Source organism: Molothrus ater, chromosome 4 (genome assembly GCF_012460135.2).
Source record: "Molothrus ater isolate BHLD 08-10-18 breed brown headed cowbird chromosome 4, BPBGC_Mater_1.1, whole genome shotgun sequence".
In the NCBI taxonomy this organism is placed as follows: Eukaryota; Metazoa; Chordata; class Aves; order Passeriformes; family Icteridae; genus Molothrus; species Molothrus ater.
Window position 1 is genome coordinate 27,013,328 of NC_050481.2, and position 71,250 is coordinate 27,084,577.

A 71,250-nucleotide genomic window follows, 5' to 3' on the forward strand; every position below is an offset into this window, starting at 1 on the left:
CGGCAGGGCTTGGATTGTCCTTGCAGCGCTGTGGATCTCTCACTATCCAGCCAGGGCTTTGTGTAGGTCCGATAGGATTGGAGCTGGGCCAGCTCCCAGAGGGGGACATCTAAGGGCAGTGCTGCTTTGAAAGGGCTGGGAGGTGAGAAGGAGAGAGAACTTGCCAGGAAACCGAGCAGCCCTTTGAATTCTTCAGTGTTAGAGCCGTGTAATTTTCTAAGGAAAATAACCTGACTCTGTTGATCAAGTAGATGGCACTGTGATATCAAAGCTAATGAGGAAAGACAAGCAAGAGAGCAAGGCATAGGTAAAAGAACAGGAAGATGATTCTTCATTACTGGTGTGTTTCAATGTAAAATAAGAGGGCATAGAAATTACCAAGATGAAATATTTTCTGTGGAATTCTTTGAGAACCTTAAGTCTGGCAATTCGCAAATCAAGAGAGGAATGGAACCTAAAAATGGACCATCATGAGCAAATGGAAAGATTTTCCTTCTAGATCTCTATTTTGAATCATTATAGATTTATAGCTTCACACTAAAATTTTATATTTCCAGACAGTATTGTTATAGCTGAACTGGAGCCCTTTTTTTCTTTTTCTCTATGTTCCTGTTTGTGCTCATTTGTGAAAGAATGAATGAAAGAATGATCCAGAGAGAATACTATTTGGTGATTTTTGTTTTGTGATGGAGGAGTTGCCTTGGAGTAACAAAGATAAGAGTCTTAAAAAAATTAAGCTTCAGTTCATATTCACAAACAAGTTTAATGTGAGATAGTGTAGGCTGAAAATCCTTGGTTCACAGAGCTTAAAATTAACTCAGTACAGATGTCTAGGAGGGAAGAAATGGAAATATCTGACAAAACTAGAGTCAGTCATTGTGTCCTGGCCTCTTGATAGGCAAATCACTTTCTAGGCAGAGGTCCAGAGAAGTAAAGTGTGGCAAGCAAACCTAACACACTTCACAGCCTAAAAAAAAAGCATGGTTTAAAAAGAAACAGCTTAGACAAAACAGCTCAGACAAACAATTTATTCGTGGAAAAACAGGGTGTAAACTTAAAATCTTCCTAACAGTAATAAGTATTATGACTAAATCAAAATTTTGCATAAATACAGAAGATCAGTCTCTTTAAAGCAATTGGGTTACAGAAGTGAGTTCACTGCTGCAAAACAAGGGTTCACAGCGTGACCCAAGGTACTTAGTGTCTTTGGGATAGGAGCCTCAATATTCACATTGAGATGGAAAGTAGTGTAACTTGATAAACCTAGTTCTAGTTACTGAAATACACAATGATTCATTTCAGTTAGATGACGCAGTCCTTCATTGCCATCAGGCATCCATCAGTGAGCAATATACAAATCCATCTGTGACTTGGCTGCCTGTAGACATCCTCTCTAGACATCCTCTGCCAAATCCAGCTGCGCCAATGAAAGAGGTCACCCACTCCAATGATTTGTCATCCTTCTTCTGCAAGGACTCAGTGCAAAGATCTGCAGGAGTTGTTCATGGCCCTTAACTTGCTTTGGCTGAAAAGCAGCCTGAATAACTTAGCCCAAAGTCCCTAAACTGCCTCAGCTAGCCTTGCCTGGCTTGATCTGCCCGGGGGAGCACTGGTTCCAGCTGATCCACTGGCAGGAGGGGGAGATGGTGCTGGCTGAATGAGAGAGCACTGGCCAGCAGGCCCAGGAAGTGACCTGTTCCACTGAGGTGGCTGGGCAGGCAGGGAGGAATCCTGGCGGTAACTTCTGCACACAGGTAGCAGCAAAACAGAAGGCTGGCAGGAATTGTTTCCTTCAGATTAATGGTCTTATAAGCCATGGAGATAGAACTTCTATTACAGCAAAATTTAATGATAATGATGTGATCACCAGCCAAGAGCAAATGCACTGAAATAGCACATAGTCGTACTAATGAAATTCTTCAAAGCTTTATTAGGTGAAAAGATGAAAATTATTTTCCTTCAGGAGGATGGGTTTCCTTAAATTAAAATATAGATAATATTTTCTGCATTTAATTTGCACAGCACTTTAATGGACAAAACATTAATTTTAAAATATTTATGTGTGTATATACAAATTTATCTCAAATCCATGTAAATGTACGCTGCAGAGCACAAACTTTTAAAATAAGGACGTCCTTCAGGCTTAGATGGTTATATTGCTGCTGAGTTTTTGCTATACTCCAGTGGCATTTTGCTGGAATGAGATTCACCCCTGTGCAGAGGGCAAGCATAAAACCTAAGCACCATGTAAGTTCTACTTAAGTCTTAAGGACCTGGCTCTAATTCCATTGAAATAAATAGCAATATTTTCATTGTTTTTCAGCAGGAGCTGTTACAAGGTCAATGAACGGGATCAGTCCTATAAATGCTTTTTGCTGGCCCAATTGGAATGATATGCAAGGAGCTAGATGTAAAACACTTGGGAATGAATGTGAAAAAATCCCTTGGCAGTAAAAGACTTGGTAATTCTGGAGAATTTGCTCAAGGTAAATACTGGAACCAAAACATTTATTTGAAGGATGGTAGGTAAACTTATTCTAACCAGGGAGCTGATCTTACCCAAACATGACTTGAGGAGTATTGGTGTATTTCAGCTGTATTATATGTGAAATATAATGCACAATACTGAAAAATACAATCAAACTTATTTAAAGGATTAATATTTCTGCAGTACTAGGATAATTTTCGACATCTTAGAGTACTAAAGCATCACTCTGCTCTGGTAGCACTAGCAGGGTGTCAGTGTGGTTTTCTGCTGTATCATCTGCCCTTGCTAGGTAACATGATGGCATTTATTTATGCATCTAAACAGCGCCGGCATAGAAACTCGTTTATATTTAATAAATTCTAAATGCTTCACAGCTGATTTCCCATTACAGATGAGAGAGTTTTAGGCAAGACCATGTTCACAACACAAGGCAAAGGAGAACTCTGTGCTCAGACTTTGTGCATCTTACCAGGACTCCTGGACACTGCAGTGTGTTTCACTTTTCAGTTTGTAGAGGAAAATAAATAGGAATTGGACTCCTACTAGAATAACCTTACACCCATCTGTCAGCCTTACAAGTGTAAAAAAATCCTGTGTGTATTCTCAGTAAGTGATTTTCAAAGGCTCTGGCTTTATATAAATGAAGTTCAGATTCCTCAGAACTACGCAGAGGCAGAATTCTAGGCCTATGGCACGTGTTTCCTTTTAACCATGCCCATTTCAGCAGCAGGACAACTCAAAGAAAGCACATAATGGATTTTATTATAATAGAAAAAAAACGTTATATAGGTTTTTCCTTTTTTTAATTACTCCACATGAAAAACAGATTGTTTGCCCTCTGGACAAACTTAAAAGACTTAGAACTACAGAGAGCTGCTGGTATCTGAGGAGAGCCTAAAAGAAAGACGGAGAGGGACTTCTTACAGGAGTATGATGGGACAAGGGGAATGGCTTCCGACTGAAAGAGAGTATGTCTAGGATTAGATATAATAAATTCTTTACTGTGAGGAAGACTCTGGAACAGGTTTCCCAGAGAGGTTGTGGATGCACCATCCCTGGAAATGTTCATTGCCAGGTTGGATGGAGCTCTGAGCAACCTGGTCTGGTAAAAGGTCTCCCTGTCCATGGCAGGGAGGAACTACATGATCTTTAAGGACCCTTCCCCCCAGATCTATGATTCTATGAAGAATTTAACCCCTACATGTTCAATTCAGGGGATTACCCCTGAAAACTTTGCATTTGGTGAACTCAGATGCCAACTCCTCTGATGAAATATGTAGCACTATTTTGTAGCTTCTGCAGAAGTGGGCAATGGCCCTGCAAATTTCCTCTCTGCTCTCCTGGAGATGCCTATTGTCACAAATGCAGCAAGCAGTAGCACAAATCAGAGGAGACTATAGCTTTTTTCCCCCCCCAGAGCCTTCTTGTAATGGGAAATCTACACACTAGAATACAGCTCCATCAAAGACCCAGCACCGACACATTTCAGAGGTGTACATGGGGAAACAGTAGTGAGGCCATCATGAAAATCTGCTCTAGCGTAAGTTCAGTGGGACTTCCTGTGTGTCAGTTTCTGCTCACTCCCTCGCGTCCTAGTGCTTGGCATCACCGAGAAGAGCCTGGCTCCATGCTCTCGGCATCCCCCTTTGCGGCAGTGCTGGCGGCCTGCGAGCACCCAGCCTGGGAACACCCGGGCTACCATCTGCGCCAGCCTGCCTGCCTCCCGCTGCGGTCACCTACCGCCTCAAGGAGGGGCTGCCTTTCCTTACTATTAATTTCAAGCCGGTGGGGCCCTCCCTGAGGCTGTGCGGCCCCAGCCTCTCCCCGCAGCGCTGCCCTGGGCCCGGCCGGGGCCGCAGCAGGCGGGGCAGGGCCGGCGCGGCGGCGGCCGCAGGAAGGGGAGGGAAGGCGGCGCGCGGCCGCCGCCATCATGCGAGCGCCGCCGGGGCTGTCGCGGCTGCTGCTGGCGGCGCGGGGGTGGGGGCGCCTGGGCGCCATGTCCCGCTACAGCACGGAACAGCGGGGCCGGCCCAACTCGCTCGACTACCGCCTCTACTTTAGTAAGTAGCAGTCCGCGGACTCCATAAACCTTTTCCTTCCCCGGCCCGCGGGGCGCACGGAGGTGGCGGCGGCGGCGGCTCCCCGCTCCCGCGGCGGCTCCTCGGGCCGGCTGAGGTATCGCACCCGAGCCTTCCCGCCGCTGCAGGGCGGGAGCAGTGTTTTTGTAGAGAGTGAGGGCAGATCCTCACTGCGACTAGACATCCCGGCTTTTGGAGGGGATGCTGGGCTTTTGGAGGCCTGGCCGTGCCTTTGCCGAGCCCCGGAGGATGCCGGGGGTGAAGCGGTGCCGTGATGCCGGGTAGCGGCAGCCTGGCCGCGGGGCCTGTGGCACCCCAGGGACAGCCGTGAGAGGCTCTGGGGTGTGACAGCCCAGCCTGTCCCTTGTGAGCAGGGCCGCCCTCCCACCCACCAGACACGTCACCGAGGCGGGAGGCTGGCATCCAAATCGTGGGGCTCCAGCTCCGAGCGGGGCCGGCGAGCGGCAGTGCGAGGGCACGGGCAGGGCTCCAGGAGGCGTCTCAAGACCCAGCGAGAGCTGAGGGTGTCCCGTGCTCAGTATTACGCATTTTCGGAACAGTGTTGTCTTGTTCGTGTGCCAGTCCTATCGCAGTGGGTTTGTACGTTTCTGGTCCATTGACCTACAGTCAACTCTGACGTCTGCTGGTGTGGGAGAAGCGGAGGCGGCGTGTGCGCCCTTGGCAGCGCTGCCAGAGCTCCCTTGTGCTCATTCACGGAGCTGCCAGTGCAGGAGATCGTCTAGAGAAAGTCACTTTATTTGGTGGGAATAAACAGCTTACCACTAAATTCTGTTTTATAAACAAAATGTAATAAACAGCTTACCACTAAATTTTGTTTTTGGGAGGAACATCTGGGAGGTTTCCAGGAATCGCACATCAGCTCCATTTACTTTTCTTTACTGAAGTGGTCAAAAGTCCAGAGCCGAGTGAAGTGCCTTGTCTGCTTTTTCCTTTACTATGAATAGGGGTGCTAGCAGAGGAGAAATTTCTTGGGATTTGAATTAGTGTTTGCACTCTCTTGATGTGATATACACTCCAGTGAAATTAGTTTCTTTCTAGAGTGGGGGCAAGGCTGAGGTGCAGATTGGGTCCCCACTAAGTTAAGATCAATTTCTGGTGGTTTCAAGGTGTGGTGCTTCATATCGAGGGCTTTAGAGCACTTATCCCATCCCTCACTTTTGATCAGAATTTGGCCTATTATGTTGGGGGATTTGTGGTCATGAAACTCTGTTTATTAGAAATACAGTGCAATCACAGGGGCAACACTGCTAGAAACCCAGATGAATTCACTTACCACTGATGGAAATGAGGTTCCTTTGGGTTTGTTTTTTTTTTTTTTTAATTTGTTAATGGTTGTGTATGGCCAGGGAGTAGAAAAGAATGAAAGAATCTTCTCATCCTTGTATATCTTGTATTGCCAGGTAGAAGAGAAGCATAGTGTTGAATTCTAAAGTAATAACTTTGATTCTAATAATTCCTTGTCAAAACACTCAAATTCCTTGTCCTCCATGTTGGCACATGCTTGAAATTGAACTTCAGAAAAAGTTTAACTGATGCACAGTCATAGCATATATACATTTCTGTATTGTGTGATGTTTAGCAACACAAACATCTTATGCCATATCTTTAGGTTTACAATGTTACTTTGTTTTGTCTTTCAGAGAATGCAGATGGTAAATATATTTCCCCGTTCCATGACATTCCCTTGTTTGCTGGATCTAAAGCGGTATGTTTTTATGCCTTGAAACATCATTAATTTCAAAATACTAATAGTTTTGTTGTTGTTCTTTAGATAAAAGTGCTGGTTTTAAAAGCTTTTTTTTTGGTAATCAACAGAAAAATGTATAGTGCCAGAAAGGGCCACTCTAACCCAGACTGATGCCCTTATGTAATGCAGGCACAATGACTTCACCAAATTTTCTCTGCTAAGTTTAGTAACTTGCAGTGAAACATACGGATTGCTGTTTATACAAGCCTAGGTGTCTCTTTAAGTCTCTTAAGTGATTGAGGGCAGGAGAACCCTTACTGTATCTTGTGATAATTCTCTGTGTTTAGGTTTGTGCTTGAATTAATTTTCTGCTGTTACGCTTTTTGAATTAGCAGTTTTCTACACCTGCCATTAGAAGTGTACATTTCTTTGTCGTGGATGTACAGCACATGCTTGCATAACTTATGGTGTATGTCTTTAATTCCCAAAAGGAGCATTAGAATTGGAAGGCAGCAGCAATGCCCAGGGGAGAAGTGGTAATCACACCTTTGGAGATTCGCAGTGCGCGAGGTGCAGCTGAGCACTGTCACGTCTTGTTAGCCGCCCTCCCTGGGGTTTCATTACAGCAATAATGAAACGGCTGTTTAGTCTGTCACTGATGGGAGAACTGCCAGTCTTTGGTTTAGGCTGAGCTTTGCTTATCACAGGGTGCTTGTGACACAAACAGGCTGGGGGAGTTTTAGTCGTTTTCTTGTTTTGTTGCTGAGTCTCTATGGGTGATATGAGTGGTGCAAAAGGTCAGTAGTTTGAACATGTTCAGATGGAGACTCCTGAACTGATGAACCAATCTCTTAAATTATTAAATCTGAGAGATTGGAAATCTGAATGAAACCTTTTTGATCAGCAGACCCCAGTGCTTGTCAGTGGGAGAGGCAGGCCATTCAGAGTTATCATTATTAAGATGCCATGTTCAGTCCGTGCTCTTGCTAGAAAAGCAATGGGCATTTTCATCACATGTTTCCAGAGGCCTTGCTGTCCCTGCACCTAGAGTTAAAAGTTTGTGGGAGTAGCTTATAGCCTGTGATTTTACCAATAGGTTAAATTAGAGTACAGCAGTGTCTGATCAGTGTGGAGAGACATTCATTTTGGTGTGTCAGTGGGGAAATAGCATTCTACCCAATATAGGGTCTGAAGGGTGAGCAAGAAGGGAAGTCATGGTTAAGGTCTCTGTTAATTTTGCCTTGTTTGCAGGAGGATGACTTAAGGATGTATGCTAGAGTCTTTCCATCCCCTTGCCTAAGATTTATGGACTTTATGATGGATAAATCCAGCCTTTTTTTTTGGACTGGTTTTGTTTATTTTGGATTGGTTTTTGTCTTCTTCAGCTGTACAGAAGGATGACTGTTTTTAATCAGTTGAGTACAGGCCTAAATTGCTGCTTAAATTTCGTGGTAGCTGGGAGAAAGTACATGTGTCCTTGTACATTTTTTATCTTCCTTTGTTAATGTCTCAAAGGTTAGAATTTCACAATGAAACAGAACTGAGTACTTACTTTTAAAAGTTATAATTTAGGCCTTTGTGCTCACAAAGGGTTGTTTCAATTGCATTGCAAAGTACTGTTGCCTGTATTTATGTGAATACGCTGTTGCTTTCTAGTATTCTTTATATACTTCTTTGCTTCACTCTTTCCCTATAGGATAAAGAAATTCCTGCAAAGAGGGCAAAGACTACTGGATCTGAGGTACTGCTAAGTTTTTTTTCTTGTTTTTTTTCAACTATTTCCTCTATTTCCTTTCCAACATCACTTTTCTGCAAAGTGAACTTGCTGTCACTGAATATAGTTGACGTATCTTCAAATGCAAGTCTTTTAGGAGAAGACTTAAAGAGATTTAATATTCTCCTCTTTGAATGGGCCAGAAATGTCAGAATTCCTTTATTGATCAAGATGTTCTCAAAGGCAAACACTTATGCCAGTCTTTCAAAGGTTTGTTATGACTTTTGCAGTGTGTAGATGTGTTATCTTTTTTGCTATTATGTTCAGAAATATTTGCAGTAAAACCTCCCTTAATGAAATATTCATTATTCTCTGACTGTGGATAATCTTTGGTTTATATACAGAACTTCAAAAATCCTAAGTATGTTAGGGCAGAAATTATACTGAGGATCTGCTTTTTAGAACTGGGGTTATGTTGTTTTCTCTACTCAGCTGGGAGGCCCAAAGGGAGAAAAACCACATCTGCTAATGGTTCAGCATTATCCAGCATTGAAGTTAAGGCTGATAGAAGCCTAGGAAACATGGAAGATGTGCTCAGGCTTTTATTTTGAAACACTATTTGTTTATTCAAGTGTCTTTTCCAAAATATAACAATTTTTGCTGTGCTTTGCCTGGCATAGGCCCATCTAAAACTTAGTAAAAGAATGTGATAGAAGAAAAATGAGCCAAACTATGTTTTAATGCCATTATATGTGGGTGGGCGGGTGTGTGTTCCAATCCTTATCTTCTCCTATCTGTTTGGCCAGTCATATTGCAAAACTGTAGCTACCCATCTGATGTGAAAGAACAGCCCTAGTTGTCTGGGTTCTCATAGTTTTGCAGCCAGTGTGTGGTGCACTGGTTCTTGTGCTGCACAGCAGTCCCCACACAGTCCTGCACTATTTGCTTCCTCTCCCTTTGCTCTGTGATTCATTCAAGCTACAATGCCTAAGTAAGGCTTTTTAGATTTCCTGTAGCTTGATGCCCATTTAGGTACTGTTTAGTAGATGTAGAATCATGCCTCAAAGAGGAACTATTCAGGAGAAAGAGTATGTGCCAGTAGACTTTTATCAAAAATCATTGTCTTGCAACATCAATTCTTGTTTACAGCTCCTGCTGGCAACTCAAGTATTCTGTGTCTCAGCTGCTTATAAATACTGACTGGTGCAAAGACATTTCATGCAGAATCTGAAATTGTTCAAAACTGCATTTGTCTGTGCTATGAGGAGCATGGTAGCTTGTTGAAAACCATGTTTCTAGTAGCCTGTGGAAAGAGGGGTAGAATGCCAGTGAGGCTGAGCAGCTCGTTTCCTTGCCCAGTGTAGCCTCCAGAGCTGCTTCACATAATTCCTGCTGTGAGACAGCTCTGGACTGTGGTTTAATAGAACTACAGAAAATGAGCTAAGGCAAATGTACATTTCAATCCTAGCAGGCTTTTGATACAATTAGGCAAACAGATGTGTGGGCTGTAAGCTTCCCAAACATATTTAAATGGTGAAATATGAGAGCACCTTTTTCATCGTGATCTTAGGGATTTGGGAAGGAGAGGGAAAACAGGAGGATCTTTGTGTTCTGGAAAGCAGTTTCTTCTTACACTGGGCTCTTCAGCAGCTCTCCTCACCTTGCCTGATGAGAGATGCATCCTTGTGTGCTTGTATGCAGGGATAGCATAGCTTAGCCAGGGTATAAATGGAAAATGAGGAATTTAATGTAATGTACTGATTTCATTTGAAGACCTTTGAAGCCCTGGACTCCTTGTTCTTGTCTAGGAATGCAAAGGCTGCTGCTGATACCTCTTACTCAATTGATCCATCACTGAATTTGACCAGAATTCAAAAGTGATAGTTCTTGTCCTGGAAATGCATCTTTGAAGCTTATGCTTTTAGGGTGGCAGTTATTTGTTACTCCAGACAAAAGCAAGCCCTCTTAAAGAGTTAAATTAAATAAAGTTTGTTAAATCATGCTGAACTGGTGTTTATCAGACGGCAGTCTAGCTATGGAAAACGAAGATAATTTTGGAAGAGTCACTTTAGTCAGTCTAATCTACTTTTAATTGTCCTTGGTGTTCCTGATGTCAGAAAAGGTCTCAAAGTTAGAGGAGTTTCAGCTTTCAATGTTTGTAGGATAGAGAGCACACATCCTGCAAGTCTGTGTCAGCTGTTTTGCAGCTTCAGTTTGTAGTTTCTAAGGGAAACACTTTCGAGTTTCTGTATTAACTGTTTTCACTAGTTCAACCACTTCTTGTAACATTTTAGACCTTCCCAAATCTCAGTTAAATTTAGCTTTGCAGATGCTGCTGACAACTGACCTTTTTGCTTTTGCAGGTGGTTTTTGGCTGTTTGATGACAAGAAAGAAGTTGTTTTGAGGTAGAAACTATGCTGAAAGAAGTAACATTCAGGTCCAGTCTTAAAATTACTAGCAGTTTGCTATTAATTTCAGGGCTCTGAACCCCTGCATTGCCTTAAGCGCTTGGAATCCACTCCTGCCCAAGTAAATCTCTGTGACAGGTTTCAAAAGTTTCACATTTCTGTCTGGAAAAGTGGATGTTTCCACTAGGTTTACAGTCAAAACTGTCAGAGCCTGACTGTTGAATATGGCCTTTTTCATTGAAAATGCCTTGTCTGGCAGGAGGAAGGCTTGAAGAGGTCATCATTTTCTTTTCAAGGCCAACATGACATGTTGTTCCCTGCTGTAGTTGAAAGAGTTTCTAATCTACTTGTCATTGTATATCTTTGGAGAAGTATTCACATGTGGTGTCTTTCAGAGGACCCAGGTGTTCTTGAAATACAATGTTTCATATGCTGGCTCTGGTGAGGAGTTGTCCAAACATGTAGAGATTATAGTCCTCTAACTTGGAGACATTCACAAGAGCATTTGAAAAAAAAAATAGAAAGGAAACCAAGACAGCTTTTGTTTTGTTGTATCCTGTGGCTTACACATTGCTGGGATGCCCATGTGGACTTGAGCTGGGATGCTTCTGTGAGCCAAAAATTTCTGATAAATTAGCTAGTCGGGTGAGATTTAAGGGCTCATCAGGGTGGTATGCAGTCTGCATAGGTGATCTGACCTTGTGCTTCCAGCAGTGTTCAAAACTGGTGTCAGAGATGTCATTTGGTAAAGTTGGTATGCTTCATAGGAAAGGAGAAGCTGTCGTCATTTTCTGTGCAGAACAGGTGCACACTTTGTGCTGACTTTGCATTCTGCCTTAACTACAGTCTCTGTAACTGTCCTTGGTGTTGTTAGACAGTTTTTCAGTATATTGTGACCAGGGCTACAGTGTGTCCATTATGTGGTCAGGGATTTGTGTTCCAAATTTTAGGTTATCAGTGAATCTTTCACCCCGGTGCTTGAACTTGCACAGACTTTTGCTATGGATGTGTCCATTAGATGCAGCCTTGCTTTGTGTTCCTACAGATGAACAAATGCTGAGAGTGGAAGTAATCTTCACTCATCAGTCCAGTTGAAATCCACCCAGAGTATTGTTGATTTACTGAGAAAGTTACATCAATTATTTGATCCAACTTAGCTTCAAATGAATGATTCCCTAAACTAGAGAAAGCCTGTGGTTCATATTTATCCATGTCAGGGTTGTACATGGCATAGTTTTGCAGGTGAACGTGTCCCATAACTGGTTTATCAGAGAATGTGCCTGACACCAGTGAGATTCCTGTGTGTAAAACCTACTGTACCTCCATGGTGTTTGTGATTCCCTTTCCAGTATAACAGGAGGGAAGTACACTGTCAAGAGACTGCAGGCACTCTGTGTTTATGCTGGACATTGCATTCCTCTTTTGCTATGTGGCATGTTAATTTATACTGGAGAAGTTCCACTTTCTCTTTGGTGTCCAGATGCTGCTGGCATCTGGTTTGTTGTTTTAATTGGCAAATATCTTATAGCAAGTGTTGCATTGGGAATGCTTATAACATGGCTATTTATTTGATAAGGAATTCCCACTCCAGTTATTTCTGGATATATTTAATGACAGTCCATATTTAGCTTCTCCTTTTTTTCCTCTTTTTTTCTTTTATTTGCTTTCTTCCTTTTAAACATCACCCTTTGTTCACACTACTGCCAGACTGCAGTTTATGATTTTCATTCTTGTTTAGTCCTCAGGTACATGCTGCCATGTTCAGTTGATGATTGATGAGAATCCCTGCCAGATTATAAATCAGCAGACAGAAAAAAAAGGAAATGATAGCTGCTTTTTCTTCTCTCTTGCTTCTGGACTCAGAACTTCTCTATGACAAAGAGTCAACAGCCCTCAAATGCTATCTCTACTGCTTTTAGATTTTTTAAACCATTCTACTACAAAAAACTAGCAAAGTAACTGTAAGCTTTAGCATATCTCTTGTCATGCATGATGATGGCAAATTGCAGTCTGTAGAGGTTACTGCACTTCTGCCTCAAATTATCTGAACCTTCCAAGCAGAGCATTAAGGGTTGCAACCCTTGAGCAAAATCATACCTATTCAAAACCCTTCCCTCAAGTGTATGAAGTAAGGAACTTTGGAATGACTGGGAAATGTGACTGTGGTCACAAGGGTTTTCAGGATGAAGAAGAGACGAGAATGTTGACTCCATGATCAGAAGGCTTGATTTATTGTTTTATGATATAGGTTACATTAAGACTATATTAAAAAGCAATAGAAAGGAAAAGTTTCTTCAGATGCTAGCTAAGCTAAGAATAGAAAAGAATGAATAACAAAGATCTGTGTCTCAGACAGAGCAAGAGCCAGCTCTGCCATGAGTGGTCAAGAAATCCAAACACCCACAGGAGACCAATCACCTGTTGCATTCCACAGCAGCAGATAACCATTGTTTACTTTGGTTGCTGAACTGCAGCTTGTCACAAGGAAAAATCCTAAGAAAGGATTTTTCATGAAAGATGTCTGCGACATGTCACCTTTTTTTATTTAGTTAAATTAAAAGGAAAAAGTGTTTGTAATTTTCTCTGCTGTACTCATGCCGAAGAAAAAGACAAACACTTGACAGGTTATCTGTTGCCAATCAAACTCCACTCAAGTGCTCCTGTGGAATGCACTGGGAATTTCTTCACCTGTAGAACATAAAATTCTATCATATTACTAAAACAATTCTATAATATAAGAAAATGCAAAAACAATGCAAAGAAAATTCAAGTCCAAGCAGCTGAGTTTCAGGAAAAGTCCATGGCTTGAAGATGTTCCTCTTTGCCATATCTGAAAGTTTCTTTTGGTCCTGAAACAGGCTTGCTACAGAAAAAGGTCCATCAATATTTATCAAAAGTCCATTCATCAAAAGTCCATTGAGGAGCCAATCCCTGGCTCCTCAATGCCTCTGAGCTCTGAGCTGCTGCCAGCTCTTTCACCCTTTTTTATTCAATTTAATTTTTTTTTTTTTTTTTTTTTTTTTTTTTTTTTTTTTTTTTTTTTTTTTTTTTTTTTTTTTTGTCTTGTCGGAAAGAGCAGCAGCAGCAGCAGAGGAGCCAGAGAGAGGCCCTTGGGGGCCCTGGCCCATGTGGAAGGATCAGGAACCCCAGACCTGGCCCACTGAAAGGTGGCCCAGGACCAGAAGGGGGAAGCAAAGCCCCCAAACTCAACAGGAGGCCGGGAGGTGGCCCTGGCCCAAGCAACCAAGGCAGACAGCCCAGGCCCAGCCCCCGAGGCAGGCTCTGCATTGGCACAGACCCGCACCCTGCTGCCAGTACAATGACAGAAGGGGTGACCAAACGCTTCCTTTCCCCAAAATCACCGAGGCATGCCGGCAATGGGAAGACAGAAGCTGTCCCGAGAAACTTCGTCTCGGGTCTGGGGATGTCCTTCCCCCACAGCAGACAAGCGATGCTCGCTTCCTGCTGTGCCCTCTGCCTCTGCAATGCAAATGCACCAGGTGTTCCTCCCATCTGCCTCACGGCACCACCGCCACCCGCTCTGGGCTGGGGACCAGGGGCAGAACTTTCGGGACCCACCTTCCCCTCGCTGCTGGGGCGCGTGAGGGGCGGCAGAGAGATTCGCATCCCCCAGGGGGAAACCCCGGACCAAACACCCCCCAACCCGCCAAGAATGCTGATCTTGAAAACAGGCAGTCGCGCTGCGCCCACAGCCAGCTGTCGGGCCATGCCTCCTCCACGGAAGGACAGGCTGACGCCCTCTTCCCCTGTCCCAGCTCCCCCCGTAGGGGCAGCCCCGGGACAACCCGAAAAACTCGGGGAGGAAGTCACGCTGGATGCAGGAGGCGCCTCTGCTGCTGCCGCCGGCTCCAAGGCAGCCTCTGACGCGGACATGGAGAACGGAGTCCCCGCAGGGGCAGGCAGCGGGGCCGCCTGGGGAGGCGGCGGGGGCGGCGGGGGCGGCACGGGGTCGGCAGCTTCTTCTGCGCCGGACTCTGACATCGGCCGCGGAACCGCAGTCGCAGAAGGCGGCGGGACGGCCGGGGGGAGCGGTGGATCGCTGTTGCCCAGCAACATCGGCGCAGCCGCGGGAAGCGGTGTCTCTGAGATAGATGCAGGCAGGGAAGCCGGCGGAACCGCGGCTGGAACGCCCACAGGCTCCCCCGGAGGGGCGGCCGCGGGACGGGCCGCGGGGGGAACCGCCCGCACCCGCGGGGCGGGCTGGGGCGGCGCCCGCGGCGCTGGCCGGGGCGGTGCCCGTGGCGCTGGGCGGGGCGGTGCTCGCGGCGCTGGCCGGGGCGGCGCCGCCCACTCCCATCCCCCCTGAGAGCAACGGGAGGGGGGAACAAACGGCTCCGTCTGAGCATGCTCCGAAGACGCAGTAAAAAAAACTTCGGCTGCGGGCGAAACTTCGCCCCCCCACTGTGGTTCAGGGGGGCTGGAAAGCAGCAGAGCGTCCCCCTCCAAAGGGTCTTCCCCCGGAATTGGGGGGAACGGGGCTTGCCCCTTGCAGTTAGCAATCCAGGGAAAAACAGCTGCTCTCCGTTTCAAGACTAGAAAGAGCTTCAAAAAGGTTGGATAAATCGAGGGGCATCCGAACCCACGGTATAAAAAGAATTGGAAAATGGAGCCCATACACTCCCAGACAAACACATCGAGGGCATATAGCACATCCGTAAAAAAACCAAAGAGCTTTGCCCATCGAAAAAACTCATACAGATCTGCCTCCAACAGGAGAATTCTGTCCTCTTCACCCCATTTTTGCCAGAGGGCAATAAGTTTCTCCTCTGAAGGGGAGAATGGAACCTCATCCTCTAGGGGAGGAGTCCTCCAGATGAGCAGCCACAAACTGCGACTGACCTCATCTTCAGGAGGGGAAAAACCAACAGTACCTTGTGACAGTGTCCAGGACTCTCTGGCTATCTGCACGGTGCTGCTGAGCTTTCCGAACATCTTCCTGGAGGCTTTTCAGAAGGTTCCCTTAGTGGTCAGCCTTGCTGTGAACTCTGTCCAAATTCGGATCTTCAGTTCTTCAGCTCCTGGCTAGAATCCACTTCTGTGGTCACTTGTGAAGCAACCATCAATGCCACACATTCAGGGTTTACCCAGTGCAGCAATGCTCCTCTGGTGGTCTCACCAAGTGATGATTGTCCTCCTCAGTCGGGGGTCACCAATTGTGACTGTGGTCACAAGGGTTTTCAGGATGAAGAAGAGACGAGAATGTTGACTCCATGATCAGAAGGCTTGATTTATTGTTTTATGATATAGGTTACATTAAGACTATATTAAAAAGCAATAGAAAGGAAAAGTTTCTTCAGATGCTAGCTAAGCTAAGAATAGAAAAGAATGAATAACAAAGATCTGTGTCTCAGACAGAGCAAGAGCCAGCTCTGCCATGAGTGGTCAAGAAATCCAAACACCCACAGGAGACCAATCACCTGTTGCATTCCACAGCAGCAGATAACCATTGTTTACTTTGGTTGCTGAACTGCAGCTTGTCACAAGGAAAAATCCTAAGAAAGGATTTTTCATGAAAGATGTCTGCGACAGGGAAAGAAACTAGTTGAACAAGAAAGGGAAAGTTAGGTAAGGAAGAATTGGTTTTGAGAGAGATATAGGGCAGTCCAGAAAGGCAGGCATCAGAAAGGTCATGGTTTGTTGGTTTTTTTTCCTTCTGATACTTAGGTTTCTAAAAACAACCCTGGATCAAAATTAGTTATTTTCTGTAAGAATCTGTACAGCCAGAACTAGTTGTTTTTTTAAAGTAGTTTAACTAGTTAAAACCAGGGTTTTTTTTAAGACCGTCAGTCTTAGAGGACAGAATGATGACTAACAGTTTACCTGGGTACAACAGTCTGTATTTTCTTGCTTTTCTCAATACTTGCTGTACAAATATGCTGAAGTATTTTTGTATATCTTTTTATCTTTCTATGTTTTTTTTAATTTCAAAAACCAAAAGCTGTTTCTGTTTTCTGTCTGAAAGAGACATTTTTGCTTGTCTCAACAAAAACTATATCATGATACATTAAAAATGATGTTCAGCTGAAATGGAATGCAGTAAGGTGCCAAGAGGTGTTAAAGACAACACCCGAAAAAAGAAAACAGTTAAAACCTACGTGAGTTCCCATGTAATCTGCTTAGGGTGTAGTTCTTAGGAAATAAGGGGTATCATTTACACATACTAGTCGTTCCTACTGATGTAATTTTCTGCTGATTTTCTTATGCAGTTGTAGGAATTAGGAAACGTACTTTTGACTTCTCTGTGTTGAGCAAGTAGATTTCTGACCTCCCCTGCCCCATCACCTCTTCAAGGTATAACAGAGTTTAAGTACAAATATTTGTCTCGTGTTCACACTGACGCAATACTGTGGGTTAAGTGTCCCTCTGGGCTCTTCAGTTCCCTTTCCCTAGCACATGCATTCTGTCCCTTTTTCTGAATCTAGGACACTTTCCTCCTCTTTTCTTGCATGCTCCAGGAATACTGTCCTGAGGAAACTGTCAGCCAGCCAGTTGCACGGTCGGCACTCATGGAGTCCCTTCTCCATGAGGCACTTGAAGAGCTGGGTTAAATCTGGACTGCAGTGATCTCACAGGCAGGCCAATTGACTGCTGTTGTACTAAGGCAGTTAAATGGTAAACTTTGTAAGCAATAGTTTTTGTTTAATAAGAGATCTTTTTGCTGTGATTTGAAGGTGTGTCTAATGGGCTGTTGAAACAGTCTTGCCATTGCTTGAGGGGTTAGAAGTGCTTACTTAGGGGGTTGGTGAGGTGGAATTTTTTATTTTACTGATCTAAGATAAAAATATCAATTACCAGATGCATTCACCAGCCAAAACTAACTGCTGAATGACACATGCAGATGGTAATCTATGGAGACAGGTAGTGTCTGACACTTGCATTTCTGTTTTCAGCTGAGGCAGGGACAGTTTACAGCAGGGGATGGAGGACAACTTTCAAGTGGTTAGAAAGAATAGGTGCTTGGTCTGGGGATAAAAGAGTGATGGAAACATTCCTGTGTGATACTTAGTCAAGGAGGAAAACAAGAAAGAGGAGGAAAAACCTCCTATAATACTAGGTAGTCTGGTTCTCTTTCCATCTGTCAAAATATCTAGTATGTGCTCTCCTTTCCACACGAGTGAATCTAGTCTTACCACTGTGAAAATTTGATTGCCCTATAAATAAAACTTTTTATTTTTAAATGTAAACACTGAATGAAGTCATTAATCTTTTGTAAATGCTTGTGGCAGCTTAGCATTAGAGAGAGTACTTTTGGGGATTTTTTTTTGCATACAAATTAATCTGTCAGGCTGTCACATTTAAGACTCTTGACAATTCACGTTTGACTGATACCACAAATTATGAGGGCCTGGTCTTCAAGCTGAGTTGAATCCAAGTGGTTTTATGTTTTTGAGAGCAGCATTGCATTAATTTCAGTCCAGTGTAGTCCAGCCCTGACAGTTGGTTTGGTGAAGACCTGGACTAACTGTTGACTAAAAGCTCAAAACCCAGCATAGAGGCTGCTGAAGCCTTTGCATTCTTCATGGACAGGAAAGCATATGGCAGCATCTAAACAACAAAAATACAGGATTGTGGTGGAGGGGAAGACATCCTGTATAATTCCAGTGGTTTGTAAGTTTTCTGCCTGTAGCTACCAGTCAGAACAATTTTTTGACCTGCTTGGCAGTTCCCTAAGAGTTTCTTGTCAGCACTGGCTTTCATACTGTGCATTTCTCTTTTCCAAGTGTTCCCCAGATGGATGTGCATACTTTATTTGGCACTCTTCCAACCCTTCTCTTACCTGCTCATGCATGTATGTTACTTTGTTCTATCTTCTTGCTTGGTGTTGACATTTTTGAGCCCTCTTTACTTTAGTTTCAACTATTCTTACATACATAAGGTGTATTTTATGAAACTGAGACTTATCTGAAACATTTTTTTCTTTTTTTTTATTTGGTCATGACCTGATTGGGAGAAGTGATTCCATCTGACATTCCACTGATTGCATTATGGGCACAGTACTTATGAATGGCAAATATAGTTTAAATTTATTGGGAATTGGCTGTCAGTATTGTGCATAGCTTGTGATCTCAAAGTAGAAATGCTGAGTGACAGTTGGGATTTTCCTTTGCTTTCTTGCTTTCCACCTGCCAGGTTTGTTTGGGAGGAGATGATCATAGAACGATTGGAATTACTTTAATCAGACTGTGACATTGACCCTGTTTGACCTTGCAGCTGCAGGGTGCAAGGAGCAAAAATACAAATATTTAAGAGTTCACTGGAACCTTAATTGTGGTGTAGTTAGAGTATCAGTGCAAGTCTTCATTTGGTTCAACTTTGTATTTTTTTCTTACGAATTTCTGCACAAACAAATTTTGTCTTTCCCGACCTGTTGCAATTGCTAATACCAATGTGATTTTTCCTTGGCTATGAAGAGATGTCCCAGGCAATGTGATATTTTTGAGGTTATTGTAGTAGTCTAAAACAGGTTGTAGACCTTGCTTGATGGTTTGTTCTAGTTACCCAATTCAGTAAGTACTCTGCTCCTTGGTAGGGCTTAACTCAGCTTCATAAGAAGAAATCTTAGGGCAGTTACACAGAATTTTTCTCTTTGGAATATGTTGCTTTAACCTCCTCAGTAAGAAGGTGTAGTCTGCTTATTTTTATTCTAAACACATGAAAGTTTACATGTTTATTGGGTTTTTTCCTCCCACACCACCTGCTTAAAAAACTTTCACTTTGTTTCTGTTAGGAAGGCTAACACAAATGTGAGGTGTCTGTGTCCATGCCCTTCCTCTGCCATTACTTTTGGATTAGTATCAGCTCACTTGAACCAGATGTGACTGAGAAACAGAAGTGAAATTTGCATGAGTTTTGAAAAATAGTAAGGCAAAAGAGGAGGGCCTGAAGGAATAAATCCATGGGGGAAAAAACTCAAAACATGATCCTTTCCACTGCTTAAGGGAAGCTAACTCTGTCCTATAGAAACATTCAGTCCTCTCTGGCAAGTAGACTGAACCTCTGCCTCGTGGCAAACCATTCCATGGACATTCTGAACATTTTGTGAAGGGTGATACTGACATGGGAACAAAAAACATCAGGAGTATTTCTGTTGCTTGTTGTTGTCCATATTCTTAAAGGGGTGAGGTAGGGAAGGGATGAACCATGGAGGTTGATACAAAGGAACTATACAAATAAAAGTGGCTGTAACAGAGAAATGTGATGTGTGTTGCTGCTGAATGCACAGGAGAGAATTTGTGTTACTGTAAAATACTAATTGCCAAGTGGAATTTATTTTCAGTTCTGTCGCTATTTTTTTGTCTTAGGTCCTGTTTAATATGATTGTAGAAGTGCCTCGTTGGAGTAATGCAAAAATGGAGGTAATTAAGAAAAATACCTTGATTATACCTTGATTTTTGTGGAAGTTAAAACAATGCAGTGGCTTCCAGTAGGCAGAATTTAATCACAGTTTTGATTGCTCTTTGCACACTAAAATGTTCTCTGTTAAAAAATTGGTTTGAAGTGGTGCATCCACTTTCTTTGCAATTACAGAAAGTGTTGAGCTACTGGTTGTTTTTTTGGTGGAAACAGGAAAAGCAGGTGGGCACTGCTTTTTGACTACCCTCTCACTGCAGAGTGCAGCATATCTGCAGCAGAGTCCTGGAGTACTAACTTTTAGGCTGTTTTCCAGCATTTAGACTAACGCTTGCTTGCTTATGGAGCATTCACTCAGATGATTTAATTCATCATTTCCACTGTATAGTGTGTTAGGCTAAATCTGAACATCCCAACAAATGGAGTTGCAACTAAAAGACCATTTCCTTATGACCAAAAAAAAAATAATTGGGGACTTCACTGATTGAAAGTATGAACTCCTGCAGGGAGATATTTTACAAGTAGTAAAAGCATTTGTAGTGTTTGTGAAACAACAGATCTCACCAGGGTATGTCCTGTCTTCTTGAACATTTGTATTAATTTTAGACATGCTTCCCAGATGCTTTTAAGGAAGTTTGTGGTTGAGCTGTTAACTCTTTTTAACTATTGAAAATAATACCAAAGAACTTTCTTAGCCTGCTATTTGAGAATTTTTTTCTCCTTTCCCTGATGATAGAACTGTGTTTGCCATCACAGCTATTACTCTTCAAGCAGGGTTACCTCAGATATTTACCCCTTATTTTAAGCTCGTGATTTATTGTGGCAGCTGAGTTCTCTTTTGCAGAGGATCCATTTGGCAGTGCTACTTGAACTCTGCCTAAAGCTCAGGGTGCTCTCCCTATGCTTCTCATTATGTCAAGAGTAGAAAAGTTTGTCCTGCTAGGTTTAGAAATCATTGATTTTAGGCTTTTTGGGTTTGGTGGAGGAGACTAGACGTAGTTTCGTAATATTTAACTTTTAATATCCTTAAAATTTGCTGCATCAATTAAGGTAGTTGTCTTGCATTGCCATCGTGTCCTGGCAATCCTTCAGTCCTGACCATGGTAAGCTGCCAATTCCTGCTATTACCAGATCTTGTCTGCTCATCTCTCCTCACATGCAATGGAGACTTCGGGGCATTAAGCCTTGCATTAGTATGAATATTTACCCACTGTTACATTTCCTGCAACAGACCTCCTGCTCCTCAACTTGTTCTATTTCTGTTTTTCTTCCCTTGGTGCCCTCAGTTACTCCTCTTTGTCCCAGTTTCCATGAACAAAAAGCATTGCTGAGCTCCACTTCCATCAGTGTTCCAGGTGGCCTGTTTGAGCTCTTTACTGTTAGGTTATGACCAGGAGCAGGTAGAATCCAGTGTGAAGCCAGAAATGTGTGAACCGTCATCTTGGCTCTTGGGGAGGGTTTACTTTTGGAATGAGTACATGCTGTTGAGGTTGGTGGTTCTAAAAGGCGGAATTCCTTTGAGATGAGTTTGGTGATGGTGCTTCAGGCAAAGGCCAGGGATATAAAATGGACATGGGCTGAGGGCTGTGTGCTCATGCAGGGAAACTATGCACCACTTGAGTGTAATCACTTGAGCCTGTAACAAATGTTTTGCCACTCAGATGAGTGTTTGTAAGCAAGAGCCAAGCTAATGTGGGTTGGTGGGTTGGGACTGTGGTGTGGAGTGTCAAAGGGTGGTTACAGTGCAAATTAGCTGTGGTGGGTAACTCAGGCAGTGGCTCTGTGTGTGTGGTTTGTGTATGGGCCTTGGGGGAGGATGTTACTGTTCAGCTGTAGTTCAGCTCTTCTGCCGGTGCTTCTTTAGGAGTAAGAATGCCCTCTTCAAATGGTAGCTTGACTTGTTCCAAATCTGCATTAAGTTGGCATTTGCTGACTATGAGGAACTTGTGCTTGGGAAAAGCATTTGTATGCTGAGAGGGGATGGAAAAAAGGGGGTGTTTGCAATTGGAGGGCAAGGAGCTGAGGGCAAGAACATGAAACATTTCCTCTGTGGCTGTCAAAGCCTCTGTTGTTGAAAGATGTTGTGCCACCATTTGCATGTGTGTTGAACTTGTACCATAAAGTGCAAGAGCTTCTGACTTAAGTTCCTTTCAGTTTTTATGTTTGACCATGACAGCCTCCTTAGAAATTTATTACTTTCTCTTCTAGATTCATTTTTTTCTTGCATACTTTACAGCATTATTTAATACCTTAATAAGCTGCTTTTTGAATATGACCCTTGAGATTCAGAGTGAGGCTGTAGTAGTTTTAATAGTCCTCAAACCACAAGCTTGTGCTGCCAGATGGATCTTTCTCACTGGTTGGGTATGGAATTAATTGCTTTCCATTTTAACATTCTCCTTCTCTCTTTCCCTCTCCCGGCTCCCCCACCTTTTTTCACGATCTGCTTAGATTGCCACTGAGGAGCCATTGAATCCCATTAAACATGATACAAAGAAAGGCAAGCTTCGATATGTGGCAAATATCTTTCCTCACAAGGGTTATATATGGAATTATGGTGCCCTCCCACAGGTAACATTTTTGTTATAATGGTGAAAGTTTTCTGTCTTCTGTGTAAATTGCCTTGTAAATCTTGGATACTGCCTGAATGCAAATCAGCTGCAAGAGGGGTGATTCTCTTTGATACATTTGTAAATTAGGATTTTTTATGTTGAACTTTATTGTGTCCATAAATTTTGATCGGAATTTGGGTGTGGGAATAAATAGGAGCTGTGTTTTCAGGAAGGAGTTAAATGATCAAGAAATCTCAAATCTTTAGTCGGTGCCTCTATATTGTAGTGATAGAATTATATTGTCATGATCTGCCATTCAAGAATATTTTGTCAAGTAGACCTTTTCTCCTTAAACAAGGCATTTATTTAAAAACTCATTTAAGATTTTCATGAACTGCAGTTTAAATTTTAATTGGGATTTCTTAATATCTTTAACAAAGAGGAACACAAGGGCTGTTCTTTTTTAGATTAAACCTCAACTGCCTTCCTTAAGATTTCTCTGAACTGTGAGACTTTACTGATCATGACACATTGAAAACTTTGAGCCTTGAAAAAGCCCATCTGATGGCTGAAATTTGAGCATAATTTAAAAGCTTTAAACTTTTTTCATTTCTGTGAATAAAAAATTAGACTTCAGTTAGTACTGAAGAACATGATGGAGCTTGAAAAGAGCAATTTATTTCCTTACTGTATAAGCAGTAAGAAAACAAGCAACTTTAAGAAAATAAGTAACTGTATAAGCAATAAAAGTTGAGTCCCAAAAATCTGCTTACATGTTTGATCCCTGGAGTGGAGATACTAGGCAGATTCTTGAATCAGAACAGTGAAGATCTTGTCCAGTCAGCAGTGAAGATCTTGTCCAGTCAACAGTGTCAGTAGACAAAGTTTCCAAGTAGATGTAGTTGGAAACCAGCGACTCTATTTTTGAAATTTGTACGTTCCTTAGTTCAAAGCCAGAATTATTTGGAAATGTGAGTATTTTCCCGCAAAAAGTGCATTATTTTGGACTTAGAATACTTTCCTCAGGAGAAATGTTCAGCATCCCTTGTTACTTGGTGAGCTGGGGAGGGCTGAACATAATTGTCATTTTTAATTTCTACCATATTAGACTATTTGCTGTCATAGCAGAAGTTGCTGTGCTGTCCAGAGAACAATACTATTCCTTCCTTCTAACCTAGAGGTGAAGAGGTGTGACTGGGCAGAAGAGAAGTACTGCTATAATGCAGCCCTAAATAAAAAGCACTTTGGAAGGACGAGAGGACACAGTCTTAAGCTGTGTCAGGAGAAGTTTAGGCTAGATATTAGAAAAAAAAATTTTGCAGAAATTTTTTTCTGGGCATTGTAATAGGCTGCCCAGGGAGGTGGTGGAGTCACTGTTCCTGGAGGTATTTAAAAAAAGGTTGGATGTGGCACTCAGTGCCATGGTTTAGTTGATGAGGTGGTGTTAGGTCATAGGTTGGACTTGATCTCCACGATCTTTTCCAGCCAACCTAGTTCATTCTGTGAAGAATACTGGAAAAGTAAATATTAAGTTTAAATTCACTCTTGATTTCATTTCAGCAGTTTTTTGGTAATGATTCTGCTGCCTAAACATATTCTTTTCATCATTTTGCATTCCAGTATCAGTCAAGTTCTCAAGAGCAAGTTTGGGGTGGAGTTATGGTCACAGACCATAGAAGCTAGCAGCTTAGCTCCTTGGGAAAAAAAAGTTTTCTATAATCTTTTCAACAACACCTAATTGGACTCACAATTCTTAACAGAAAAGCTTCTCAACTGTAGGATGAATTACTAATTACTTGTAAAAGTAGAAGCAAGTACTTGTGCAGTAATTAAGTTAGTATAACTCAGCTAGGATTCCTTGCTTGTGCAGTGCTCAGAGCAGGAGTTTAAACTTGCCTCTTTGGTCTTCAACTCTTAGCTGTCCTTTGGAACGTACATGTCTCAAAATACTCAGAAATACTTCATACCTAAATCTAAAATCTTTAAAAAGCTTATTGGGTGCTGACAAATACGTGCATAGGAGCGTGGTTCGCTCAAAGCTTAGATGTGTTAGAAAAGAATTTACGTTAATATCATGGTATGTAATAAGTATAACAAAAATGTAATTGTAAGATGTCCTAGCTTGATCCCACTATCACTAGTAACTAGAAAAATCCATATTCAGGGTCCTCTGATGCCTTAATCATTGCAATTGGGTAAAATGTATCTGTTGAGTCATTGACACGGGAAAAATATGTCCTCAGTAATCCTCATGTCACTTGTCCTGAGTATGAGTTACTCAGTGTCAGACCGCTGGCTGTTTACTTTTTCTCCTCCCATTGAGCAAGCCTGTTCTCAGAAAGTTGATGTTTTTATTGTTACTTTTGCTAATCTTTGTAATTTAGTGGTAAGATGAGTTGTAATTGCAGTTCAGTAGTTAACTGATAGTTCTCTTTTCCCTGGCAGACCTGGGAAGATCCAAACCATACGGATAACCTTACAGGATGTTGTGGGGATAATGATCCTATTGATGTTTGTGAAATAGGTTCAAAGGTTTGTATTTATCAGGATTAATTTAATTTATCAAGTTTAATTTAATAATTTGGTAGCAACTTCTGAAAGAAAAGGTCAAATGGAAAAAAGAAAAGATGTGTTAATAATGTTAGGGACTGACAAAAGTATCAGTAGAGTATCTAAGGAGAGAATAGGTAAGAAAATGGTGGATTTTTAAAAAGGGGGGGGAAAGTAGGATTTGGTAAAGTCTTTATACTAGTTAAAAGGGAAAATAAAAGAACAACCTCCTGAAGTTGTGTAGTTGGACAGTAAGTTTTGGGTGAAGGGAGTGACGGTTAAGATTTTTGGGGAAGGAAAAGATTTATTTCTTTTTTCCCTGTTAGCAGTATTGGAGCTAGGAATAGGTTGCTGAAAAATGAGGAAATATGACAGCATCATGCATATGAGAATTATAAAGTCAGACCCACAAAGGAGGTAGTTTTGATTTTACTCATGGGTGCTAAAAGAAGTAGATCCCCTTTCTAGAGAAGACAGGAATCTGCTGTAGTGTTGCAGAGTTATGAGTCGTGGAATGGATAGCTGAAAAAGAGGTGCAGCAAACAGCATTAGTAGGTATAAAGGAAAGGTTTAGCTCACTGAAAGAAAATTCTATATATCTAGAGGCAGCAAAGAATGGAACAATGCTATATTGAAAATGAGGTTATGAAATGGATGAGTTTGAAAGAGGGATCTCTTAGGATATTTAGGTATGGGGAAATTTAATTAATGACTTCAGTGAAAGTGGCTTTATTTGGGGTAAGAGACCTAAAGATGAATTTCAAGGGATCCAGAAAGAGTTAAAGAGGAGATATTAGCTGGCAGGGAGAAGGTTCCAAAGAAAATGCAAAAATGGTTGTGTTGGTATTTCTGGGGGAGTGCTATGTGTTTATATGTGTACATTGGAGTCCAGAGGAAGGAATAGAAAGACAGAAAATAGGATCCTGAGTTCAGAAAGTAGAGAGTCAAGGGACAGGAAGAAGTTAAAAAATAAGTATGAGAGACTTCTGACTTACAGTTTGGAAGGAAAACCAACAAAGTGTGGGGGAACTAGGGTGAAAGGGAATGAAAAAAAATTTAGCTACTTGTCTACGTCAATAAATGCTGACTGGAGAATTGAGGATTGGAGAATAGTAATGGTGGAAGAAAGATCTGCAAACCCAGTACACATCTATTTAGTATTTCTAGCCTATCTTGCAATTTTTGTTACAGCCTGCTGGTCAAAAATGTAAAACTATTTTTTTTTAAGGTAAAAGAGAAATTTTACATGTTGTCTTCTAAATCTTTGTGGCATTACTTTCTGTTTCAGGTTCGTTCTTCTGGTGAGATTGTTCAGGTGAAGGTCTTGGGTGTTTTAGGTCTTGTTGATGAAGGAGAGACAGATTGGAAGATAATTGCCATCAGTGCAGATGACCCAGAAGCTCAGAAAATCCATGGCAAGTATTTTTGTCTTTCCTAATGCAGTTATGTCAGAAACTTGCACAGCAGAATAGTAACTGAGTTTAGGCCTCTTAGGCCTCCCAGGATAAGAAGCAGACAGTGGAAAGGCAAGACTTTTTTTTTGTTTGTTTTGGGGTTTTTGTTTGTTTTGGGTTTGGGTTCTGGGGTTTTTTTGGGTTTTTTTTGTTTGTTTGTTTTGGTTTGGTTTTGTTTTGTTTTGTTTTTTGGTGTTTGGTTTTTTTTTTTTGTGGGTTTTTTTGTTGTTGTTGTTTTTTAGGTCAGGTGCTACCTTCAAGTAGTACATATATTATATGTGCTATATTCAAGTAGGACATGTTTAGCTTTCACACTAAACTTCTAAAATGGTTTGCTTGGATTTTCAAAAGGATATGGCATGCAGAAACTTTTTTGGCTCCTGAAACACAGCTGCCTTAGAAAGTGACCTCCAATAATTACAGGCTTATATACTATGTAGTAGTGCATATTTACCTGCTCTATGTTATGTAGCACACTACTGTTTCCCTTTTTGAAGGTGTTTGTTCCTTTTATATTTACAGGCATTGTGTTGCATTCTGAAAAGACATTCCAATGTCTTGCCACTTTTAAGAGGATTGCTTCCAGAGTTTGTTGCTCAGTATGAACAATTAGGTTTCACCTTTTAGCTTGAAAATTGGCAAAATAAACTGCTAATGCAGCTTACCCTCATCAGCCTTGATGATGAGTTGTACAGGGGGAAATATCCTGCTCAAACTTGTCCTCCCTGTGATCAGACTTGTGGTATCCAAATGAAACTCGAATACTGAAGTGTGTCCATGTGAATAGCAAATGAGGTGTAATTCTGATGTGTTAAAGTTGCAGGAAGTTAAGTTTTCATAGCACAGGTAAAGTGCAGTTTTTCTCTGTATAGATGGAGATTTGCTTCCTCAAATGGAGTATTACTGGGAATCATGAGTCTTAAGTGAGAAGTGAGGAGGTTTGTCTAAAACTGATTGTTAGGAAACCAAAAACCATATATACCATCAGGTATGTACAACGAGAGCCTGCTCTTTGTTGGTAAGGGCACACTAAGATGCAGAGTGGCCTTTCTGTAGGAATAGAGCAATCCAGTAGCTTTTTAAAGTGTGTTTCTCAGCCACTGAGGTTTTTTCATGGTTTCTGAATGTAAAGTATATCACTGGACTAGCCCTTCATTCTCAGTTTTCTTGCAGGTTACTTTCACATGGAGAATACTTGACTTGTGGGGAAAGAAGGGGAGAAGAAGAGATGAGGAAAAGGAAACTCTTGGGTTGATGCTGATTAAAATCATTGGGCAGATGCATTACTGCATAGTGTTTATGACTCTTTAACTACTTTGACAGTTAGAGATTAAGAAGTTCAGCTTAAGGAAAGAGTAAGTAATAGTTTGCTGTTAATGTCAGTATCAATTTAAACCACTCTGTAATGTGCAGTAAAATGCAATATAAGTGTCAGTAGTTAAAAGAAAAGTGAATAGCATTTCATTTCTAGGCGCTGTTCTGCTTAAAGACTTACCTTTTCTCCCTGGTAATTTCTGAGAGAATGTGGTCAGAAAAGTGGATGAGAGAATTCAGAAGGAGTCCACTAAGCAGGAGCAAAACTGTGTTAGTTTATTCCAATATTATTTATTATTTGGGGTTAACTGTCTGTATTTGAAAGCTCTCTCTGGTTTTTTGGTTGGTTTTGGTTTTGTTGTTTTTTTCCCTATGTAATGACTGATTTATATCAGCTCTATTACAACTTTAGTTTATTTGGGAGGGGAGAAGTAAGAGCTTTAGTCTTAAAAAAAGAGGAAAAAGTAGTGGGAGGAATGGGCAAACCATTGCCTGTAGTTGATTCCTTTCTTATCAGGGAATATGTGCAAAACTTCAAGAAGAGAATTGTCCTGAGATTCAGAGAAGTGTAGAAATACTTATCCAGTTTAATATGATTTCCCTTTGAGGTTGGAGTTGCAGCCCAAAATTTACAGAAGAAAGAAAAGGGGAAGAAAAAAAGCCCCTGTCTGCTTTCAGAAGACATGACTGGCTTGCAGTGTTTAACAGCAATCATTCTTCAGTCTGAAAACAAACAAATCTGTCAGAGCAGGCAGTACAATATGTCCTTTTATACTTGTTTTTCCCCCTTCCCAAAGTTGTTAATTATTTCAGCATAAAGGGATGGCAGCTACGGATAAAACCAGTCTCTCTCTCTGTAATTGATGTGCTGCTGTGTTGGGGAGGTGGTCTCCTGGGGAAGATGAGGCTAAGTGTTGCCTTCTAATACTGTCCAGTCACTTCTGTATCATTTGTTAAAGATTTCCAACTGCACTGAGAATCATCACATTTGCTTTCAGCTCAGTATGTGCAGAGCCCCCAGTGAACATTTGGAAAAGATAATTTTCAAGACACCAGAGTGGTGATTACTTGCAAACCCCATCCTGAGCCTGCACTGTGTGTTAACTCCCCTTGCCTCTTTAAGCACGCCCCAGGTACCTGGGATATTCTCCTTCCGGGATTGCAATCCTTCTCATAAGTGCAATTGATTTTTCTGAGACTTCACAGAACTCAGAACTGAGAAGTCACAACTTCTGAGTGCTTCTCATTGTTTATTCATAGCACTCCACTGGATTGTGTTGTGCAGGCATTTATTGATAAATACTGGTTTAAATTGGAAACCCTGCCTAGAGCTCTGTGTTTCACACAGAGCAGTGAGAAACTCTTGTTTACAGTGACAATACCCAGGAATGATAGGCAATGCTTAGCACCTGTTTTAAGTGGGAACTCTGTCATCAGGAGGAATAGCAGGGTCTTAGTGTCTTTTTGGACTGACTTTGTAGTGTAATCTGTTTGAAATAATAGCACTTAATTCTGGTGGGCATAGGGACAATCTCTCACCAAATACAAGTGGGATGTCAGATGCAGGCATCTGTGTGAGAAAGATAAATCTGAACATGTCTAGTTGGAGTCTAAAAGCAGCTATTTCATTAAGATCTGTCTTTGTGGCTGTTGTGTTTTTGCTCAGGCAGTTGCTAGGCAGATGGCTGTTAGTAGACCAGCAGAGCAACATTAGACCAAACAACTCTGAGAAAAGACCTAAAAGCTCCTCCTTGCAGACTGAAACACTAAATCTTGGTGGTGTAATAGGCTGGGTTGCTTTCTTTATTTTGTTGGAAGTAAATTTTTGTAGTAGAAAGGTTGCTTGTCTGCTTATCTCATAGTCTGGATTGAATTTAATATATTGGATATATTGGAGTTCACTTGTATATCTAATGCTTTTCTAGTTTGGGCTCAGAAGGGATGAGTGATAATTTTATGCTGTGATTTGGTCTAAATGTACGTGGCATCTTCATATTGGACAAGAAGTTTTAAAAATCACTGGCAGTTGAAGCAGGAATTGTGTTTGAAGCAGTGTATGAAGTCTGGCTTTCAAAAGGTCATCTTGCCCTCCTTCAGCAAATTGGACTAATCATGTATATACTAATCATGTAGTCCAAGCATTATGGAGGTGATTTACTGGCCTGGAATCTTAGCAGCCATTTTTGCTGCCATTGCTTACTGGAAAGATGCCAGCATCTATTCAACAGCAGTTGGTGGTGTCTGCTGGCTTTATTGTGCTACCTTTTGCTGGCACTGGTGTAGTTAACTGTGCTGTGTTGCCATGCTGCTTTTACAATACACATCTCAAGATAGGGTTTAGTGATCAAAACCCTAAATGGCAAAACTAAGGCATGTTGTATATTTTGTACTAAATATTGTTACAGACCTTTACATGTGAGTATATTTATTCACAGAGAAGCAGCAGAAGACCTTTGTTGTGGATTTGTGTAAGCACCCAGTATAAAGAAATTAATTTGCTGTACCAAGTCTCCCCTCCTACCCCTTGCACAAAATACACCAAATGCCTTTATATGGAATGTAGCTGCAGCTTCCTGCAAATGTTTATAAGATGTTAATAAAAACATATGTCCTCTCTTCCCACAGACCTTGTTTAGAAAGCTTGCTGCAAACGTGTTGTTTTAGCTTTGCTTGCAAGAAGCAGCATCTGTTGTACTAAAAATGGTAGTTTTGTACAAATGCTTTTGTTGCTCTCTTCTGTAAATCCAGTTAGAATTAGGGTCTGCATTCCTGTTAGCTCACTCCCTTGACAGAGAGGTAGCAGCAGTTCATGGTGCCAGCCTCTAGGGATGTTCCTTATGGACAATGAACTGCAGCCCTTAATGTGATCTGCTGTCTCTTTTTAACCCTTGGCACTTAACTTTGGTGCCCAGAAAAATGAGACCTAATGTTGTATGCAGGCAGTGTAGAGAAATTCCCACTTGGAGCCCCGTGGGGGACCTGCTGATACATAACTGCAGGAGCCTGACCTGCTCTGCTGCTTTGAGACAGACTTTCTGGCATAGATCAAACTGCTTTGGGGCACCTAAACACTTGCTGCTCCCCAACCTGCCCCTTTTAACATCAGTGTGAGTATAGTGAGGGAAGATAAGCAGTCAACACCAAAAAAGACTCTCTTAACAGTGTTTGCTGCAGAAAAGACATTTAAGTTGTTTGCTTTTTAAAAAAATCATAATAATTTGAAGCTATCTTCTGTAGATATTAGTGTAGTAAATTATTGTACTGCTTAGTGTGATCTTCTCTTTTACCTTTCTTTGCTTACTTTTTTGTTTTCTGAATGTGGTTTTTCTCCTTTCCTCCCTCATATCCCAAAGAGGCTGTTTAGATTTCAGTGGAAGACAAACTGTCTTTCAGGTTTTTCTGTGGTGACTTTTAATGAACTGAAGAGGTTGAGTGAGTGATGCAAGAGCTGCTGTTTTCCTTGTATTTTGTATCATATGCTGACTCCACAGCAACAGCATTGATACTTTTCTGGGGTTTGTTTTGTTGCATTGTTGCATGTTTTTCTTCTGCTTGCCACCAACTTCTGTTATAATACAGATGTTCTGGAGTCTTTTTTTTTTTTAATTAAGCATTCAGATTTCATTTGATGTTCAGTAGCTGTCTTTTATAGTAAAGAATAGTGAAGTGAAGCATAGGGATGAAGGAGAATAACTTGCAAGGAACCCAGGAAATAAAAGCAACCAATGCCCTCCTTCTTAAGTCCTCAAAACCAGAGTATAATCCATCCATGTAATGCTGTAGTATGATTGTGTTTAGTCACTTTACTTAGGCAAGGGTATTTTCCAGTAGAGAGAGTGTGAAATTCGGGGAGACAATTCTATCCATGAAGATAGAATCTCTAACAAAAGGACATAATGAAAGTCTGTCTCAAAGCCTATCCTAATATTTGAGTCCTTCAAATAAGTATAAATAAAACCTATAAATAAGGGGCAACAGATGGAGAAAAGTACCAAGTGCCAGTTAGTAGACTGTAAAGCACTTTTGATGAACAGATTTTATGGGAGTAGGAGGCAAATAACCAAGTAGTGGGAGTGGAGAAGCAGAGTTAGGAGAGACATTTGCTGGAATAGGAATCAGAAAAAAGGAGCAGCAGTGTGAGAAAGTATGCTTGAATTTAAGTAGTGTCTGGAGATAGAGGTCTGGAGTTTGTCTACTGCTGGGAGCCAAGGAAATTGCTGCAGCAGCCTGGTTTGCTTTACAAACTTGAGGAGATACTGTCTCTTCAACAAGTGTTAGATGTGAATTCAAACTTCATAAGAGGAGGAGATTACAATGTCTCAAGTTGGAAGAGGGATGTTCTCTTGCTTGGAGAGAACAAGATGATACATTGGCGTCCTGAAACTGATTTGAATTGGAGCTACAGTTTTATTAGTGCCCAAGTGAAGCATTCATCCTCCAACCAAGATCCCACCCTTCTCTAAATCATTCCTTCTTGGTAGGTCTCACCCACCTCACTGTAGTGAGAAGCTTTTTGTGCTCTTAAACACGTATTTCAGCTAGAAGACCTGTCTCTAGCACAGCCTTATGTGCCCTTTCTTTTTTCTGGGATTCTGCCAGTGAAATTCCCTGATCTACAGACAGATGGCCAGCAGCCAAGTTCAAAATGTGTTTTACTCTGAGCCCATAAACACGTAGCCCTGTAAAGTGTGTGCAAAGCAAAAACTTACATGGGGTTCTTCAGAGTTTCATGCTTTATTCTTTGGGTAGTGGTAATGCAGTGGAATTTGGCAGTGACACCTATGACATGCTATTAACACTCAGAATGTCTTCTGAGACATAAGTCTGGCCTCCCTCTTCAGTCTACATGTCATCTCTCTTGGTGGTCTACTGAGAATTGATTGGTCTGTAGCAGAAGACCTTTTCTCTTCACTTATTTTTCTCTTCAGAAATACTTTATTGTCTTCTTTCAGGTTCACAGTGAAATTTTAAAAGACATTTAGGCACTTAAAGATGGAAAGCACATGACTAGGTATCAATTCCATGGACTAAGCAACTCTGATTTTATAGGACTGAATAGACAGAAGAGTATCTTAGCAGAAATCACTGCTGACCAGATGTCATCAAGTGAGGCATACCTATGGGAGAAGGTAATGAAGGAACCAGGCAGTATTGAGAGAGAGCAAGAACGAATGAGGAAGGGAGACATGAGCGAGTCACTTGCAAAACACTAGAGAAATGTTACACCCTGGAAGATGGCCTGAGCAGAGTGAGGTTATGGAATAGTTGGTAGACTACAGCAGTAAAAAGTCAGCTCCCATTTCCATCAGAAGTGACTGTGGAAAGGAAATAGAAGATCACACCAGTACAAAGTATTTGGCTTCTGGGATGGACGAAATCCTTTATGACATCAAAATTATTAGAACAGTGTTGAAAGCTTTTGCCATGTAAACATGTTGCCAGGGAGTTAATTTGTTAAGGGGTTGATAGGACCATGCCATTGCAAGTGACAGAAGTGGTGGTAGTCTCCAAGGACAGCCCGTTAAAATTTGATATGCACAGCAGGTAAGGGGTGGAGGATCAGGAACTGCATTGTTGATATGGCAGCGTAGTCTTCAAGCTGAATTACTGTGATGTTTCATATCTCTGCACACACCAGGGTAGTGTTCATCTCTGCTTCACAAGGGTGTCCCACAAATGGAATACATTCCTCTTTGTGTCCTGTCACATCTTTGTCCATCATGATTGTAGAGGCAGAATTGTTTATCACTGTGAGTATGCAGATGCCACAAGGTTATCAGTAAAGTTAGTGTTTAGAGCTCCTGGAACGTCTCTGTCATGTCTTGAAGGGGGTGAACTTGGAACTAATGTGAGCAAAAAAAGTGCCTTTTAATATAATGTTGACAAGTCAAGCCTGTATTTTGTTAAGAGGTGCTGGTTTAAAGATCCATGTGTTGAAATTGTTTTTATAGTTATTCTTCCATTATCAAAAAATGCTCATAGGCCCTGCAGTTGCTGGAGGAAGAAATTGTGTCAGTGAATAATCTAAGTATCGCAAGAGCTACCTACTGAGATAAATATGGATTTTCTTCTCCTTTCACAAATATGGTCCTTTTATTCATTGTACCTTTGGGTCTTAATGAATGAAGGGCAGGAGATGACTGCTTTCCCTGCTTAGTGTGGTTGTGAAATCATAAGCTAGCAACTATGGGCAGCTAATGTAATAAAGTGAAGTTTACCAATGACTTTGAAAGTATCCAGTGAAATCAAATTGCTGCAGATTCTTTAGGAAAATTAAAAAAATTATTGTTCTGAAACCTGTGAGTAAAAATTATCTGTTCTTTTTTTTTTTTAATCTTTTTAACCTACAGATATCGATGATGTCAAGAAGCACAAACCAGGTTATCTTGAGGCTACAATTGACTGGTTCCAATTATATAAAGTCCCTGATGGTAAACCAGAAAATCACTTTGCTTTTAATGGAGAATTTAAAAACAAGGTGAAGATAATGCAAAATTAAAAATACATTATTCTGTTACATGGACTCTAGAATTTTTGGAATTGTAAAGGAGGAGGCTTAATGAAAAGAATTTTGATGGGGAGGATTTCTGTGTACAGTTTATTAGACTAGCATTAAATAATGTTTTCTGCCTTCCATTTTGTTCAGGAAAAATGCATAGGTCATTAAAGAAAGTCTGAAAAAAAATTTAGTCCTAATCCTGATGAGAATTACACATGCATCTGTGTGTTTGTAGATGTTTTTCAAGGCATTTTCATTCTCCGTATCAGAGTTATGAACAGAATGTGTTTTCAGGTGTTTTTGTAGTCCTGTTGGTAAAATTTTCTGACTTTTGTTTTTAGGGTATGCAGTTGAAGACAATGGGTTACAGATTTTTTCATATTTTGTATTTGCTCAAGGCATACTTTTTTCTGGTAAATCTCCATAAAAACATTAGAAGGCTTGAAGGTTTGACTTGAAGGCTGACAAATTACTTGCTTTTTTTTTTATTTTTAGAAAGAAGCTTTTTAAACTACTGACAGTAAGAATAACCAGTGGTTGAAAGAAGATTGGGCTAGGGATTAGACTTTGTTGAAGGAAATACCTGGATTTTTCCAGAGAAATTGGATGTGATTTGAGTAAAATTGCTTTGCAACTTGTGTATTGCATGCTCTGTGTAGATTATTCTTGGCAAAGAATCACAAGTTTCTCATGAATGATGTCCATGTGTCAGCCAGTTCAGCCTTGCAGGGTGCTGTCAAAGTGACGTAATGCCTTCTAACCAGCACAGGCAGCTTTACATGCTTTGTCTGGTTAAAGAAATGCCCTGACTCCCCTCTGCACTAAAACTGCCTTTTAAATCAATCACTTGTGGAGTTGTAAGGCTTGATAACCTGATCTCTCCCCTGTTCTCCCAGGAACTGCTCTTAGAGGTGCTCCTGCACTGTAGAGTGACAGTGTATCCCTGTCAGGCCATTGGAGTTGAGCCTGAAGGCACTAAATGCCCTGAGGTAGCTGGTTTGGAGCACTTGAATAATGCTCAAGCATTTCTAGAGACCCAGGATGTGATGAGGCAGCTGTGGCTGTGCTCCAGCAGCTCTGGTGAAGTTCACAATGTTCCAGTGGCACTTCTCCAAGTCACTCCTTGTTAACAAATGTGAATGTTCAGTTGGCAGCTTTTTGCAAGTCTAGCTGTCATCATCTGGACACCGAGGGCTTATTTTACTTTAATTTTTGGAAGCTTTTTCATCCCAGCCCCACTCCCAATATTATTTTTCTTTCAAACGAGCAGAAACTGTTAAGCAGCTGACATGTTACGTTCCTGCAAATGCTTAAGTATATGACTGGGCATTAATAAAGTGAATGCAAATTATGCCTCTAGAGGGGAAACCCAAACTGTAACCTGCATCTGTAAGGGTGGAGTCATAGCTCACACACTTGATCCCATTTAGAGCCTGGTTCAATTTTCTACAGCAGTAGGGATCACTGTAGCATCTAGTGCTGATTTCATGTCTTTCACGTAGCATTCGTGTTTTGTGGCTGCAGACTGAGGGAAAGCCCTGAATGTGTTGCCAATATATTTGATAAACAGTGAAGTTTGTTTCTTTACATAAAAAGGGTATTCTCCAGAAATTTAATGAGGCCTCAAAGGAGGTGCCTTAAAATAACAGAGGTGATAGTATGTTTTAATAAACTAGTTCTGTGGCTTTTTTCTGTTTAATAACATTTTAATTTACAAAACTTTCCTTGTTGTAAACTAGGATTTTGCTGTTGAAATTATTAAATCTACCCATGAACACTGGAAAGCTTTGCTTCATAAAAAAGTTGATGGAGGTGCTATAAAGTGGTATGTATCCAGTCACATCTCTTGCTCTTCATATTGTACTATACTGATGCTATTCAACAAGTTGCAGCTATCCATGAGCTGCTTAGATTTTTTCTTTTTTTGAGATGACAGGAATATTAATGGGTTTGATAATTAATTGATAATAAAGCATGATTGACTAATTGCTCCTTGTATGATGATGATTTACTGGTAAGTGGCTTCAGAAATGTATTGATTACATGTGACATTCATTACTTCAGCTGTTGAGAAATGGTCCCAGAGTGTTTGTTCAGAATTGTTTTGGGAGAATCTTGAGCCTCTTGTCACTGTTCATTCTGTTGCTTTGGGGAATTGAAGTTTGTGCAGTTTATTCTGTAGGACCTTAAAAACTCACGATCAAACTAATTTTTGGTGTGAAAGGATGCAGATTCATAGGGAAACATTTCTGCCAAGGTTGTGGTCCCAGAGTTTGTCTGGAAATACTATAGGTATGTGCTGCTTTATGTAGGTGCAGAATTTTGGCCTGTTTTTCCTTCTTGTTAGATACTACAGGTGGGTTGCTGAAGTAACCTGCTGTTACTTCCATGATTCCATGTTATATTCCAAGTAACACTTGGAACTAACCTGCTGTTAGTTCCATGATGGCCATGCTTTGCTGGCCATTTTGCAAGGCACAAGAGATGGGGTGTACTCACATAATCTCTGCTAGCCATCTAGGTGTTCCTCAGCTCTCTCAGGAAGTGCTGGTTTATTTCTGCTGGCTTCTTGGCGGGATTTTGCTTCTCCACTGTGGTCCTCTGCACTGTACACAAGCTAGCAGCCAGAAGCACCGAGTGTGAGCACTGCTTGCATTAATACAGAATACACAGCCTAGATACCTCCTCAAACTCAGAGAAACAAAGAACACCCTTCCACACACCTGTTCCTTCCAGCCTTACTTTGTGGCTTTCACTTCCTCATCGCTTGCAGATACACATTTCTGAGCTCTATATGTGATGGTGGGTTTTTTCCATACTTACTGAATTGTGGGTGGTCCTTTTTTGCTGATGGATAAAGCAGGTTTTTAATTTTATTTTTCAGCACAAATATTCTGGTGAGTGGCAGCCCATTTTGTTGCAGTGAGGAGGATGCCCGATCGATTGTGCAGTCAGTAAGGATGTTTACTTTTTTTCACCCCTTTTTTCTTTTAATGATTAATTGTAAAAGACTGTTCAGAGCTCCAAAACTGAAATAAAGTAGCTAAATTAAAATGGTCCTTCCTTAAGCAAAAATTTAAGTAAAAGGAGGAGCAGAAAGGTTGTGGGGAAAATGTAAGCATTGTGATATAAACCTTTCATTGTAATGGTCCAATTGTACTTTCTGGAAGGTTCATTACTGTTCTGGTGGAGTTCTTTTGTTTTTTCTCCTTCTGTGGTGCTGTTTCTTCTGAACCTGAATAGCAAGATGGACTGCTATTTGCATCTAGCCTGCTGTCTTCTCTGTCTCCCTGTTGCCATGAGTAACCACCCAGTGTTAGAACTCATTGACAAGCTGACTGTAGTCCTTGATCACTAAACAGACCCTTTGTTTGTCTACTTGCATAATTAAATGCAATGCTGTAAGAGAGGGGATGCTTATTTGAATGTTTCTTATAGAATACCTGTCATATTCTGAAAATTAACATAAAATTAAAACATGCAGGTTTCCTGTTCAGGCAAGAAAAATATCCTTGCAGGTTTGATGCTTTCATGTGCAAATGTTAGCGGAGGAGAATTTTTTCCATTTCAAAATACACTAGTTTTGATGCCAGAAATTAAGCAAAGTTACCAGAAATTACATAGAGAAATATGCCCCCAAGTATTACTTTTTCTTTCCTAACATAGGCTGTGATTGAGCCTGTGCTCATGACCACATGAGGTTCTTTGCATGTGTGCATGGCTGCCAGGGCACCCAGTGTTTCGCCTCACCAGTCACAGCAATTAGGCAAGTTCAGGTGTCAAAGGACACGCTGTCCACTGTCTGTGCAGTTAACATTCCAACAGCATTTCTAGTAACAATATGTTGTCCTGGATGCTGTTGTGTCACAAGCAAATGAGACTCTTAATTGGAAAGAATGTTGGTTTAAGTAATAAAGATGTGTCAAACCAAACTTTTTTCAGATACCTATGCAGATACTTTGCTTTCAGCACTTCTTTTAAAGCATCTCTGTGTTGCATTTGTGAATGTTGATTAATGGGACTGTAAATTTTAAATAAAAGAAAAACTCATTTTGGAATTCAGATATGATTTTAGACATGTCAGTCACAGCTATAAGCAAGTATTTACCTTCTCTGTACTTCCAAATTTACAATAACTATGAGTCTTTGAATGTAACTAAAGCTGCAAGTCCAAATATATTTGAATTGTGACAAATGTGCAAAGGACTATTTCCTTTTGCATTCTCTGCTCTTTGTACTTTGAGGCATGCAGGGTAAATAATCATTAAATCAGCAGTATGTCTTACTTTGTTTCTCAATAAAAAATCTTTTTTTTCCTGTGGTTTTTGGGGAGGGGAGGAGTTAGTAAAATCAGTTCATAAAATAGATACCTTGTATCAAACTGTAATGCCTTTCTTATTTGAAAGCTTCCCTTCTTATCAAATAGTATGACTTTCTGCCTTTTTTTGTGCCTCACATTCATTTAAGTGATGGTGTTTTTGTGAAGTTGTTTCCACATAGTCCTTTCCATCATTCTGTTTCAGTTCAGTCTAAGTATTTTAATTACATCTTTGTAGGGTGCTGCCTCTTGGTGCTTTCCAGACAGGGAAAATATGCAATACTCTATTATAAATGCTGTTCATACTGCATGCAGTTGCTGATCTGCAATAACTAAAAAAGTAAAATGGCCTTGAGATAGGAATCATGGACAGTTGAACTCTAAATATAAGCAGGAAGGTTGACTTGCACATTTTAAGCAGGTATCTTTTTGTCTAATACACTACAGTGCATGCTTTGGTTGTCAGACATTCATCTCTTTCACACTGAAGTGAAAGTACGTGAGTGTTGGCTGCAGAATTTTAATGGCTGTGGTGATTTCAAATGAAAGCTGCCTGTGTTTGCCCAGGGTTTTGTTTGGGTTTTTGGTGTTTTGTTTTTGTTTTTTTTTTAATTTAAACTAAAAGCAGACACATTTTCTTCTAATTTATATCCATCTATTAGGTCCTGCATAAAAACAAAATAATGAAAGCTGAAGCAGATCTTGTATGCAAGTACAATGAGAAATGTATTTCAGCTTCTGCAAAATTTCTGAGCTATTTCTGCAGTGAGAGCTGGTTCCCGACAATTCTTTTTCCAGCATCAGATTTCAGTTGCAGCATTTTTGAGCGAGTGATTATTGCCTTAAATCAGATATATTGAGTTCTCAAAAAAAAACCCTGGAACAAAATAAAAAACCCAAAGACCTCAAAAGCCAAGAGGCAGCACTCACTATTGCTGTGGAAAAGTTTTCATGGTGAGCAAGAGAACTATAACAGAACCAAATAGAAAACATTCAAATCCTTACCAAGTGTGCACTAATCAGAATTTCCTATAGATTTTGACTGGGTTATTGCCTAGGTAGTCCAGTTGTTCTCAGAATTATTTGACCTTTTGTTACTTTACAGATGAGGAACTAGAATGGCTTATCTTGGTTGGGGAATTTCCACTCCACTGAGGGAGTTTCTAGATGGTTGGCATGTTGGGGGCAAACTAAGAATGATTCCACAGCAGGTGAATTGCTGTGACCATGAATTCCAAAGACATAGAAGATAACCTGTGCATTTAAGAGCAAATACTGAACATTTGAACCAGCCAAAATTACACCAGACCCCTGCAACTACAAATCTAGATGAATTTATCACTACATAGTGAACGTTTCTGGTGTTCTATAGCCTCTGAAAGTTCTTTCATCTGTGTCTCATCTCCAGTGTCAGTATATGTTGCGCACTAAACCCAGGAGTCATAGAGTTTTGTAGATGAATGTGTTAGTGCTAAGATACACTGTTTGTTTCAGGCTTTTATGTGTTGCCGTCTGTAAAACTGACCAGAACTACCAAGCCTTTGTTTAATATTAATCCTAAGAATTACTTGCTCTGTGAAGAAGCTGCTGAGGACTTTGCAAGTTGGAAAATCTCCAAGACAATCTATATATAGGTAGTAGAGCAATGTTTCTCAGACTCATCACATAATTCTTTCTTATAATACTGGAAAGTGAACTAGGAAAGCTTTGCTTGTCTCTTGACAAAATGCAGAACATTGCTTTACAGGGAAAAATATTTGACTTTTCCTGATAATTTAAAGAAATCTCCAACCAAATTTGAATCTGTATATTTATTGATGTGTTTTAAATAATTCAGATCTAAGCAAGAAAGTTTGTTTGCTGCATTTCTCCCCACACGCTTTCTGTGAGGACGTTTCCATTTGGGATTTAGTAAAGGTAGAATTTTTTGTAGTGGCCAGTTGTGAAACAAAAGATTAGTGAGGTTGTTCGTCTGGGGTTTGTTTTTATTAATTAATTATTTTATTTGGTTTTTAAATGGTGTTCCAGATGAAAGTGTTGTGTAGTGAAGAGCTTCTTGGTTCAGTGAGATGAGATTTTGATCTGGTCATGGTGGGAAAGTACTGAGTCCTTATGTCAAGCTTTTTTTATAAGCAGTGGCAGGCACCTGCTTATAAATGGTGACCTCTGGATCTCCCTGCCTTATGAGATAAAGCTTGGGTTTTGCTAGGAAGAGAGAGGATATTCTGCTGATAGGATCTGGGTTATGTTTGTCATACTGGTATCTCCTTTCAGACCAGTCATATAACCCCCCCATGAAGGTAATTATCATGGATAGGTAGGAAGTAGAATCCTGCTTCTTTCTTCCCTCCTCATAGGCCTTGTTCTGCTCTTCAGTGTTTAGAGCCCTGTGCCTACTCAGATGCAGGAAGGCTGTGTCACACCAGTGCGGCTCAGCCCAAGTGCTGCTGTGCTAAGGAAGGACAGTGGAAAATTGTTACATCCTCATTGTGAGGCAGGGTGATTCCAGATGTGTTAAAAGTGTTTTTAATTTTGTCCTTTAAGTTACAGGACAAGACAGGCTGTGCACTCCTGTGATTGAACAGTGGCATATCCAGCTTTGGAATGCCAGACCTGAATTTTAAAACAGTCACTTTCTACAGAACTGAATTATTCTGTCAACATGGAATTGTAAAAGAGTATCATCACATATTTATTTTAAATGGTTTGCTTGTATTTAATGTAAATTGTATGTGTGTGCATGTATTCACATGCATACCTGACAGTGAAACATGTAAAAATACCTTTCTAGTTATTATACTCTTTAGATGTTAGCAACAAATCCTGTTATTCTCAAAGGTAATACAGTCATCAAAAATCCCCATTGCATTAGGTAAGGTGTTAATCTATCACTCATTGTTCATGTGCTTGTTTTGTCATTTATGAGCAACAAAGAAATTTGTATAGTGGGGGTGAGAAATCTATAAGGTAGACTATTGTCCTGTGGGGGCAACAGAAAATTCTGGTTTAGTGAATTTGGGTGCTCTCTATGAAACCTTAAGTACTGAGATGTTGGTTTAATTTTTTTTCCCTTTTTTTTCTCTTTTTTAGGCACCACCATTTATGAATGGAGATCCTGTTTCACCAGAAGGTACCTTTTTTCTCAGATGTCATATGACTTCTCTTAATTGCTGGCTTTAAAAATTGACATGAAAACTGTTTTGTTGCAAAAAGGCAATTTTGTGTATATGAAAATTATAATAGTTATATCCTGTCATGTGGATTGCCTGTCTTCTGCTAAATAGAACATGAACAGAAATTCATTAATGCTTTGTGGGAGAAGATTGCTTTTGAGTGAAAGTGTAGTCTACATAAAAAGATGATAAGACAAAAATTTTCTCTTACTGATCATGCAAGGCAAATGCATGACTTTTATCCTTTTTGAAGGAGATTGGTTGCTTTGCCTTAGTTTTTTGTCATTCCTCGCAGAAGGTAACTAATCAAATAGCTCCTTTTCCTCAAATTGACATAACCTTACCTAATTTTCAAGTGTAAGTTCTAAAGACAAAATTTTATCCTATCACTGTTACGACTGTTTTTCATGTTAACAGAACATGTGTTTTTCTTTAAGAAATAAGAATGCATCCTACATTTTCAGTTTTAACTACTTTAAAAAAATTTTCTACTGGCAGGAACTACAGAGAAGACATATGTGCTTTTTGAGATGGAGAGAGTTACAGAAATACTAAGTTAAACTTAGTCATGAGCCAAGTGCCAAAGTGTTTGAGAAGCAACATCTGTGTAGCCCATGTCATGGGAAAGCAAGTTGCATTCCATTTGCCTTTATATGGCATGCCAGTAAATAGCATTTATTTACCAAAGGATTAGATCTTAGACCTCTGACAGACAACTGAACATCATCTGCCTGATCTGTGATGTTTTCCAGGGATGGTGACAACAGTGTTATAACTTGTTGCAGGACTGGTACAGCCAAACTGTTAAAATGAACAGATACTATTTTAAGGCCATTATTTTCACAGGGTGGGGCATAAAGCTAACACAGCTAATACTGCTAACATAGCAGTATTGTTATGGGAGGGAAGGTAGCTGAAAGGGCAGAATGTTGTTTTTTCAAGTGTTTGTGTATGACTAGTTTTATAGAACTAATGTCGCTCTTGTATTTTTTGTTTGTTTGTTTTAGTTGATTCCTGGTACTTTTTCCCCAAGTGATCATCAAGGTCTTCTGAAGGTGCATCATGAAATCTTAAAAATCATCCCTTTCTTTGAAGATGGACAAAAGCACTGACTGTTGGATTCCTGCTGAAACAACTTTTCAACTTGTGTAAACCTTCTCTAATGTAAATAAACTCTGCCATTATTAAATGAATGTTTCCTTTCTATGTCTGTGTAGGGTGGAGCAGAGGGAAGAGGAGGGGCTTGCTTGCTTGTTTGTTTCTGAATCTCAGAACTGCAGAGCTGCTCTTATCCACTCATGAAGTATACCAAATGAGATGAGAGATAGGTTGTCTTCAACCCTGTTCTCCAGATTTTGGAATAATTGAACCACTAGGTGTTAATTTCTGTCTCAAGGCTTTTCTGGCCACCCTAACTATAATCCGTTTGAAGTTGACAGTAATCTTTATGTAAGAGGCTTAGGAGTTTACCATGTTCTTTGATAGGTGACTGTTTCCTGAGCTGCATTTACTTTTGTGCCCAGTTGTCTCTGCAGGCTTCATAAAGTTAGGAACAGAGCATGCTTGCTTTAAAAAAAATACAACATTCCTCCAAAGATTAATTCGACTAGGAAGGACTAATACCATAACAATTGAAGTAAGGATGCACATGTGCTCTCTGTTCTACATCCTGTTTTGATAACTTGTGTGTTTCATCACACAGGAAGGATTTTCCTTATGGAAAGCTTCCATTTTTAGAACTGTGTATACTTGTGATAATTATTTGTTCAGTGAGACAAGATTAATAAAATGTACAGAACTGAGCTTTGTGCTTTCATGGTACAAATATCTGCCATTTTTTCCTACTGCAGGATTATGTCTGGCCACAGTGTTCATTAAAGACAAAAAAGGCAGCTATTAAGCAGAAAGAGAGGAAATGATAATATAGACAGACAGCTTTATCCAGCTTGTTACTGAGACCAAAGGTGAGCACTGTCTGCTTTGTCCCATGACGGAAACAGAAGGTTAGCGCTGCTGACATAGGGTGGAAATGGAAGACAAAGAACTGCAAAAGTTAGGCTGTGGCTTGCCAGAGAGGATTAACTTTTCCTTATAAAGAGTAAGTTTTTAGTAAGAAAGGTTTCACCTTTGGGAATGTCTCTTTGATTTTAGGATAAAATTTCCCTTCTTTAGACTCCTCTAGTGTATTGTTTAGTGTACAAGTACCAGTCACTTTGGAGATTTCAGTCTGGGCCTCAGCACTTTAGAGGAGATGAAGTTCTCCCATCTGCATAGAGTTTTGCATTGTTTTATATGCAGGGTTTAAGTGTGATAGGACAAATGCAACGTAAACATCAGATATTAGGGGCTACTTTTATTTTTTGTAGTCAAGAGACATGTTGCATCCAGCATACACTTACAGCATTGATTTTCCATGCTTTATTTTATACTTAAGAATTCTAAGTACATGCAGCATTATACTCCCAGGTTTTCTTAAACAGAGTAAATGTTTCTTGAGTGCCTTGTGTTGGCATGCAGCCTCTCAGGATAAGATTCCTCTGGTTAGAGGTGAGCTCTTGTAGCTTGCAGAACAGCTGCTGTATTTTCCCATATGGTAGTACACCTAGGAGGCTTGCTGTTTTGTGAAGTGCTTAAGGACAGCTGAACAGTGAAGGGCACTGTGTAAATCAAATTATTTTCCCTCTACATGGTCACTGCTGTCCTTTTTCTTACCTTTTTTTTAGACAGCATGAAAAGTCGTACCCATGTAAAAACCAAATATTGATTACAAATGCACCTGTGCTGAATTGTCAAGATAGGCCATAAGTTACTTCATTTTTGCTTCACGTAAATTTTAGCACTATTCTTTAATTTCTAAGTATATTTATGGAATGTGGTTATGAATCTCAGAAGCAAAAATAGATTTCTAAATCAGATAAGGCCTTGTGCAGGGAAATAACAAATAGTGCTTGGGAAAACTGAAAACTGAAGTGATCAGAGATGCCTAATACTACCATAAATTTGAAAATGTTTAAGTATGTCTTTCTTATTGAATATGAATATAAACAGTTGACTGTCATGGTGAAAGTAGTTTGAAGGGAAGGCAAGTGTTCATGTTCATTCTTTGAAGATTTTTCCCAGGTGGGATATAAAGATGTGCTGTTACACGTAGCCTTGCTGAGAGAAAGCACTGGATACCACTGAAAATTTTCAGAAATTAACATAATAAAGGAGCTATAGAGAGATGGGACAGAGAAACTAGAATATATTTTTCAGGTCCTAGGAAAAAAAGTCTGAAATAAGCATTTCTTTTGTTTTATTTTTACTTTTTTCACAGGCTAGGCCTTCTGTTTGTATTTATTTGCATATGTTGTTCTATTTAAAATTGGTTTCATTTTAGCAGGAAGGTAAGCGTAGCAGTGTCCACTTTTCAATAGTTTTATGAAAGGAACTTTTTTATATCTGATACTAATATCTTCTGCAAATGAGGACATGAAGAGAAACATCACTTTTTTCTCCTGGAAATAAATCCATCCTGACTGTATTTTTTTCTGTGTTGAATATATAATACTCACATGTATATACTTTCAAGATACATTTTCATCCTGATTTCCTCTTTGTAGAGGAAGGAGAAGTTACTTTTTTTCTCCCATTGCTGTTGTAACAGTGAGGGTTCTTTTTACTTACCTAAATCATTAGCTGCTGCTCAAAATAGTACCTTTCACTGGCATGGAGTTCACACATCTATCCCCCCAGTCGAAAGTGGGGTTTGAGTTTTACTTATGTGGCAATAATGTTCATTATTCTTTCAAGTGTGAAAATAAAAGGACTGTGAAAATAGGATGGTATTGTCCCTGTCAGGATGTTATTTTCATGCTGTTAGTAATAATGGATATACTCTGAAAACCTCTGGAAGAAGAGGAAGTCATTCTGAGGTATGTTTGGGAGAACTGTTCATAGATGTTATGCAAGAAGATGTTACTTCTTGGCATAACTTTTCTGTGTTTAACACTTGTGAGCTACAGCATAAAGCAGTATTAAACTGATTAAAGTGTTTTATGCGTCCCTTTGCTTTTAATGGGATTGAATCTTTTTAATGGCTTGTAGTTCAGTTTTTCTGGTGAAAAGGCAGACCTATTGTTACATCAGTAGGGTGCAAAGAGTTTGTTTTTTCTGCCCTTCCTGTAAAGTGTAAGGTGATTTCCTATCAGGTTTGACAACCTGGGTTCTACTCCCTATGGACCGGAGTTCTGGGATTTAGAGAATAAATAGGAAAAAAGTTTACTTTTTTGAAGAGAACAGAAAGAATCTAAGAGGTTCAGGCAAATAAAAATAATTAATAGAATTCTAAATAGGAGTGACAGAAATGCTTTAAAACATGCCTACAAAATTAGGGCAATATATAACAATGTTGATTTCATGCAACTGGAGAGGTCAATAGGATGCACTTGCCAAGGAAGAAGGTTTACCTACCACACAAAAGTTGTAATTGCATCCCCTAAGTGCACAGGAACAGTGCTTTAATCTTTAGCCAGCTGAGTGGGGGAAGATAATGGAAAGCAGCAACTGTATATATACTGTTGATTTCCTGGGAGTCTCTTGGGTTATGCAGATATGACCTGGGTGCTCAGCAGTGTTGACTGACTGATACACCCACACAGAGTCTTTGTTTTCTCACAGCTCACTGTAACTGCTGCCTTCTCTTCCTGAAGGTACAGATGGGGTCTAGAGAGTAGACCACAAAAAGCCAAGCTTGCTGCAGCAGATTATCACTTTGCAATTATTTGTCAGCTTTGGCTAATCAATTCTTCACTACTTGTTGTAGCAGAAGTCTTAAATTGCTCTGGGCAGAATTCAAGTAGTGCTGCATGTTTTTTTAAAATTTTCATTCTAGATCTGCTCAGTTACAACTGAATCAGTCTTGTCAGTGATTCAGAATGTTGAGTCAGTATGTAAGATTTTTGTTGATGATTTGCTCTACTTGCAAGGGTCAAAGAAGGATTTCTCTTCATAAGGGAAAATGCAAAAGCCAGAAATAATTTCACTATTCTATGCATGAAGAGTATTTCTTATGTACCAGAGCACTGCTGCCCTTTAGCTTTTTCCCTAACAACATCCTCATAAAGTTTGTAGATTCTTTATAGATGTCACCAAGTTTATGACTAACTTTTTTGTTCATTATCTTTGGAAGAAAAATACTTGCATTACTCAGGTGTTAGAGCACATATGCAAATTTGTGTGCTCAGTTGCACACCTAGTTGATTGCTTCTGTGTATGTACTAATACTTGCCTGGAAACTAAGGGGTTCTTTCCAGACCTGAAAATCTGGTTTTCTGTGCAGTGTCCAGTTCTAAAAAATCACTGGATGGTCTTGTAGGCTTCTCTTTTGGGATGAAGAGAGTAAGAGTAGTCACTGAAATGGCTGCACTTCACAGCTGTTATTAGTCCTGTGCTCATTTATTGGCGTGTGTGTGAGGATAGGGATATTGGAATGTTAGGCAGCTGATTGGCCTGCTATGTAATCTGCCTGCTGCTGCTGTACCAACTACAAGTTTGGGGATTCTCTCAAGCATTTTGTATTTCACATTTTTAATCTGCTGAAGAGTAAACATCTACCTGTAGTCAAAAGCCTTACATTGGACTACAAAGATTTAACTTTAAATTCTGCTTCTCCATAGTGGGCTTGGGCATACCTCGTGGGCTTGGGCAGGCCAAGTCTTCTTTATTCTACCTGTAAAATGGGTAGAAAAGTTTCTTTTATGAGTGGTCTGATTTTTAATAGAGACTTGCCCCAGCAAGGGGGGAACTCCTTCCAGTGTCTCAGAAAACGTAGGATTCATTCAGCTTTGTTTACAGTGAGGAGTGGGCTATACTGACAGGCTTTTTGCACGATTTGGCTGAAGATGCAGGCTTTGCTAGTCAGACTGATCTGCCCAAGGGTGGTCTGATGGCATAAGCATTTTAAGTGTGAAAAGAGTATCAGTGGTGATGAAAGTTCAAGGTTTGAGTTAGCGTCTTGTCCTTGTGACTTCTTAAGGAGACTAGACTCAATTTTTAGCCAAGCCTTTAAGTCCCCTCATGGGCCTATTCATGGGGTTTTTTTGGAGTGCATAAATGCCAAATTCAAAGTATAGCTCCTGACCACCTGGAGTTTTGAGCATTTTAACTTTAAATCAGAGGAGACCTGCAAACAAAGCTGGCTTAAGAGTTAAAGTAAAAATATTCTGCTACTTAAAAATTTACAGTGTAGTAAAAAAAAATCTCATCTGAGTGGAAACCTGCTTTCCTTGGAGAGCTGGGATGAGAGGGAAGGTACAGTCAGCTGAGGACAAAATTTCCCTGACAGCTGTTCACTGAAATTCACTTTTTGCCTCATACTGCCTTGCTATTACTAGATTCCTTGTACGTTATGATTTGGGAATCAAGAGCTTTCTGACTGACAAACCACACAAACCTCTCCCTCACTTTTTGTGTCTATAAATAGGGATACTATCTGTTTATGTTACAGTAATGTTGTGGACATTAGTGGCTTAAAAACCTTAAAGATCAAAGAAGTTTGATTACTAACAGATGTCTCTCTGACCCTGTAGGTTGGCAGCACAAAGCTTCTCAGTATTCAGGAGTTTTGGGATCCTGTCAAAGAAAGTTTCTTTTGCTATGTGTACATAGAAGGGAAATCCTGCAAGAGAAAATAGTCAGGATAAGCACTATTGTAAAGTGCATATGAAAAGAAAGTTGTAGCTAGTCGTGCAGCTGGGAGAACAAGAGGGGAGACCAAGGAGACTCAGATGTGGGAAAGGAAATGGCATCTCCTGTCCCAGTACAAGAAGAGATTGGAGATGTGTTTTTGTGGACCTAAGTGTCACTGCAACCTCTTTGTCCCTTATTTGCAAGCCCTGTAAAGGTGTTCTTCCCTGATTACTAATCTGCTTTGTAAAGTCTGCTCTTGGATTCACTTAGCACTTTATCTTGAGCTGGAATGGTTCAAGATACCTCCAACTGAAATGCAAATTAGTCTTAGATGTCTCTCTTCAATTCACACTTCTTGGAAGAAGTGACAGTTCTTGAAAATATCATAATGATATTTCAGTGACGTAGGGGCTCTTTGTTGCATACACAGTATAACTAATCTGAATCATACCAATATCCTTCTGGTCTGCCCGAAAGTGTAATGTATGCAAGTTGCACAGCACGTGATATTTTTCACTGAGTTTGTGATCTGGTGATCTCGTGTAAAAGAAATCTCTTCAAAGATGGGGGAGAAATAGGGATGGGGGGGGGATGGGAGATATGTCCTGTCCCAAGAAGGGACCAAGCAAGCTGTAGCAGTTAGTGAACATATGCACAGCAGCTCCTAAAACTTTAGGATTTTTTCCTTTTAACTTAAAAGCCTAATCCGTTTCTAAATATAAGTTTATTAAAATAAGTTTAGCAGAAATGGTTTCTTTATGATGATTAGTTGCATAGTGAATAGATGTAGCTGACTCATTCCCAGTTCTCTTTGGGTTTTGCTTTCTGAATTTTTAAATTATACATTTTCCTATTTAAAAATGCCTATTTTTAAATGACTCATTTCAAAACCATGTTGCACTGAAGTATTCTGACCCATCAAATGATACAGAGTATCCTTAAAAATAAAATGCTTATTCTGTGTAACATGGAGAAAACTTTTTTTTCTGATTTTAAAGATGCTACTTTCCAGAATATGAATAATGGAGATACCTAATTTTGCAGCCATAACCATTTTCTGCATCTATTAGAACTAGTAATCATGATCAGAGAGATTGTAGTAGGTACATCAAAATATACATAGTACCTCAAAGAGCTAACACTCATAAGTGTAAGAAAAAGGTAAGATATGGTAGAAGAATTAAATACCTTCCCTGTTGTGCCATGGAGAGAACTTGAGGAGCAGGTGAACACCAGTTGGTTACTCAGGGGCAGTGGCTGTGAAAGAGATGAGCTCTGTACAGACCCTGACCTCTCACCTTCCATACTGCAACGTCATGGTGCTATTGTTTGACAGTTCTGTGTTATGTGGAGGAGACTGGCTGCTTGTAATGCAAAACAGCCATGTAAGCAGGATAAATTTAGCATACCCTACATAGTAAAAATGTAGGATATTGGGACCTTAAATGCATGGTGTTGTATCCTAATGTTTTGCTCACCTTCGTACCACATGTTGCAGAGGTCCAGAAAAGGAATCCTTGCGTTTACAGAGGAGGTAAAAGTGTGATTTACGTCGAGGAAGTTCTTTTCCCTGGATCTAAACCCTATCTGTTGTGTCCTTTTGTCAGCTGAATCCCGGAGCTTTCAGGAATGACACCAACCTTCATGTCTTTCTCTACCATATGGCCAGACTGAAGAGTTTGTGAGTGAAGAGTCACTGCCTTCCAGGGGTTAAGCTAGCATCATTTAAATTGTTTTTGCAAACCCTTTGAGCTGGCTTAGAGGTTACTCACCTACCTAGCCTGTGTTACTGTAAAATACTTCTACAGCACTGACAGAGAACTCTCACCTCACACATGGTGGCAGGGGTGGGAAGCTAAAATCTTTTAATACATGAAGAAATTTCTGCACATAATGCAGACCTAACGTAGTCCTTCCTTTCTTCTTACTTCCAAACTTGCATGTTAATGAAAGTATAAACTAGAGGCAATTCCTTTGGAAGGGTGGCAGAAAACATTTGTATGATGGGACTGTAGTCATCCAAGCTGAACTATTCATAGAGTCCCAATAAGTAACTATATTTGTTATCAGATTTCCATTAATAAGATATTCTGGTGTAGGAGCCTGTGTATTTGGCTTTTTATTCAAGCTGATGATGTTTGTTTCAGTAGAAGTGTGGTGTTTCGACCATATGCTCAAATGTTAACATGTTTAATGCCAGCAGCAGATTATTTACATTAAAGGACATGGAGCCAAGTTAAACTCAGTTGCAACTTTATTAACTGAATTACAGTATTACTAGCAAAAAACAACTGTGATAATCAATTGAGTATATCTTGGTTTTTTTCCTCTCTGATTTTTCAAATGGGCTGAGGCAGATCTGTTCCTGTTAGAAGTGTGCTCTAATCACTACTTTAATCCCTTGTGCAGCAGTGTAGAGGGGGGATGCCAAGAGGTATTCTGCTTGAACCTGAAGCTCATGAGAGTGAGGGATAGGAGTGTGAGTATATCCATGAGAATTTTATTCCATCCTCCCTCCCTCTTGTTAGGGGACTAGAAAATGTTACATGTCTTTCTTTTGACAACGCACAATTTAGCTATGTTTAATTAAGCAGTAGTTCTGGAAGAGAGATTTTATGGTAAGACTGATGCAATTGAGTGGACTGTCCCCGAAAGACTGTTGATGCACAATATCTAACTGTAGCAAATGCTTCATGAGCTTTCCACCTCTCAGATCAGGCTTTCAAAGTTTTATAGCTTTGATTATTTAACTGGAGCAAGGGCATTTTGGTAGAAATGTCTATCAGAGGAATAGCCAGACTAAACAAGTCCACAGATTTGAGGAAGTGGTAACTGAGCTAAGCATGGCATGAACAGTTAGTGATGGGCATCTCTGTTGCAGCCAGAGGAAATGGTCTGTTCATAGATTATGTCAGAAGTGGAACAGCCATGCAGGAATAAAATCTCTGTACTTTGTTTTAAACAGTAAGGAATAGGGCATTACTTGGTGGGGTCACAGCTAGTGGTAGGGTGACACGACTGTGAAGTGCAGAATTTGAATAAGCATTCAGCCTTTAAAAAATCACTAAAACCCAACTCCTAACAGCAGCCTGAAACCCTGGATGATCATTAAGCCAGTTTGGAAAGAGGATCAGAAAAGTCTTTCTTTATACAGTTCCCCTTTCCATCTGAAAAAGAGAACCATCTGAGGAAGGCAGAAAGGAGAAGTTCAACGGAACTTTATGTTTTGTTTGTTGGCAAACACTAGGCCATTTTTTTCTTTCTTTTTTTCTCCCACCCTTTTCCCCTTCCAAAGTTGTTAATTCTAGTTAGGCCCATTTCAGATGTTCATGGAGAGGGCTGACAAGGACTTAGCATCATAGTATGATCCAGCCATTAGTGATTTCTCCAGAAGATGGACTTTTGGCATCCCATGTGAAATATGTCTGCCTTCAGAGACATTCTGACTGTTTTTGAGACAAGAAGGCAGCAGAAGAGCTGTACAGTGGAGAATGAAAAGCTGAGGAATTTACACAGAGGAAAAATTGATCTGCCATGTGGATTAGGCAGCAGTAGAGCTCTAGAGAGTTTTCTCCTTGCTGAGCTGTTGCTTCTGAGACTGGGGATAGTGAGCATGCAGGCAAGCTGAGGGTTGTGTGCTCCTTTTTGGAGAATGTAGATTTGTAGGAAGTGTTGGACCTGGAGTTGTCTGGGTGCTGAAGGTGAAAGAAAATGGTATGTATGAAAATGAGAGACTGTGAAGTTGAAAGAAACAGATTTTTGTGAGGGATCTTTTTTCCCACCTTGTGCATTACAGTTCTGATTTTATTCTTGTGAGCAGGAGTAAATGAAAGAGGCCCCTTTTGCCCGGGTTTGTGTCTCAGAGCCCATCATCTTTTCTATATCATTTGCAAAACCCCATGACACACACTGACCACAGCAGCTTGTTTCTCATTCTGAGAACATGGTCAGACTGTGGTGAGGGGTTAGAGAGGTGATAGCCTCAACTTCCCCAGTTATTTTAGGCCCCAACCACTTCTGAAAGGAGCATGATCTTAGGGGGAACAGTTGATTCATTCACTTTTTAAAAGCTGTCAAGCTCTCAATCTATCTTTTGTTATTTTCCTTGTTACAGTGTCTTAAGAAAAGATCCTGTAGGATGCAGGCACTGACCCAGGAAGAAAAATGGCACTTGGAAATGTCAGGTGGAACAGAAGTAGTACTTCCATGTTTGCAGAAACCTTTGATCCATGCATTCACCATGTTTTTTCAAACTTTTGTTAATGGCTTTTTTTTACTGTCCTGTATCCAGTGACCTGGTCCAATTCCTTGGTTAGAACAGACAATGGTTTATTTCACTAAGGTGATCACTTATAGAAGTCGGTTGGAGAGCACAGTTCAGTGGTGCAGGCAAATTAGAAGAAATATGCTTGGGGGAGGGAGCTATGTAAATATTAAGTCAAAATTAAAACTATCACAACCAAATAGTGGGCTCAAGTCTGGTCTAATTTTTCCTCCTGAAGTATGCAGAAAATTGTCTCTTGCATCCCAGATCCCAAATTTGAAGCGTGGTCACGCTTAGTGAAACTGAAGACTTACTACAGATGTTGATTCCTACACGTGATTTAGTGGTTTCAGCAAGTGGCAGATTTACAGCATCAGAAACTTTCAAGTTTTATTGCAGATGGAGTCATTTAATGACCTTTGGGTGACTCTCGGTTAAACACCTACACACAGGGAGCGTGGCCTTGAGCCGTGGGGAGCGGCAGCCGCTTCCCTCGGTGCTCCCGGCCTGGGGCAGAGCCGGCGCGCCCCGCCCGCCCCGCCCCGCACTTCTGTCCGCCAGCAGCAGGGGTAGCTCGGCCGCTGCTCCCCGGGCAGCCGCTCCGCTGCCTGCCTGCTCCTGCTCCCCTGGCAGAAGGGACCAGGGCAGCAACCACAGAGCTTCTCCCTGCGCTGCCTGCGCTGTGACGGCGACAGGAAAGGGGAAGTGGTGCAGGCTGTCGGCTCGGAGGAGTGCTTTTCTGGGAGCGTGCTGCTGCCTGTGGAGGTGTGCATGGAGATGGGAGTTACTGCCGTTGCTTTTTCTTTCTCCCAGCCCCCTGCAGGACTTGGTTAGGAAGTTTGCTTTCTTGATGTTGAAATGAGTTTGTGGCAAATGCTGCAATACCCTGAGCGGAAAAATGCCATTTGAACCTATAGGAGGCTTTCATGAGGTATGGAAAAAAGGAAGGTGAGCTGAGGGAAAGTAAATGACTGCTTCATCCAGATTAGCTTCCAAGTTAATGCCACATGGCAGTCAGATGACTGAGCACAGCTGCATGGCTGCATGGTCACATTATTCACATCCTCACTAAGTAATTTGTTGGTTACTTCAGACGGACAAGTCAGGGAAGGGGAAAGCAGAGGGACTGCTGGGACCCACTGTCATGTGGCACGGGAGAATCCCTGGTGCTATACTTCATGCTGAGCAGTGAAAACAGTGAAAAAATACCCTTGTGTACAAAGCCTGCTTCTGTGAAAACCCAGGCCTAGAGGACAGCAAAAGAAGTCTCGTCCAAATAAGTAAACAGTCAAAGATTGTTGACTTCCACCTTCAGCATTAACTTTTTTCACACGAAGAGACATTGTGGCAGGTCTGGGACTGCTGGCAGGCACAAGAGGAAGAAGTATGGAGCTGCATGGGCAGTATTTACTGCTCCTATTTCCTCCACAGAAACAGCTGTGGGCAGGTCTGGTTTTAGTGCATATCTCTCGAGCTGGCTTTGCACATTATGCATGGTGTGGAAACCATGGGTTGGGAAACCTGACCTAGATGAAGGGAAGCTGGTGAATTACTGTTCTCAGCCTGTGTGAAACTCCAGTGCCACAAGGGAATGCTGTTTCTAAAAGGAGTTGTTACCATTTAGGTGCAGCAAGCCAGTAGTGGTGTTCCTTGTGTGATCATTAGCAGAACTGCTGAATCAGACAGAGTTTCTCTAAACTAAATGCAGAAATCGCGTAGAGAAGGTAGAAGCAGACAGGGTAGTGGCTAATTTAGTTCTGTTCCTGTAATTCTTTGGTTTCATGGAACACATCAGAAAAGGATGTGAAAGGCACCTATGGGTTGTGATGGAGCAACTCCTGGAGAAAGTGTGTGAATTTGAAAGCCACAGAGTAGCTGAGACATAAGCTTCACTTCCTGTAATTACAAGGGGAGAGAAAACTGGAATAAGGGGTTAGACTCTGGCTAAAGGCAAGTCCTGTGAGGCAAAGGATATCCTCAAGGGATGTTGCCCTACCAGTGGCCGTGGCCACTTCTGTGGAAGGGCAGGAGTGAGAGGCTCTTCACTACTGGCTGCATAGTATTTCACTGCCATTCTGCAAATGCTCCAAATTTTCAGTACCTTTTGCTGAATGTATATATAAAACAGCCTTGTTTATTTCATGAGGCTGTTATGATACGTCTGCTGCTTTTTGTGAAAACTGCTATGGTTTGGTAAAAGAGGAGTGGGATTTTATGAATTTGAAAGATCTCAAATGAGTTGGTTGTGAGCTCTGCATTTTTTCTTGAAAAACACATACCAAACAAGCCTCCTCAAAACACAAAAGACGTTAAAAACAAAGGTTATTTTCTCACTGGGGAATTTTGAAATGTTCAAACCAAGCAGCTGTTTTTTCAGCTGTTGCAGGTATTAAACAACAGCAAGAAAATCTCTGCTATGACCTGTCACAGGAAATAATCCTTTCTTGATCATGCTGAACAGCCGTGTTCATTGCTTCTCCTGCAGCAGTAATATTCAACTTCTCGACTTGTTACCTGTACAATGACTCGTCAAAATTTTAAGCTAATGGTATAAAATATGAAATAATGAAATTGCAGATGTTTAACTGCATCCTTGGGATTCATAAATTATGGGAGCTATAGTGAATTGTTAGGAATGAATTAGGTGTTCGGAAGTGAGCGACTTCGAAGATATATTTGCTTTTCTAAAAATGCTAAATGCTTTTGACCTTTCTCCCCATTGCATTGCAAGTGAACACCTAATAACACCACTTCAATTTTGTTGCTTTTTTGTGATAATAAATAACATTTACTTTCCATGGTGATACTTCAATTATGCAAATAAAATTCTCACTAATGGCTTTTTTTCAGACCCCATAAATCTGGAGTTTCATTTGTTTTTTACTAAATAAGTTAGGAGAAATGCAGCACTGACAAAGGTGGGCAGATGCATTTTGGATCCTCTGTTTAACTACATCTATGCTGTGTAATCACTTAGGAAAAAAAAACCCTAAAGCCAGAAAGCCCAAAAAACTAGTGGTCTCTATAAATGTTAAGAAATGGAAATCATTATTAGAATTACTGTGGTTTCTGTTGTTATTGTCAATAAGGGAACTGTTGCCAATTTATTTCACTTAACAAGTATCAGTGGAAACAATCCTGAAAAATATTACTTTGGGAATATCCTGTAGGCTTCTATTACTTGGAGACCAACATTTATTTCTGGCTTCAATCTGCTTATTGTTTAGATTAAAATCTGCTTTGCATGGTCAACATAGTTAAAAGCAAGCAGACTGGCTTCTGACTCCTACATTATCAACATAAGAATAATTACAGTCACAAATAAAAAGGCAGGAAATAACTTGCATTGCTTGAAAAAGAACACAAAGCTTTCATGTATACAGATTTTTAAGGTTAACAATTACTTTCCCTTCTCTTTGTCCTGTTTTCAAATCAAAACAGAATCCTATTCCTAAAAAGCACCAAAAACTCAAGAACAAGCAAACCACCCCGAAAGCTGAGAAGCAGGCAGTGATCACTAATTGCTGGTACCAATAAAAATGGACTTCTGCTGTGTCATTTCTAGAATCATATTTAAAAATGATTGAATGGCTGCTGCAGTACAGAAAAATAAAATGATTGAATGGCTGCTGCAGTACAGAAAAATAAAAGCACAGGAACATACAGAGGCAGAGTTGCCTGAACCAGACAGACCAGAAACACAGTGCACTGCAGAGATGTTTAAATTCAGTATGTAGCAATATAAAGTACTTTCTGCATACCAGCCAAGGTCAGTTCAGCTGGGTGAGAGTCTAGAAGACAATATTAGAAATGCTGGGTTGTGAGGAGGGGACTCGGGAGGATTGCAGTGCTTAGGACCATCCTGTGTATGTTCAGGGTCCTGTGGTAGCCACAAAAGGTGCATTTGAACAGAAAAGATCAGATGTTCTCCGTAATATGCTTGTACTTCCCCTTTACCATCTTTTTGGCATTCTGAGATTTTATGAAGAAAATCAGGGTGTATGAGCATGAGACGCCTTAAAGAATCAGTCAGTGAATAGCAGTTCTTTGAAGATAAGCACACTCTGGCTCAGAGGCTCTGTTGATTATCCAACAGCAATTTGATCTTATGCTCTGTTGGTTCAGTGATTTGACACATGGTGTTGGCATTGTTATTTAGGGTGTTTTATGTAAACCGGTAGGAGCTGGTTTATCCTGTTTGGAGTGTAAGCTAGTTCTCCCATTTTCCCAGCTGAACCTAACAATTCCATTACAGTGAGTGCTTTCCTTATTTGCCTCTGAACTGGGAACTGTGATCACAAAAAAAGCAGCTCTGACCTCTGTCTTTGACATGAGGTTGTCAGACTTTTCTTAAAAGTCTGCCTTGCCTGGCTTTGGATAGTTGTTCCCCATTATCTTTAGAAATTAAATCTTTTTAGAAAAGGATGGTAGTATTTGAAGAACCATCATTGTTCAAGTGTTTCTTAGGCTGCGTTTCCTGGATTGCTGGTCAACCATAAAACATGGGAAATTCCTGGCAAATTATTAGCAGGTACACAGTTTTAGCATTGTTTCTTTTTGGGAAATTTTAATAAATAACAGGGAAGCAAGCATGGCCTTGGATATGGTTTGTTTAATTTTCTGAATGGATAGTCCTATGATTTATTTATGTCTGGGTGCTTGGGCTTTGTTTTGGTGGGCCTGATTATCATGGACATGAGATGCTGTCTGTCCTGCCTCTGATCTGGAGCATGGAAGTCACAAGTCCTGGCCTGCAGGAAGAACTAATACAGCTCCTATTGCAGCCTGCTTGTGGCCATCTAAATTTGGAAACCGTATGATCCTTGGTTTTCATACATAAATCCTTGGACTTAGACAGGCCTGCAGGAAGAACTAATACAGCTCCTATTGCAGCCTGCTTGTGGCCATCTAAATTTGGAAACCGTATGATCCTTGGTTTTCATACATAAATCCTTGGACTTGGACAGTCCTGCTGTTGCCATTGTCAGAAACACTTCTGGGTTTTTCTTCATGGCTAAGTGCCGTGGCACATCTGTGTCACCTGAGCCATACACAGGCTGCTCTCCCTGCAGTGCTCCATCCAAACAGCTTCCAGACAGGTCATTTTACACCATGGTTCAGAGTGTTCAGTTCTCCAATTTCTGAGGAAATTCAGCCCTTGCAAAACTCACCAGATGGATCTGAGTTCCAGCATGAAGACACGGAACTATGTTTTATTCCCACATCCTGAATGACTGCAGTAACCGCTGAGGAAGGGCAAGGAAACTGCTGCTTCCTCTGCTCATGCTGTGTAGCAGAGGTGTTGCTCTTCCTCATGAGAGCAAAGGGGTAGGCAGGGCAGAGCTCAGCATGCTGAACTGAAGATGAAAAGCAGGGCCTCCTGTTGCCCTGCATGAACAGCCTGAGCCCCTGAAGAGGGGGATTGAAGGAGCTTCCCTTCCTAGGTGCTGCCCAGTGCTGGTTGAACCAGCTCATGCTGCAGGGAGCAGTTTACATGGACTGTGCTCTTTCCTGCACATTGCATGTGGAACTTACTTGCTGAAATCACAACTGTTGCTTCTGCTGCAAAATCTGGAGACTGCAATAGTTTTATGTCCTTTTGTGCAGCCCTGCTATGCCAAAAACCTAGGTCCACAAAAAGATTAACAGCTTGTTCCTTAGGGGACATTAACACCACAATGCTCTGGAAGTATGTGCTTGTACAGAGGAAAGGTAGCATTTGGCACTGCTTTCTTCCCAAACCTTCCTCCCAGCAGGCTGAATATAAAATATACATTAACTCCCCCAATAACTACACAATTATGACAGTTGAAATAGAATTAGAGGAGCTGCCCATAAAGCCCAGACCCCGTGTCCCACCTTCACTGCAGGCTGCCGGCAGAGCACCTGTCAGTTGTGATTTGCATCTGTGCAATTGTTTCTTCCCTGAAAGAAAAAACAAAAAAAAAAGCAGGCTTGCTTCCAGCCAGCTACCCTGAAAAGATTATCAGTCACAGCAGCAGCTAAGAGACATAGCTAGGATAGCTTCTAATGTGTGCATCACCATGCTCTTACAAGCACAGCACAGACAATCAGTTCCTTGCATCCCATTGCACTTCAGCTGCTGGTGGGATGTCTACTAGCTGTTACAAAAAAAAAAATCCAGCTGTAGCATATCCAAAGTCTGCACTGATATTTTTGTCTATCAGTTTCTTAGCCTTCTATTAAGAAAGACTGTACATGGAGTACACAATAGATACATATATATACAGTACACAATGTACTGTATATAGAGTACACAATAAAATAGTTGTACAAGAAATAAAACAGTCCACTTTCTCTAGAAAGCTCTAAGCTGCCCAGGATGGTCTAACACTCAGAGTCCTCTGATATATGCATTAGCATCATTCAAGAATAGATGGCATCTTTCTCTTGAATAAGCAACATGCTTAGCAGGAGGAATAAGAAAAACTGTCTTCCAAATACCATTGGCATTTTCAGAGGTTGATTTGGACTTTCAGTATTTGTTCTGGTAGCCCTAGCTCTGAAACATCAGCATTGCTTTAGGTGGATCCCTTCTTTCTAAGCTAAGACCAAGCACCAAGGCAGTTGCACTTTAAAGATAATAATGTCTTTAGCTAAATAAGCCCAAGACTGCAATTTTTAAAAAACGTAGCTCTAACCCATTTGTTGCAAATTATGACTTTCTATGTTTGCACTGCAGTGACTATGCTGGTTCCTGATGTGGGCTCATTAATAGATTATTTCCTTGTTAGCTGTAGGTAAGGCTTTGACCTAGAGCTGATTAGGGAAAAGAACTTCTGTATCTATTATCTTTTCTCTCTCTTAATTAGTATAATTATGCTCTGTGCCCCAGACAGCAGTCTCAGACAGTCTGCTGTGGAGCCACAGAAACTGTCTGGACTCCCAGAATGGGAGTTTGCTGTTAAGCAAGGCATAGCTGGGTTCTGGGAAAAGCTGAATTACACCATTACACAGAAAGTAACCAAACCAGGGCAGATTTCCCTTCCTCCCCACCCAGTTAAATCCAATTAACTGTAAGGAATGCAATGAGCGGGTTTTGTTATTTCCACTTTTTTAAAGGTAAACTGGCACACCTACGAGACAGAATCAGTCAAGGGCACCATATTTCAGTTTATAGGTGAAAATGACAGGCACTGTTAAGGAGGAGAGCACCCAGCTGAAACCATTCTGGTTTTGACACAATCCTACAGCTTTTTAGTAATGTGTTCACCTGTTCTGTGTTAGGTGATTGAGAGGGTTTGCAGCTGGGCAGAGTGGGTGTGACTGGGACTAGTCCAGCCCTGGGTCGGGGGCTGTTCTCCAGTAGTGAGGGTTTTCCCTTCCCAGGGTACACCTGCTGCCTCTTAAGTGAGGTTACAAAATAAGAGCAAAGGAGGGGTGGTCTCTTTTCAAGGCAGATCATGGCAGCTTTTAGGGGAAAACAAGTTAAGAAGGTGAGCTCTGTTTAATACCTACTTACTGTGTGTGTGTAAGGCATTGAGCTGTGTAACTGGCAAGAAATCTTGAAGCTTAAAATATGAAGGATTTTAAGAGTGTGTTGGAGAGCACTACCAACTGTCTTTTCTGTTGCCTCTTACCCTTCCTATCATGCTTGCACCTCAGAGTATGTGTTACTCTTCCTTGCAGTGTGACTGCTCTGGCAGGATTTAGCAAGACCTGTTCTTTATGGCTATCTTGGGTATCATTGCTCTGGTGCTGTGGCAGTGTAATTCCCATCGTGAAATGGTAGCTGTGGCTGAAATGCAAAGCTCAATAAAAGGGGAAAGAAGATTATGGTAGTAGGTAATTGTGAGGAGGCAGCAATATAACTCCTCCCTTGGGCTCAGGGCTTGGAGTTCTCACCTTCTGCCTTACAGTGAAGTTTTCCAGTGAGGTGGAAACAATTGGTTGTTCAGTGGGAGCAGCCTTCATCCAACTTTTTGAAATTATCTTGCAACCTGAGAGATTTGTAGTGAGTGCCTGTATCTGAAGTAAAGAGGGAGACCCTAGTGTTTCATGCTCTTCTCCATATAGTGACAAATGCATGAACAGCCACTGGAAGAGTGGAGAAAGCTCAGGCTCTGGGATACTGTTAGCTTGGAGCTAAGAATTATAAAATTGGATCTCCTCCCAGATGGAGAAGGTTTAAGGCCTAATCTACCACATTTCAGCTAAATGTCAAATTAGTCATGGTCTAAAAGCAATGACTCCTGCCTTGAAAGTAGGACTAGAGGTGTTTTCTTTTAATCAGAGGATGTACATCATACACCAGCAATGCTGCTTCTTCATAAAGACCTGAAGGTCCCAGGGAGGCTGGGCTCCACCACTTGCCTGCATCTCCCGAGGAACCTGAATGTCTTTGGACTTTGGGTGAGCTCGGTGATTCTGTTGACATAGTCCCAAATTCCACCCAAGGCCTCGTGTTTGGTTAGACCCTGCAATGCCACCTGTGGAGCTGCTCGAGTCCCACTGTGGCTGAATTCCTTGCTGTTAGCCCTCAGCACTGTCAGAAAAGAAATCACTGAAACATGTGAAAATACTTTGTGTAATAAAGCACCTGGTAACTGACAAGGGATAGTTGGATTTTATTTTTTTGGTTAATTCGTTTTTACTGTATGACTTCTAAAAAAGAAATTTAAGAAAACCCACTAAATAAAAACCCAGCTGGAAAATGATATAACCACTCTGGGTTGTGCTGTGCTGTAGCTATCCATGTTCCTTCTATGCTCCACATGTGATAAAATAGCCTGGGAGAGGGTCTGTAACACCGTCCCAGGCTCCTTGCCTGGAGGGGTGAGCAAACCCAAGGATGGGCCATGATGAGGGGTGTGGCAGCTGCTCTGGTTTGATGGGCGAGAGAATGAGTGTGAGGCTGTGATTAAGGCTCTTCTGATGGGCCGTGAGAAAGTGAAAAGCTTGTCTGTGTTGTCACTGGAAATTGAAAAGGACTTTTGTGATTTATGGACAAGTCTGCTCCTGCATTTAACCTTTTTCAGGCTGTAATTAAATGCTCATGAAGCTAATGATTGTCTGGTTGGTTGGTTTGTTTGGTTTTGATACAGCATTGGTAAGACTGTTTTGTTAGTGTAAGAACACGTTTTGGAAGTAAATACGTGATTGAGAACAAGAGCTTGTGTGTTTAAGTTAGGTTAGTGTCTTGGGGCCCAAGAAAACAGGTAAAACCTCCTGTCAAGGGCAACGAGGCCATTGAATCCTGGGTTACCAAAGAGAAATCTGAGATGCTGCCTGCATGTGGAAACATTTCAGGTTGCAGCTAGATCTTGACTAATTTTGGGACTGAGTTCCAGTTAAGAAGCATGAATTAGTTGATTAACTGGCTGCTTCTGACCTTTCTCTCTGTTTACTCACACTGTTAATGCTTTCTGTGCCTTACAGAAGGAACCACAGCTTAGGCTCTCTTCCTGTGGACCTTGCAAGCATTTACTTTGCAGGCTGAAACCTCTCCCTTCAGCTGATAAGGAGCACCCTGTGTTAGAAGTGTAACTATTGGAACTGAGACAGCTCCCAGTTGGGCAGGGTGGAGGCTTGGAGTGCTCATTAGCAGTGGAATGTCCCCGTTCCAATGGGGACAAGCCCAGTGTGAGCAAGGCTGGCACGGAGCAGGTGAAGGAACCTGGTGATCTTACACTGTTTACACAACCTACTGCCAGTCGACCAAATAAATAAACTTGCCTGCTGACTGTATCCAGAGTGAGTCAGGCCATTTTACAAGAGGTCTGTTGTGGCTACAGAAGTGTAGGTGTTTTCTTCCTGTGAAAGACATTGAAAAAGAGTGGGACTGACTTGCTTCTAACGTGTGAAGAAGTTCTGGCATTTGCTCCTTGGGTTTCCTTACCTCCTGTTTGCTAGTTACAATAGAGTGTATCACTTGTTTCCTAGATTTTCTGAATATAATTTATTTTTATTAGCAATCCAGTCATCATGCCATCTTCCAGCCCAAGGGAATTAGTCATCCCCAGGTCCATTTTAAATTTCTCATTTTCAAGATGTCTTAAAATCAAAAATTTTAAGTTTGGGTGTGGCTCCCATGTGAGAGTCCTTGAAGAGTGTGTTGTGCGCTGACTTTTCCTTTCAAAGTATCTGAAGTGAGGGGCTTTATTGCTCATATTTTTTGTTTCCCTTAAAGTGGAAGATGTGAAAGGGTCACAATGCATATCAATGAATTTTGAGATTTAGATCTTGGTTTAGATCCCATTCCTTGCCACTTTGCAAGATAAGCTTTTTTATTAATTTTCTTATAGGTCACAAGTATTCTTTTTATGATGCTGTTTTCTGTAGGCATGGTAAACAGGTTATTGAGTTGCTGTGAAGGGGGGTAGAGTGGATTAAACAAAAAGAGAGGAGGGGAATGAAGAAAGCTCAAAGGTATGATTCTTTTGGAAACTCTGACTGACAAGCATTTTGGTGGCTGCAATAGCTGGTATGATGTTCACTTGTAGAGTCCTGTGTGAGTGCCTCTTGATGGTTGAAGGCTTTTGTTAATTTCCTGGGATTAGTATTGATGGCCACAGTATTAAAGATCCACAGCAGGAAAATGTCATGAAGGCATAAGCAGGTTTGGGCTTTTTTTTTGACTGATGGAAGGTAGTGCACAAGCGCACAATTTATTAAAACATTCCACTGTGAACAGAAATAGCACAATGGCAAGTAGAATTCACCTAATAGTTCTCAGAATGGCTTTTTATTTTTGCTCTTAAAATTTCTTTGCCAGCTGATGCTGTTGAGTCAGAGTGGTGATCCTGGTAGAAGAGGGGAGAGCTCCAAAAGGCTCCTGCAAAGCTGCAGTCACAGTGCGGTGAGGTTTAAAGGTCTGAGACTATTGAGGGATGAGGAAAGCAGGATTTCTTAGAGGATATAAGAGGTCTTGTAATTGATGCATAAAAGTCTGGGTGTCCCAAGCAGCAGTAACAGCCTGGGAAATGGTGTTTACTAAAGACCCTCCTCCTCTGTTAGGAGAAATCCGTTTCCAACCTGTTGTGTGAATAGATCTCTTCTGCACCTGAAAATGGATGCAAAGAAGGAAATCTTCAAAATCCCTGAAGGAATTTGCAAGCTGAAGAAACTCCCAGAGCCCTGCATAGAATTGGGAGGTTTTTGTGGTTGTTATTGACATCCTGGTAGTCCCCTGCTGCAGCTCTGAAAACAATTCTGGCTGCCAGGATCGGTTTTCTCTGCCATTCCCATGGATGCACCAGCTCAGTTCCCAGGGGCTGCTCTGTAGGTAGTGCTGTCTGGTCATGGTTTGTGTTTGTGTTGTGTTCCAGCTTATGAGGCCCATGGAGAAACTGGACACTCAGGAGGTTGTCTTTGCAGTGTGAATGATCCTCTTTGTCTCAGCCTGAATCCTGCAGCTTGTAACAGGCAATGGTGCAATCACATCCACAGCAAAAAACAGTCACAGTTTCTCTTCTTGAACTGTCCTCCCTCTCCTTCCTCTTTCTGTGTTGTGCCGGAATTGTGCTGTTTTCCATTACTTCCATTAATTTTTTTTTCTTTTTCCATAAGGAGAATATGGAATGAGATGAAGCATTTTCCTTTTTCTTTCTTTCAATCCAGCCTTTCCTCTGTCACATATGATCCACTCAGAAATCCTCGGTCCACATCTTACTGTGATTGGTAGCAGTTACCAGATGGTGCTTCTGGTTCTGTGTAGCTTGCGTGCATCTTGGAGTAAAAGCTGTGGTGAGCCTGGCTGGAGTTGTGCAAACTCTGCCCGGTTGCTGTACAGCTGACTAATGGGCAAGGGTGAGTGCTGCTCACTTGCTTCTCTGTCAGTTCTTACACCTTTGTGGTTATTCTGTAGCACTCTGCAGAATGGCTGCATTGTCATGCCTTGAGCTTTCCCACAAGTCCCACTGTCATCTTAGTGCTTTCAAACTTTATGAATTGCCTTTTGGGAAGGACCTTTGGAGAACTAGGCTGTTGTGAGATTTTCTTGGATCTTAAAAAGGCAAGAGGTTCAGAGCAGCACTGTCTGAAACAGCTCTCACTTTCTGAACTCAGCCTTGTAAAGCAAGGCTCTGTTATAAATGATCAAATTGGAAGCCAAATTTATAAGAAAATTTAGCAATGATTTATTAGATTGTCAGCAAAATAGAATTTTGAAAAACAACCACCACAGCCAAGAGTCAGCGTCGAGCCCAGGTTTTGGCGCTGGGTGAACAAATGGATCTGAGCCCCGAATGTCAGAATCTCCCCCTGTTCACACCGGCTGCTTCTCCCAGCGAGCTTATACACAGTTTATTCTGCCTGGGGCAGAAATGACCGAATGTTCCTTGCGTCCCTTCACATGCAGAACCAGGGCCATACATGTGCAGGATTCCAGGTGTCTAGAGTCCGGTTCCAGGTGTCTAGATGATGTCAGAGCACTCGGAGAAGTCGGTATTCACATATAAAGGGTGGCGCCCGGTAGTAAATGCAATCTCCGATGTGCAGGTCACTCTTGAGTGGCCCGGACGTTCCAGGGAAGTCAGTGATCATGGCCCAGGAAGGTTCCATTCATACGTTAACAGACTTGATATTGTCTTTTCGTTGTCCTGGAACTAATTGAATAAAAATAAGGCTCTGCACCCGGCCGGAGTGGTCAAAGACATAGCTTGGATTTTACAATATTTTATACATAAATAGCATGAATTATCTCTACCTTATACTACAGCTCTGAGCAAGCTTTGCATTTCATAACCAATTCCCAGAATCTCTACTACTTGTATTCCAAAGTTTAGGTTTTGCCGTGTATCTGCACTGTTTTGTGAGCAACCAAAAATTGTTTTTAAATTTACAAAGTAAAGCTTTTTTTCCATTACAGATTTCTTTCCCCAGTTACAACTGGGTGACAAAAAACAAAAGATGTTTCAATAAGTATGGAAATGGATGTTACTGTAGTCTGATCCACAGTTAGTCTGCACTCAAATACTTCTCAAAGTGGCCAGCTGAGTGTTGGCTAGTTAATGTGAGATGTTAAAAAGAAGTTGAAGTACCTGTTTATATTCCTGTAATCAGGTGGCTTTCCAAGATTTTCAGCATGCACAGCTTGAAACCTTTTAAGGTTCCAAGAGTTTGTAGTGTATTTGGCCACGTACTTTCTATAGACTTCAAGATTTGTTTCATTCTTTTGCAGAATGTTCTGAGTTGGAAGGGACCCGCAGTGATCATCAGGTCCAGTTCTAAAGTTAATGGCCCTTCAGCCACAGCAGTGGGGGGTTTACTTTCTGCAGGCATGGATTTACATTCAAGGAGGAGAATTTCAGTGTCTTCACCTCTAATTATCTTACCCCAATGGGCCAAAGAATGCATTTGAAAAAGACACTTTTGCCCCAGGGCCATTTGCAGTCCCCATCAGCTCTTCAAGGTCACTGCTGATGAATTGGGAAAGGGCCTTTCTGCCTGTAGAGCTGCCAGCCAGTGGCAAAATGGACTTTTCAGCTTGCCATTTGGGGCAGTTCACTGCAAGCTGGTAAGGTTTGCATGGAGGGCTGCTTTGTTTAGTGTTTCATGCTGTTATTTCCAAACAAGGGAATACAGTGTGCCTGTAGTGCTGAGAGCCAGTCCTGTTACACTGCTCTGGCTGTTGAGGCAACTACAAGCATGGTTGTTGAATTGTGTGGCACTTCTCCAGCTGAAAGTTGATTCTGGCCAATGGGGTTTGATTTTTTCACCTCACCAGTGATGTGATTAGAATTGGAAAGGAAACCATCCTGTATGGGCTTTTACTGGAGAAAAAGTAGTAAGTAGATCTGCACCTCTGTTTCTGTTTTGGTTTGGATTTTTTTTAGTATTTTGTGTTGGTTTTTTTCTGTTCAGTATCTTATCTTCTGATGATGCATATAGGATTTTATGGGTCATAATGAAATATTTCATTGATCATATTATAAAAAATCAATGAAAAAGCTGACAGTTTTGTGCTGCCTACTATGTATGCAGTGATGGGTTTGACTGCTCAGCATTGTGAACAAGAAGAAAATACCTTGGGGTGCCCAATTATAGCAGCAGTAAGAGGAAATTCAGAAGAGTAATTTTGGCTTCCTTCATTGCCTTTATGTTGGCCTCTGAGCGAGTGGCCGTTCCACTCCTTTCAGATTTCACAGCAGCGAGAGCACTAATGGCAGCTCTGTGCAATCCTGACTTCTCCTGTCTGTGAGACTGAATCAATGCTTTGCCTTCCACATTTAGTAAAACAATTTTACATGCACGCTGTGCAGCTATTCTTGTCTATACCTGCTTTGAGGTGGACTAGATGAGCTGGAAGATTTTACAGAAAGCTGTCTTTTCATTCATTCTCCATCACCCTCTCTTTTTTTTTTTTAATAAACTGCTTGACAATAGAACAGTTCTCTAGAGGAGGTACTTTTAAAGAAAGATGAGGAAAAGCCAAGTGTTTTAATAGGGCTTACCTCATAAGAGTGGAAGTTTAAAGCAGAAAAAAAGAAAGTTAACAGAAAAAAAGCAGTTGAGCTTGCCCACTTCAAGCATACAAAAATCAGGTGCTGTTACCACAGTATCTGAACACTTAAATTGATAATATGTTTATTGCTGTAACATTCCCATGTGGTTTGGAGCAGAACCTTTTGGAAGTCAGCTGTGACCTAGAAACTGAGTTTAGGGGCTTGGATATCTAAAGTAGGTTCTAAGCAGAGTTTAGATGCTGAAATCCAGACTGCAATCTGTCTATTCCCTCTTCAGTCCCTACTTACCCTTGGACATGAGGAACCTCCCTGACATCTATGATCAGCTGGATTCTCCATTCATACCCACTCAGGACTGCTTAGAATGGGAGTCCCACAGCAGAGCTCACAGGGAAATGTGACCTGACCCCAACATGAAGAGATTCTTTGCCTAAGTTGTGATCAAAGTAGACTCAGTGCTCCAGGGAACCAAGCTCCTGACAAGCATCACACCTCTGTTTTGGCTGCTTTTAAATTGTAGCTGGGAAAGGAGAGAGCCTACAGGGGAAGGTGCTTGCCCATGAAGAGGAAGGCAAGGGTCAAGTGCTATTTCTGAGCACGGTCTTTTAATGTGCTGCTTAACATTAACATCACATCCATAAGCAGAAATGAGAACAGGCAGCAAAGCTCTTCATTCCCATACTACAGAGTCATGCTTCCCCTTAGGCATAGTTCCCTCCCTCTGGCCAAGCCACATGCATTATTATAATTTGGGTTGAGTGGCAGGAGGAATCCCCTTCCTCGAGGAGGTGCATGTCTTGGACTAATGCTCTTTTACCTGCACTGAGGGCTTGAATCTCTTCTGGCAGTCATTTAAAAACAGTAACCATGCCTCCTAACAGGAACCCAGCTGCATTTTGGAAGGTGTTTGTATGTGTGGTAGGCAAGGGTTGTATAATGTATAATCTCTCTTCTTAACTGTAGTTGATTGATCGGTGTTAACTGAGCAGGCAAGCACTTTGTTTCTTCTTTTGCAGGAGTTGTTTGGGAATACTTGCTAGCAGCAGGACCTTCCACAGATCAAACAGTGTCTGCTCCCTGCTTGGTCTGTGCTTTAGAGGCAAGCAGGCAGGCCCCACAAATGCAGCAAACCTTTGGTTTGTTTATCAGCACAAGTATAACACTCCTAAAAGAGGGCACTGGCTTTCCTGGAGTGATGATCCATTGCTTTCTCTGTAGAAAGATCTTCACAGTGTAACTTAACAGCCACATGTAACTTGTGACTATCAACTGTCAGCAAGCTGCTTTCTTAAGAAGAGGAAGAAGTGGCTTCTTACATTCCCATCTATGTCAGCTGTAAATGACCGTATGCAAAGGGAAGAATAACCCCAGGCACCAGCACAGGCTGGGGGCTGACCTGCTGGAAGCAGCTCTGCGGAGAAGGACCTGAGTGTCCTGGTACACAGCAAGCCTTCCACGAGCCTGGTGGTGTCCTTGTGACCAAGAAGGCCAATGGCATCCTGGGGTGCATTGGGAAGACCATTGCCAGCAGGTTGAGGGAAGTGATCCTGCCCCTCTGCCCAGCCCTGGTGAGGCACATCTGGAGTGCTGTGTCCAGTTCTGGGCTCCTCAGCACAAGAGGGACATGGAGCTCCTGGGGCAGGTCCAGCAGAAGCCACAAAGGCGATGAGGGGACTGGAGCATCTCTCAAAAGGAAAGGCTGAGGGAGCTGGGTCTGTTCAGCCTTGAGAAGAGACAATTGAGAAGGCAGCCCATCAATGTCTGTGAGTATCTGAAATGAGGGTCTCAAGTAGATGGAGCCAGGCTCTGCTTAGTGGTGCCCAGCAATAGGACAAGAGACAACAGGCAGAAACCAATGCACAGGAAGTTCCACCTGAGCATGAGGAAGAATTTTTTTACTGTGCAGGTGACTGAGCACTGGAACAGATTGCCTAGAGAGTTTGTGGAGTCCCCCTCACTGGAGATACTCATCTGGAAGAACCATCTGGATGCAATCCTGTGCCATGTGCTGACCCTGCTTGAGCAGGGAGGTTGGAGCAGATGAGCCACTGTGGTCCCTCCCAGCCTGACCCATCCTCTGTGATTTTGTGACATGTATACTTAGCTGTAGATCTGGGTAGTTCCTTAGTGCCTAATTGCAAATGCATGAAGAGAGCACTTGCTGAATTCATGGAAACTTGTTCTCTTCAGACTTTGTGAAGTTTTCTTCTTTTACCTTGCACTTAAAATGTGTTTTTCTGGGGTGAGTCTGAGAATGTGTAACTAAGCTGTTTGCCTGCCTTTCCCAAGGAAGCAGCTGCTGCTGTGCAGCAACAGAGACTGTGGTGGAGGAGGAGGCAGTACTGCTTTCTTCGTGTAACAGGCACAGCTGCAGGAGATCTGAAACCTCATGGCTACACTTGACCTGGTTTCCTTGTCAAAAGCACATCTGGTTTTCAATTTGATTTAACTTGGAATCTGTGTTCTGCCTGTGCTGGGGCTAGGAGTCCTGAGATGCAAATCCTTCTGTAAAATGCCAGTGTGTTACTGCTGGGAAAATTACCAAGAGGGCAGATCTAAATGTTGTCTTGGTAGTCCTATGAGAGAGGTTCACCTTTGTCTTGTCTGATGTGGCTGGGATTTCTGCCTGGCAATTTGAGTGCTTCAGGAACTGTCAGACACCCCCTTTCTCCCTGTACTGCTTTGGTTTGGCTGGTATCACCTGGCATCCCCTCACAGCAGCATTGTCTTAGTACAGGTGACTTTCCTCTGTGCTAGTGTTTCATGCCTGGCACTGTGGACAAGAGGAGCCCAGAGTGTCCTCTGTGACACACATGCACTGTGCCATGGACTTGCTGCCTGTGTTCCCTGGAGCAGCTCAGCTGAGGAGTTTCTGCAGCTCGCCCAAGGCTCCTGCAGGAGCTGGGTCAAGGTGGAAACAGGCTGCTCTTGTTTGCATCCTGCACCAGAGGTACTGGAATTCTTTTGTGCAAACGAGCAATCATTTTCATCTTAAGAGCTGGGAGAGTAAATGCCTGCAAACTGCAGCCTTCTGACAAAAAACCTTTGCTTGCTTCTGGTATGGAGAGCGTTCACAGAAGAGACAAAGAGAGGGGAGATTTGCAAGGGTTACTGATTATAAGACTGTATAAATTCCTGAAGAGCAGGCAAGTCTGAAGTTTTAAATTTCTGCCTTATACAGTCCCTTCCAGTGTCCTGGCTTAGGAGACCTGTGTAAATACTGCAAATGTTCAAATACAGACCCAATATTTGGAGTCTGGATGTTTTAAACCAGGGCCTGAACTGAAGGGCTGTCATGCAAAACAAATGCGCTGGGGTGGCAGCGGAGGATGGAACAGCTAATAGATGTTTTCCCTTTGCTTGACATCTGTCACCTTCCCCCATGCCAACCCTTCCTCTGTTTATAGCAAACCATTTGCTCCCATTAATTATAACTGGATTGCTGCCATCTGACCAGCTTTGTGCCTGTACAAATGTCAACAGAGCCAGAACTACACAGGTGGGGAGAAGGGCCAGTCAGAGGAGATCTGGTACATCTGTCTGGGGAGGGATGGATGGAGGGGAAGGGGGAAATACCACCCCCCCTTTCCAAATCAGGCTCATTGGCCTACAGGAATAATTGAAATGCAGACTGGGAGCCCCAGGATGCCACTTTACCCGGCCCTTTTCAGAGCAGACTGCACTTTAAGCCATTCCCTCCAGTTAAATCTCTTTACCAAAGTGGTCTGTATGAAGCCTTACATACAAGAAGATAATGGTGCTGTCATTTTTACAAATAATCACAATGGGAGCAGAAAAATAAGAGGAAGATGATTACGTCTGAAAATGCAATGAGGCTCCAATTGCTAATGCAGTGGAAACTAAAAGGAAGCTGAACCACAATCCCAAGCTGTTCCTGCCAGGCTGGCTTTTCTGCTGTGATTTAGGAGTGTACAGGTGTGTTGCCATGATGTTAGGAGGAAATGTCCCCACCCTGGGATGGCTTTCCTTGTGTAAAATACTATGAAGACAAAGTATTTAGTGTGGTAGCTGAAGCAAATCTTGAGTGGCTGCGTTGTAAAAGAAAAAAATCCCTTTAAACCTTCCTGTGGCTGCCTCCAGCAGTGATGTTCGGCTTCTGTTGGGAGCATGAAACAAGAGGGTGTTACTGGTTTTATTTTAAAATGAAGTAGAACAGCAGACTTCCCTCAGTCCTTCACAGAACGGTGGGAAGTGTTTCTTTGTGATGTGGGATGGGCTTGTGTGTACCCCAGAGCACTTCA

At 41.3% G+C, this 71,250-nt stretch overlaps 1 protein-coding gene across 1 annotated transcript; it reads left to right on the forward strand.

Annotated features, from left to right (window-relative positions):
* Positions 1 to 4,400: 4,400 nt before the first annotated feature.
* PPA2 (inorganic pyrophosphatase 2) lies at positions 4,401 to 42,818 on the forward strand. The gene is made up of 12 exons (XM_036382266.2): positions 4,401 to 4,548; positions 6,228 to 6,292; positions 7,971 to 8,015; positions 19,721 to 19,774; positions 22,221 to 22,340; positions 24,767 to 24,853; positions 26,160 to 26,286; positions 33,990 to 34,117; positions 35,878 to 35,963; positions 37,023 to 37,092; positions 41,547 to 41,586; positions 42,637 to 42,818. Exons 1-12 carry the CDS (start codon positions 4,419 to 4,421, stop codon positions 42,663 to 42,665), a joined length of 981 nt encoding a protein of 326 aa, XP_036238159.1. The 5' UTR covers positions 4,401 to 4,418; the 3' UTR covers positions 42,666 to 42,818.
* The last annotated feature ends 28,432 nt before the right edge of the window (positions 42,819 to 71,250 follow it).

Excerpts from the sequence above, each read along its gene's own strand:
- PPA2 (XM_036382266.2), top strand. The coding sequence starts at position 4,419 with ATGCGAGCGCCGCCGGGGCTGTCGCGGCTGCTGCTGGCGGCGCGGGGG. Across the intron at positions 19,775-22,220 it reads GGAGTAATGCAAAAATGGAG|ATTGCCACTGAGGAGCCATT; the intron begins GTAATTAAGAAA and ends CGATCTGCTTAG. Across the intron at positions 35,964-37,022 it reads GATGGAGGTGCTATAAAGTG|CACAAATATTCTGGTGAGTG; the intron begins GTATGTATCCAG and ends TTTATTTTTCAG.